Source organism: Amia ocellicauda, chromosome 6, assembly GCF_036373705.1.
Source record: "Amia ocellicauda isolate fAmiCal2 chromosome 6, fAmiCal2.hap1, whole genome shotgun sequence".
In the NCBI taxonomy this organism is placed as follows: Eukaryota; Metazoa; Chordata; class Actinopteri; order Amiiformes; family Amiidae; genus Amia; species Amia ocellicauda.
The window spans coordinates 46,347,281-46,419,369 of NC_089855.1; the positions used below are offsets into that span (position 1 = coordinate 46,347,281).

The 72,089-nt window shown below is 41.0% G+C and overlaps 2 protein-coding genes, 1 long non-coding RNA gene and 1 pseudogene across 3 annotated transcripts; 2 read left to right on the forward strand and 2 right to left on the reverse strand.

The window, feature by feature from the left end:
- The first annotated feature begins 5,890 nt into the window (after positions 1 to 5,890).
- LOC136751823 (uncharacterized) lies at positions 5,891 to 10,047 on the forward strand. The gene is made up of 3 exons (XR_010817090.1): positions 5,891 to 6,059; positions 6,425 to 6,501; positions 9,499 to 10,047. It is a non-coding gene; the product is annotated as an uncharacterized LOC136751823 (long non-coding RNA).
- Positions 10,048 to 21,865: 11,818 nt separating this feature from the next.
- LOC136751581 (GTPase IMAP family member 8) lies at positions 21,866 to 48,576 on the reverse strand. The gene is made up of 4 exons (XM_066707299.1): positions 48,037 to 48,576; positions 46,328 to 47,203; positions 24,109 to 24,753; positions 21,866 to 23,517 (listed from the first exon to the last, which is right to left on the reverse strand). Exons 1-4 carry the CDS (start codon positions 48,065 to 48,067, stop codon positions 22,451 to 22,453), a joined length of 2,619 nt encoding a protein of 872 aa, XP_066563396.1. The 5' UTR covers positions 48,068 to 48,576; the 3' UTR covers positions 21,866 to 22,450.
- A 5,115-nt stretch (positions 48,577 to 53,691) lies between these two features.
- On the forward strand, positions 53,692 to 55,961 carry LOC136751887 (interferon-induced very large GTPase 1-like; annotated as a pseudogene).
- A 14,186-nt stretch (positions 55,962 to 70,147) lies between these two features.
- LOC136751888 (GTPase IMAP family member 7-like) lies at positions 70,148 to 71,689 on the reverse strand. The gene is made up of 2 exons (XM_066707640.1): positions 71,640 to 71,689; positions 70,148 to 70,739 (listed from the first exon to the last, which is right to left on the reverse strand). Exons 1-2 carry the CDS (start codon positions 71,687 to 71,689, stop codon positions 70,148 to 70,150), a joined length of 642 nt encoding a protein of 213 aa, XP_066563737.1.
- Between the last annotated feature and the right edge of the window lie 400 nt (positions 71,690 to 72,089).

Here is a 72,089-nt window from a genome sequence, read left to right on the forward strand (position 1 = left end):
TCAAATGCATTGAGACCGTACACAGCTTCCAGATGACTTGTACTTTAAGATATGTTATATATTTAGGCTACCCTGTTATTGCTTGAATAAAATGTTATTTCATGAGAGCAGTAAGAAAAAGGGGGAACAAGGATATATAATTTAATGAATCATTTTAAGCACTCTTGCTATTAGAAATAACTAAGATGAAGGCCTAAACTGGCTATCTACTGTTTAAAAAGAGAAATGGTTTTCTGTGAGTGTGCTAAAGAATTGAACTTCTCATTTCTGTCATTACAGTGAAATAACTGGAATACGTAGTATATACCTAACAGTTGCTTAGATTGAAATGCTTTTCTTTATGAAATGTTAGATGAGTGCTCAGAACAATTAGACATCTATATTCCTACCCGGGCTTGATTATGTTGACAGTTTATGACTGTGCTTTGCCATTAATCCAGATTTCACCTTGTTCTCTATGGGTTGGTTTCAGAGCATGATTAGCACTAGTTTAAGTACATTACTCAGAATATGGCATTCACCATGGTGGTATTTTGGTATACAAAATGATTTAGGCTGAAGGACAATAAACCATTGGTATATAGTACTATACTAGGTTAGCAAAAGTAATTTACCCATGTACATAAACTTACAGTCTGAATTACACCTTCTTGGCTCTGTCTCACATGTACCAACTTTTCAAATCTCAATTTGACTTACTAGTAAAAGTTACAAAGTGAGAGGGATTTAACCAAAGACAAAGAGCTGTCTATTTTTTTAATTAAACCTTAATCATTTTTGCCATTATCAATATGTTGAAGACCTAAAATGTGCACATAACAGAAATATTTACATAGGCATGTGTTTCCTTATGAGACTAGTGAAGTAAAGGCTTAAAAGTGATAATAATAAAAAGAAAGAAATGTGTCAATATTGGTCTCTTAAAGGGAACTATATAGAAACAACTCATTTGTGCTATTAAAATAAGTAAACTGAATATGGCACACAAAGACTGCGGCAATAATTAAACTGCTCTGTAGTAAAAACCGTGAAACCGGGTCTGATTACATATTCCTTCTTTTATTGTTATTCTTAGTTATTCTCTGGATTAGTGTCCTGGAGAAGGACAGCACATTCTTATCAGATTGGGTGGGAAACGGCAGAGCCCTGAAGGCGGTTATCAGTAGCAAGCGATGGCTACGTTCTAGATAAGGCCCTACAACCAGGCCTGGCCATAACACCCCAACGACAGAGCCAGAGAGCTCGTGTTTATGTAGCCGGCCTACGAACCCAGTACTCGGAGTGTTTTTTTTAATTATTTAAAACCGTCCTATACTTTCTCACTCTATATTGATACATGTACATTAAGTAAAAAAATAAACACACTTTGATGTTGTGGTATTGCATGAGCATTTCACTTCTTTTCTATGGATTCTATCTGCTTAGACATGTTCAGTCCTGATCATTTAGACAATCTCATTCTTAAACATGAACTATTTATCTAAATTGTGTATATATGGATTACCTTTAAATATACGTATATCTCACTGTCTGTCTGTCTAAATGGAATGAGTATTTTGTACTTTATTATTTTACCATGCTACACTTACTATGCTCTCTTGTAATCTTAGTCTGTATTGCAGTTTGGGGTGTACAGTATTTCACCCTATTCAAACAAAACAGTTATTCCGTTATGAAATCTTCAGATTACCATGTTTTGTTCTAAAACAATGTAAACAAGTTGAAATCTTTTTTTAAAACATGTCAAGGTAAACATGTTTGTACTGGTTTATCCACAGAGAGATATATGACTGGCACAGGTATTCTTCTAGCACATGTACACCTAACAAAGAACCATAACAGGGCATGATGATAAAACATGATATACATAGAACGTTAAGTGATATAACACCATGGTTTTGTGTAAAAACAATGAATGGTCATGTCAGCACCGAAGGCTTTTGAAGTAGGAGGGGAGGCCTTTGTGTGATAATTGTAGTGAAGAAACTGAAACAATGAAGGCAACTATTTCTGTCTCTGTGAAGAGTAATATGTCCGGGCAGCCTCGTTCCTCTGTATGTCTGGCTTCCTGTAGGAGATTTCAGACCAAAGCTGCTACACTGTCCTCTCACTCTTGAGCTGCAAACTGCTGCTCTGGCTGCTTCTCAAAGCTTTTGCAAATGCACTAAATCATTGTGGGTCTAAACTTCATCCTGTGTCTACAAGCTAGAGATGCACTTGATTCCTTCATGTGAATGGAAACTATTCACTCCATTATACACTCACCTAAAGGATTATTAGGAACACCTGTTCAATTTCTCATTAATGCAATTATCTAACCAACCAATCACATGGCAGTTGCTTCAATGCATTTAGGGGTGTGGTCCTGGTCAAGACAATCTCCTGAACTCCAAACTGAATGTCTGAATGGGAAAGAAAGGTGATTTAAGCAATTTTGAGCGTGGCATGGTTGTTGGTGCCAGACGGGCCGGTCTGAGTATTTCACAATCTGCTCAGTTACTGGGATTTTCACGCACAACCATTTCTAGGGTTTACAAAGAATGGTGTGAAAAGGGAAAAACATCCAGTATGCGGCAGTCCTGTGGGGGCGAAAATGCCTTGTTGATGCTAGAGGTCAGAGGAGAATGGGCCGACTGATTCAAGCTGATAGAAGAGCAACTTTGACTGAAATAACCACTCGTTACAACCGAGGTATGCAGCAAAGCATTTGTGAAGCCACAACACGTACAACCTTGAGGCGGATGGGCTACAACAGCAGAAGACCCCACCGGGTACCACTCATCTCCACTACAAATAGGAAAAAGAGGCTACAATTTGCACAAGCTCACCAAAATTGGACAGTTGAAGACTGGAAAAATATTGCCTGGTCTGATGAGTCTCGATTTCTGTTGAGACATTCAGATGGTAGAGTCAGAATTTGGCGTAAACAGAATGAGAACATGGATCCATCATGCCTTGTTACCACTGTGCAGGCTGGTGGTGGTGGTGTAATGGTGTGGGGGATGTTTTCTTGGCACACTTTAGGCCCCTTAGTGCCAATTGGGCATCGTTTAAATGCCACGGCCTACCTGAGCATTGTTTCTGACCATGTCCATCCCTTTATGACCACCATGTACCCATCCTCTGATGGCGACTTCCAGCAGGATAATGCACCATGTCACAAAGGTTGAATCATTTCAAATTGGTTTCTTGAACATGACAATGAGTTCACTGTACTAAACTGGCCCCCACAGTCACCAGATCTCAACCCAATAGAGCATCTTTGGGATGTGGTTGAACGGGAGCTTCGTGCCCTGGATGTGCATCCCACAAATCTCCATCAACTGCAAGATGCTATCCTATCAATATGGGCCAACATTTCTAAAGAATGCTTTCAGCACCTTGTTGAATCAATGCCACGTAGAATTAAGGCAGTTCTGAAGGCGAAAGGGGGTCAAACACAGTATTAGTATGGTGTTCCTAATAATCCTTTAGGTGAGTGTATAATGGAGTGAATAGTTTCCATTCACATGAAGGAATCAAGTGCATCTCTAGCTTGTAGACACAGGATGAAGTTTAGACCCACAATGATTTAGTGCATTTGCAAAAGCTTTGAGAAGCAGCCAGAGCAGCAGTTTGCAGCTCAAGAGTGAGAGGACAGTGTAGCAGCTTTGGTCTGAAATCTCCTACAGGAAGCCAGACATACAGAGGAACGAGGCTGCCCGGACATATTACTCTTCACAGAGACAGAAATAGTTGCCTTCATTGTTTCAGTTTCTTCACTACAATTATCACACAAAGGCCTCCCCTCCTACTTCAAAAGCCTTCGGTGCTGACATGACCATTCATTGTTTTTACACAAAACCATGGTGTTATATCACTTAACGTTCTATGTATATCATGTTTTATCATCATGCCCTGTTATGGTTCTTTGTTAGGTGTACATGTGCTAGAAGAATACCTGTGCCAGTCATATATCTCTCTGTGGATAAACCAGTACAAACATGTTTACCTTGACATGTTTAAAAAAAAGATTTCAACTTGTTTACATTGTTTTAGAACAAAACATGGTAATCTGAAGATTTCATAACAGAATAACTGTTTTGTTTGAATAGGGTGAAATACTGTACACCCCAAACTGCAATACAGACTAAGATTACAAGAGAGCATAGTAAGTGTAGCATGGTAAAATAATAAAGTACAAAATACTCATTCCATTTAGACAGACAGACAGTGAGATATACGTATATTTAAAGGTAATCCATATATACACAATTTAGATAAATAGTTCATGTTTAAGAATGAGATTGTCTAAATGATCAGGACTGAACATGTCTAAGCAGATAGAATCCATAGAAAAGAAGTGAAATGCTCATGCAATACCACAACATCAAATTGTGTTTATTTTTTTACTTAATGTACATGTATCAATATAGAGTGAGAAAGTATAGGACGGTTTTAAATAATTAAAAAAAACACTCCGAGTACTGGGTTCGTAGGCCGGCTACATAAACACGAGCTCTCTGGCTCTGTCGTTGGGGTGTTATGGCCAGGCCTGGTTGTAGGGCCTTATCTAGAACGTAGCCATCGCTTGCTACTGATAACCGCCTTCAGGGCTCTGCCGTTTCCCACCCAATCTGATAAGAATGTGCTGTCCTTCTCCAGGACACTAATCCAGAGAATAACTAAGAATAACAATAAAAGAAGGAATATGTAATCAGACCCGGTTTCACGGTTTTTACTACAGAGCAGTTTAATTATTGCCGCAGTCTTTGTGTGCCATATTCAGTTTACTTATTTTAATAGCACAAATGAGTTGTTTCTATATAGTTCCCTTTAAGAGACCAATATTGACACATTTCTTTCTTTTTATTATTATCACTTTTAAGCCTTTACTTCACTAGTCTCATAAGGAAACACATGCCTATGTAAATATTTCTGTTATGTGCACATTTTAGGTCTTCAACATATTGATAATGGCAAAAATGATTAAGGTTTAATTAAAAAAATAGACAGCTCTTTGTCTTTGGTTAAATCCCTCTCACTTTGTAACTTTTACTAGTAAGTCAAATTGAGATTTGAAAAGTTGGTACATGTGAGACAGAGCCAAGAAGGTGTAATTCAGACTGTAAGTTTATGTACATGGGTAAATTACTTTTGCTAACCTAGTATAGTACTATATACCAATGGTTTATTGTCCTTCAGCCTAAATCATTTTGTATACCAAAATACCACCATGGTGAATGCCATATTCTGAGTAATGTACTTAAACTAGTGCTAATCATGCTCTGAAACCAACCCATAGAGAACAAGGTGAAATCTGGATTAATGGCAAAGCACAGTCATAAACTGTCAACATAATCAAGCCCGGGTAGGAATATAGATGTCTAATTGTTCTGAGCACTCATCTAACATTTCATAAAGAAAAGCATTTCAATCTAAGCAACTGTTAGGTATATACTACGTATTCCAGTTATTTCACTGTAATAACAGAAATGAGAAGTTCAATTCTTTAGCACACTCACAGAAAACCATTTCTCTTTTTAAACAGTAGATAGCCAGTTTAGGCCTTCATCTTAGTTATTTCTAATAGCAAGAGTGCTTAAAATGATTCATTAAATTATATATCCTTGTTCCCCCTTTTTCTTACTGCTCTCATGAAATAACATTTTATTCAAGCAATAACAAGGTAGCCTAAATATATAACATATCTTAAAGTACAAGTCATCTGGAAGCTGTGTACGGTCTCAATGCATTTGATGCTGAGGATTAATTCAACTGAAAATGGTCAAAACTGTGGACTTTTATTGAATGTTAAATTTGACTGTGTCCTCTCTTAAGGAGCTGCTGTCTGGGGGCGTTGCTGCTTTGTGTGTGTCCAGTGCCATTTCAGATAAGAGAGGCTCTGCAGGACAAGCAGGACAGAGACCCGTCTCACAGACACTCTGCCTGCTGTGCATCTCCCTTTCCCCTCTCCACCGCTCACAGCTGAACGATACTCTGAATCTTACACAGAGCGCTCAGCTTCTGACGCTGATGGCAAGACCGGGCCTGGCTCCGAGCCTGAGGAAAGCCATGAGGTAATTCAAATTGATTTAATGTATATACTGTGAAATGTCAGATTGAAAGTGGATTATTTTCTTAATGTTTGTATTGTTTACGTATTTCACGTATTTCTGTACAGTTTTGTGTTGACGAGTCCTACATCAACATGAATGTGAATTTCAATGTGAAGAGCACGTGTCATGCTCTGTAATGCAAGGGAGCAATGAGGGGCTGTAGAGACACTCATAAGAGGAGCAGATTTAACACTTTTTTATGAACTACTCCTGTGTTCTATTTTAATAGAATATGAAATGTAGTAGAAAGTTGTATCAGGTCAGACCACTGGACAGAAACACCCCACCAAGTCCGAGTTTTCATGCTTCTGCCCTTGTGTTACAAGTCACCTACAAACTGTTGACAGAGTGGATGAGGGTCTACAGCAGAGGTTCCCCATCCTGCGGTTGTGACAAAGTCAGGGTGAGTTTTGTTTAATATGTTTTAAAATTATTATTATTATTATTATTATTTGTATTTATTAATTTGTACTTAAAAATATGATAATTATGTCAAATTAAATAAAAAGTATAAACTACATTAATGTACATAGTAATACAACAGTAATACATATGATACAAAAAACATGTCTTAGTATTTTAGGGGTTGGAGGCTAATTGGACAATGTTAAAATGGGGTAAGGTTTTGAAGCCCTGGCCTACAGAGTCATTTTAAACCCCAGCGCACAGCATTGTCTAAGCCCTGCTACCCGCTCTCAATGCCGTTGTTGGCTCTGTATTAGACAAGTGTCTAAAAGTTGCATGAATAAATTAATAATACCCCTGTGCTACTGGTAAACCTGTACGTTTACATCATACTTTGTACTATGTTGAGGGTGAGCCTATTTGGTTCTGTGTCTGTGAAATAAGCCATTTTACAAAACATAGAGTTTGTAGTGATTTTTCAGAGTTTCAGGGTTTAGTAGAATGCAGTTTTGGGTCGTCTAAATATGACATTGTGCTTATTTCAGTCTGCTGTGTGTGTTTCCTGAAGACTGATTGCATTTTCACTATGTAGATTACTCCTAGAAGTTATATAAATAATTTTACAAAACTTAAAATTTGCAGTAAATACCATTTGTGCTTAAAATATCCTTGCTTTGTGGTCCCTATTTCTGTGTTTTGTATGTGTTTCATGGTTGCAGTTGTCACCATGTATTTGTAGGTTTGAAAAATAAGGTATTTCCAAAGGAATAGAAACTTAAGTGTTTCTCACTTTATTTACAATTGATACCTGATATACTTTGTTGCCAGAATCAGGTATAACTTTGAAAAAGAAGCCAACAGTAAAAGACTTAATAGAATATATATGGAATATGCTGGAAATGTTATGGAATGACATTACTCCGTACAGGTCAGTGTTTCTTTCTGTCCAATGTTGGTGTTGTGAACCAGAAGTTAATTACAAGTATCTGTACAACATTTTTTGGAGTATCTTTTTCAACTTCTGACTATGTTCCATGTTGTAAAATGCTTGTTTGTCACAATAAAAGTCACCATTGTGTGTGTGTGTGTTTGTGTATTTTATGAATTCTATACATTTGAGCACAAACAAATGATATTATATATATACATATATATAATTTTATACATATGAGTACTCACAAATAGTGCTTCACTGTGTCTCTCTCTGTGCTTCACTAGTCTTTAGTGTCTATTGATAAATAAAACAAAATATTTGTATTATATATGTGTGTGTGTGTGTGTGTGTTTGCATATATATATATCTATATATATATATATATATATATATATATATATGTATGTGTAATGACATTAAATGCAGTATATTCTTATATATGATACATGTTAAGGCTATGTTTGAGCATTCACTAATGTAACAAATATAACATAATGTAACAAAGTACAGGGCTGGTCAAAATGTACAGATATAATTCTATACATTTCACTGTTGTTCTCTAAGAAAAGTGGTGTATTTGACTTTAGTGTCTTTTCATAAATATAAACTAAAGAGATATAGGCATGTGTGTTTATCTGTGTTTGCTTAAATATATATGTAATGAAATGCAGTCTATACATTTCTTAATTGATTTTTATCTTACCTTTTTACCAGTATCATCCTAAGCCTTAATCATAAAACATATAAACTAAAAACACATGGACGTATGTCCATGTGGGTTCAAATCCCACTCTGGGTAAATATTCATTTTTCTTTTTTAATTTACTAAACCAGTATCATAATACAATATAACCTTAAATATATATAAAATGTATATTTTTCTTTTTTTAAATTTACTAAAACAGTATAATCAAACATTATAATCTAAAATAAAATATATATGTGTATTTACAACTTTCATTTTTCTCAAATGTATACAATATAACCTAATATATATAAAAAAAATATTTTTTTTATTTACTAAAACGAATTAAATATTATAACCTAAAATAAAATATAAAAAATATTTTCTTATTCTCTTTTTATTTAATAAAACAGTATCATTAAACAATTAAACTAAATATAATAAATATATGTATTTAAAACTTTTCTTATTATTTTTTATTTACTTAAACAGTATCTTACAACAATATAACCTAATATATATGTATTTAAAACTTTTATTTTGTAATTTACTAAAACAGTATCATACAACATTATAACCTAATATATATATTCTCTTTTTATTTACTTAAACAGTATCATAAAACAATATTACCTTAAAAATGTATATGTATTTAAAACTTCTTAATTTTTTAATTTACTAAAACAGTATCATAAAATAATATTATGTATTTAAAACTTTTATTTTGTAATTTACTAAAACAGTATCATACAACATTATAAGCTATTATATATATTCTCTTTTTATTTACTTAAACAGTAGCATAAAACAATATTACCTTAAAAATGTATATATATTTAAAACTTTTCTTATTCTTTTTTTATTTACTAAAACAGTATCATAAAACAATATAACCTAATATATATGTATTTAAAACTTTTATTTTTTGATTTACTAAAACAGTATCATACAACATTATAACCTATTATATATATATTCCTTTTTTATTTACTTAAACAGTAGCATAAAACAATATAACCTTAAAAATGTATATATATATATTTTAAAAAAATTGTATTCTTTTTTATTTACTAAAACAGTATCATAAAACAATATAACCTTAAAAATGTATATGTGTGTATTTAAAACATGTTGTATTCTCTTTTTATTTACTTAAACAGTATCATAAAACAATATAACCTTAAAAATGTATATGTGTGTATTTAAAACATTTTGTATTCTCTTTTCATTTACTTAAACAGTATCATAAAACAATATAACCTAAAATAATATATGTGTTTAAAACTTGTATTTTTTAATTTACTAAAACCGTATCATAAAACAATATAACCTTAAAAACACCGTTTATGTTATTAAACATTACACCTCCACACCAGCAGGGTGAGGTACCCTCGGACCCTCACCACGATGGATGTCACCCTAGCAAGATGGCTACCATCTTACCAGATGACCTATGACCTCGATTTCTGTTGAGACATTCAGATGGTAGAGTCAGAATTTGGCGTAAACAGAATGAGAACATGGATCCATCATGCCTTGTTACCACTGTGCAGGCTGGTGGTGGTGGTGTAATGGTGTGGGGGATGTTTTCTTGGCACACTTTAGGCCCCTTAGTGCCAATTGGGCATCGTTTAAATGCCACGGCCTACCTGAGCATTGTTTCTTACCATGTCCATCCCTTTATGACCACCATGTACCCATCCTCTGATGGCTACTTCCAGCAGGATAATGCACCATGTCACAAAGGTCGAATCATTTCAAATTGGTTTCTTGAACATGACAATGAGTTCACTGTACTAAACTGGCCCCCACAGTCACCAGATCTCAACCCAATAGAGCATCTTTGGGATGTGGTGGAACGGGAGCTTCGTGCCCTGGATGTGCATCCCACAAATCTCCATCAACTGCAAGATGCTATCCTATCAATATGGGCCAACATTTCTAAAGAATGCTTTCAGCACCTTGTTGAATCAATGCCACGTAGAATTAAGGCAGTTCTGAAGGCGAAAGGGGGTCAAACACAGTATTAGTATGGTGTTCCTAATAATCCTTTAGGTGAGTGTATAAGTCCAACTCAAAAAGATCCATGCAAACTGTTGCCTCCATTTTTTTAAGTAATTTGAACACCTAATTTTTTAAAGTGTATGCCGAGCAGGAACTGGTTAAAAGATGAACTGAAAGGGAATTATCCTTGTGGCAGATCATCTTGTTCTAATACATACACCACATCCACATTCAGGACATGAATACTCAATTCAGGATTTTATCAATTGCAACTCTACTCATGTAATTTATATGCTTAAATGTCCTTGTGGGCTAGCATATATAGGACAAACTAAGAGAAATTTAAAAATACGCATATCAGAACATAAAGCTGCTATTCGCAATAACAATATGTACTATGCTATAGCCAGACATTTATAAAAAAATGAATCATGGATCAGCATCTAGTTTGAAATTTGTGACAATTGAAAAAATAGCAGTTCCATTAAGGTTAGGGAATATAATTAAACGTTTGTTAAACAGAGAAGCATTTTGGATTTTCAATTTAAAAACAATGGAACCATATGGGTTAAATGAAACTCAGGATCTTAGTTCTTTTTTGTGAATTATGTGTCAATTGGCTTTGGAATGTGATAAGTTTTATAGGGAAATTAATTGTTTAAATTTGATTATTTCATGGGGAGTATGGTGAGTGATCATGTTTATATGAAAATACATTGTCATTATTGTTGGGATATAATTGATATTAATGATTTTATCATCTTTCTAAAATTAGGATCAGTATATCAAAAGTATGCAGTCTGTGCCCTAATTGCAATGGATATTGGAATTTGATTTAACTTATTGGTAAAATTGGTTAGGGTAGTGGTTTATAAGAATTGTATGTTTAATATATTGTGATATGGCCAATGAATATATGATAATTGTTTTACATTTGTTTGTAACTAAAATAACTTGATCATTTGATGGAATGTAATTATTGGGAGAGGGTGGGTCTGATTTCTTAATTGACCTTTTAATTGTGACTTTGTAATTGTTATTTAAAAGACACCTGCTAGGTAATAGTAAAGGCTATCTGATGAAGACACAGCAGTGTCGAAACGCGTTGTGAGTGTGAGTTATTGAATAAAATGAAACTGTAATAATATAAAAGTCTGGTCTAAATAACTAATAAGTAAGAGTGCGGCTACAAAATTTAATTTTCTTTATAAATATATACACTCTACTATTAAAGGAGTGTATAGGCTGACACGATGTCAGCCTGCAAGGTGGAGTCCATGTTAATTCCTCTGTCCAGTGAAAACTCACCCAAATAATAAACACTATTTCACTGTTATTTTTATCCATAGCATCCTTCCAATCAATCCACAAGATCCATGTGGGATTTAAATATGAGAGCTGTTGGATTGTGTGTTTTCTTCCTCCTACACTATAGTTTTTCAAATGTTTAAACAAGTGAACTAATTATATTCAAGGTTTGCTTTTCTTCATAAATGTTACTTGTTCACATTTTTCTCAGCAAGTGGCTGCATAAAAAAAAATAAACACCTGTTGAATCAGTCTTTCAAAATAAAATTAAAACAGGATAAATGCACACACTTTAAAATAAAATATATGTGCAATCCGCCTTAGGCTTTAATCATCATGACTTTAGGACCTTTCATGCTGCATGTCAATTTACATTCATACTTAAATGCACACCTCCTCAAGATGACATAAAAAGACTGACAGCAGCCAAGACTGTTACACTTCCTGGGACAGAAGCATTCATCGGTAAGACAGCCTTCTATTGCAGTTACATTAGTTAAAATGTGCAGTATTGTATAAAGTTCATATTTAAGGCCCATATACATTAGTACGGCAATACTGTATATGCAATTCCTCTCTAATAAGGGTATTGGAAAATGGGATCACTAGTGTGATCAGGGGTTCAGGAAGTGCAGGATCTGCCTGTAAACGCTCTCCTGTTTAACTCTTGACCACAGAGTCCGCTGCTGACGCTGAGGATATAATCATTCACTCAGCCGGACCAGTGCACAACACTCCTGCTGTCGGCATTTCCCTGTCCTGTCACTTCAGGGATGTATAGAAACTCCCAGTAGGGTTGCCTCCCGTTCCGTAATCAAGAGCAAAATGATGTGTTCAGTTTTGAATCAATAATTCCATACCCAAGTGACAAAAATAACGCAGTTGCGAACCACAATGAAACCATTATTCCTTGGTAAACTTTTCTTGAGAGTAAGTCGTTAAATTGCAAGCACGGAAGGTTAGATCTCTACTCTGCGTTCTAAGTCTGCGCAGACTTTTCGCAGACTCTGCGACGACACTGTCCAAGTTCTGCGTCTCCATGAACGCAGCCCGAACAGACGACAGCAGGCGACACAGTGCGCACAGCCGCGCAGCTGCTCAGGAGGGTCTGTGCAGGAGCAGCCGCGGCTGCACAACAATCAGCGAGCGCTGCATGACCAAGACTTCGGTGAATGATCTGCGCCAGGCTGGCTGCAAGGAGTGACACCAAGTATGAGGACAGTCAGATGATTTAAACAACAGTGATATAGGAATTAAACGCTAGAAAATAAGGTTTAAAGTTAAATGAATTCTTCTAATTTTGCTGTTTTGCAAACTCTTTTAGTCTTTAAGTCCTGTAAGTTGCAAGGTGGGGCCTCCATGGATCGGACTTGTTTGTACAGCACATCCCACAGATGCTCGATTGGATTGAGATCTGGGGAATTTGGAGGCCAAGTCAACACCGTGAACTCGTTGTTGTGTTCCTCAAACCACTCCTGAACCATTTTTGTTTTGTGGCAGGGCGCATTATCCTGCTGAAAGAGGCCAGTGCCATCAGGGAATACCGTTTCCATGAAAGGGTGTACATGGTCTGCAACAATGCTTAGGTTGGTGGTACGTGTCAAAGTAGCGTCCACATGAATGGCAGGACCCAAGGTTTCCCAGCAGAACATTGCCCAACGCATCACACTGCTGGACATCAAGTTGGACAGTGACAGCTCAGAGGGAGAGAGAGCACCAGAGCACCATGGTGCCCACTATTGGAGCTAGGAAGCTTCATATATACAGAATTACAAGTATGGTTTATATTTATCTAGGAATGCTCTCAGAGAAACATGGGACTTATTTATATGGTGTACAATTTATCCACCCCAATGGATGCAGAATGATTCAGAAAGCTGTAGAGTATTCGATTGCACTGTAATTTATATTTAAATTAAAAAGTAAACCATTATTGTGTGTATGTATTTGATACATATGTTTCCTTTAATCTTTCTCAAGACTGCAGAGCTTGAAATTAGAGGCACTGACATGATACGAAGAAAAATTAACAGAAGCCAAGTCTCACATTTGAGAGTGTACCATGCTTCAGCCTTGAAGACCTGTTTGCATCCTAAGGTAATATGACTTTACCATTCTCAATAAAAGTATGCACAGAAAATACTGACATATAAACTTATATAATAATATTTAAAAGTAGAAAAGGATACACTGACATTACCTGGAACCGAAGAAGAAGAAGACAGTGCTTTGTGCATGGCCAGCCATATCAGTGGCTGCATTTATCAAAGAAGTACAACTGGAAAGAAGTGGGTAACTTTTATTCTAGCAAGATCAATATTAAAAGCATGTAAAAAATATTGTATAATTGTCAAATAATCTAATTATATTCTCTGCTCCACATTTTAGAATGCTGTGCCTGGAAGAAAAAACAATGCAGTGGCTCCAATGTGATATTGCTAGGGTTGGCTTCACACGGACTGTGCAGAGGTAACACCTGAGGACCTTGTCGAGAGAGCATTTAATTGTGGCTGCAATCTTCCAAGTCCATACCACTTTCAAAGGTTTGCATAATTTATTTTTCAAGCACTTATCAAATTGTGACAGTAATACATAAAGAAAAAAATCTCTTTATATATGATTTTGATTTAAATAAAGCCTTCAATACAATACAATACAAACAGGATTATTAATTGATGTACTGCAGGTTTACAGCTCAACATGCTGAAAATGTTTTCATGCATGGTTTGTACAGTACTCTATGAACTGCAATATATGCTTCATGTTTAAATATTTTTTTTTCCTGACAATGGTCAATGCTGGGTTATATATCATTTATATTGTAGACTGCACTGCAAGGTACTTCACTCAGATTGCTCCAGTAAAATGCCCAGCTGTATAAATGGGTACAAATGTAACATTTGGACATGACGTATAAGAATACTTAATTACTGCTAGATGTGTTGGCTCTAGAGGTAAATATTTATTTTGTATAGTTTTAAATATTTTACAATTTGCATTAACATGTAATATATGATAGCCATGCTAGGACTGCTTTTGCTTACATAAGCAAACTATGTATGTGAAAAATGTCACACTATTTATGAATTAAATAATGAGTATCCAGAATTAACACTGCAATGGTGATCTCTAACAGATAACTGATGCATTTTTTTTTTATATATCATCATCAAAATATTAGAAAAGCATGAAGGTTTCTGCAGATTTCAGGCAGAAGTCACATTAGCTTCAGAAGGGCTTATCGAAATTTGAAGATTATATAGTAATCCCAAAAGACTGCTGAGTTTCCATTCCTGGAAACATGAGAAAGTCCAAAAAACATTGTTGTTGTTGTTGCTTTTTAAGGTTACAATCTAACTCTTAAAGCAGAAACTGTTTGAACAATAATAATGTCATTTTTTAAACAAAAGTCGGCTCAGTTTGTTGCTTGAGTGCTGGTGTGTTTGTACTTTAGGCTTCAAAATAGAAGAAAAATGATTCTCAAATACTCAATTTCCCTGGCCTTTTATAGCCAACAATGTCCAATCTAATTTAGTCAACTAAGTGAAATCAATTTAGAAATTAACATAACATAATTTCCATATTCACATCCAAGAATCCATTTTGTATTTCCATAATTTAAAACAAATTACAAATAAGCATAACAATTAAGGCTGAGAGGTAAAAAAGTTATAGAGATGTATATGCACTTTAATGGACCTTAAACATAATCATAAGGTAAGTATAATGACAAGTACAGTGAAAGCCCCAATATAGAAAGCAGTTGTAAAGTTAAGTAATGAGACTCGTGTTTTTTTTATTTTATTTTTTTATTAAGAACTTTTGTCAGAATTAATGTTGTATTGAGTCATTCTCGTCAGATGATGGAAGTCTCACTATTAGGATACAATTCATATTATGTATATTGTGTCATGTAATTGAATCATAAAAACTTTTTTTTTCTTTTTGTATTTAAAGTTAACAGTTTGTATTTTCATTTATACATTTCAGAATTACGGTCTGCCCTTCTCCGTACTGTAAATCCAGTAGTATTGAAAAAAAAAAGTCAATACACTCGCAACAGATAATTTCAGCCTTGTGAAAGGCTACACAAAAAATGATAAATAAAAAATATATAAGCAAAGGGAAGAACAACATAAACAAAAAGTAATAACAGATTACATAACTGTCTGAGCCAACTCACAATACACAGCGCAGTGTACAGCCCATCGCAGTGCGGACCACTCGGACCCACAACAGAGCATAACACACAGCAGTGCCCAGTCACAGCACTCAAGATCGCGTTGGACTAGAGAAACGTGACCACTCACAAACATTGCCTGTTCATGTTTTATGCATTTACTATTCGTTCAGCACACTAAGGAAAACATACTTATTTGTGTTTAATTCACGTAATTTGCATTGTATTATAGAGACACAATATAAAACTACCAAATAGTAATGGAACAGTTTGAGTGGTTAGTTTGCTGTAGGAGACCGTGCATTGTACTGTACTCTGTTTAACAGGAACAGATAAAGCTGTCTTCAGTGTAGTGCAGGAACTCGCAATTCACAGCACACAGAGACCGCAATTACAGCGCCGGCAATAGGGACCAGTGCAGGGACCACTCGGACCACTGGCTGTAGACCTGACCACGCAGCCACCCGAGAAACACGCTATGGTATTGTAGCAGACCTTACTTTAATGTCCTTGTTAGTAATATTGATAAATATAAATATAATTGCCATTATATTCGAAACCATTGATTGTAATGTTATTGTGCTTATACCTCACATAGAGCCCAGTGGCAGTGCTAGACCATATATATATATAGTATATAGGAAGATTAAAAACATATGTTTAACATTGAACTATTTTGCACAAATTATGATTAATACTTGCAAGTCATCTTGAGTAAAATCAACCAAATGACTGAAAAATATGACTAATAATTTAGATAGACACCTAATTTCTAAAATTAATAAATACACACTTACTAGTATTGTAAAGTTATTTAATTATTTAAATTTAAGAATGTTTTATAGACTACATGAAAGTTTATAACTACGGTTAAATATTTTTTAATTAAGCGATGACGGCAGTTCACGAAAAAAAAAAATAAAAATAAAAAAAAAAATATATATATATATATACACTCACCTAAAGGATTATTAGGAACACCATACTAATACTGTGTTTGACCCCCTTTCGCCTTCAGAACTGCCTTAATTCTACATGGCATTGATTCAACAAGGTGCTGAAAGCATTCTTTAGAAATGTTGGCCCATATTGATAGGATAGCATCTTGCAGTTGATGGAGATTCGTGGGATGCACATCCAGGGCACGAAGCTCCCGTTCCACCACATCCCAAAGATGCTCTATTGGGTTGAGATCTGGTGACTGTGGGGGCCAGTTTAGTACAGTGAACTCATTGTCATGTTCAAGAAACCAATTTGAAATGATTCGACCTTTGTGACATGGTGCATTATCCTGCTGGAAGTAGCCATCAGAGGATGGGTACATGGTGGTCATAAAGGGATGGACATGGTCAGAAACAATGCTCAGGTAGGCCGTGGCATTTAAACGATGCCCAATTGGCACTAAGGGGCCTAAAGTGTGCCAAGAAAACATCCCCCACACCATTACACCACCACCACCAGCCTGCACAGTGGTAACAAGGCATGATGGATCCATGTTCTCATTCTGTTTATGCCAAATTCTGACTCTACCATCTGAATGTCTCAACAGAAATCGAGACTCATCAGACCAGGCAACATTTTTCCAGTCTTCAACTGTCCAATTTTGGTGAGCTCTTTTTCCTATTTGTAGTGGAGATGAGTGGTACCCGGTGGGGTCTTCTGCTGTTGTAGCCCATCCGCCTCAAGGTTGTACGTGTTGTGGCTTCACAAATGCTTTGCTGCATACCTCGGTTGTAATGAGTGGTTATTTCAGTCAAAGTTGCTCTTCTATCAGCAGAGGCCTACAGTTGTTTATGTTTTCCGCAGTACAAGTGCATTGGACAACTTACTCGTAGGCCAATAGAAAAAATTAATAAAAAATAAAATGAGTGAGAACTTCAAGCCGCAAACGGAGTTCAATTTGGTGCCATTTCACTCCAGTTACATCCAGCAAGGCAAAATGTGTCATATGTCGCAAAGAGCTGTCCTACAGAGGTGGATCAACAACAAATCTTCGTCACCTCAAAACAAAGCACGCAACAGTGCAGCCAACACAAGTAACAACTGTGGAAGCTGAGCCTGATGCTGACGAAGTCCTCACAGCTTTATGAAAAAACACATGCTGAGATGCAAGTAAAGGTAAAGGCAACATCAGCTGTGTGTCTCACCACAGACTGCTGGACCTCAATTACCATGAACAGCTACATGGCAGTAACTTGTCATTTCATAACATTGGACTTTCAAATGACTTCATGCCTTTTGGACTGTTTTTCTTTTACAGAAAGGCATACAGCTGAAAACCTAAAGGGTGAACTTCTCCGGATTGCCACAGAGTGGAACCTTCAAGAGAAAGTTGTAGCAGTTGTCAGTGACAATGCTGCTAATATTACTGCAGCAATAAGGCTTACAGGGTGGAGGCACGTGCCTTGCTTTGCCCACACCTTAAACATTGTGGTAAGAGAAGCATTACAATAAATTAAACCCACTGTAGAAAAGTTGAAAGGGATAGTGGAGTACATCTACCAAAGCACTGTAGCCACTGACAGACTGAGGTCCACACAAAAGCAGATGGCATTGCAAGAGCTGAGATTGAAGCAAGATGTTGTGACATGGTGGAATTCAACATATCATATGCTAATGAGATTTCAAGAACTTAAAGATCCCATTATTACAACACTTGCATTGGTCAATGCCTGACCAGCAATACATGCTGAATAAATACCACAGATTAGCAGCACAAATTCCACTCGTTCGAGTTTTTTTCCACTCGTTTGAGTTAGTTTTTTTTGTCAACAATGACTGACATGTAAAGATGCCGTATACCTATATTATTTTTTAAGATAAAATTTAGTTTAATCGTGTTGGCTAAATAATGTTAATGTTTCGAACTGTTGTTATTTCCTTAATGACTCTTAATGTATATTTGTCACAACTACATTTAATTTAACCCAGTCTACCAAATATAGATGTTTCCAGTTCAAATTAATCTATCTAACCAATCCCCATTCGGTCTGCACTGGTTGTTTTCGTGTCATTGAATCAGTGAATCAAATGAACGAAATGAATTAAATTAATCGATTCACCGAACTGAACTGAATCAAATGAATCGAGTCACTAAAAAGAATCGAACTGCCGTCACTATTGACTTCAATGCCATGCTTGAGAACGCCCACATCCAGTGACGTCAGCGTTCAGTTCCCTAACCGGTGGAAAAGCGGGCCAGTTCACAAAATGATCAGCTGGTTCCCAGGCTGAACATTAGCTCCGGCAGGAGCACCGGCACCATGAACATGGAAAAGACCAGGCTGTTGTGAAGTCCGTCCCTCTTATGGGAGGAGCGGAGCGATTGTGGGTTTGGTTTGTGTTTCATTTTAAAAACAAAGACCGAGAACAATACGAGCAATACGTGGAGAGGACTGGTGTTTCTGTTTTTATTCTTTCTGCTTTACACGTTTCTGTTCAAAGATATCAGGATGAGACAACATTATATTCAGACAAGCATTACGTTACCGTAAGAAAACGTTTCCATGTGCAACAATAACATATTTGCTATTTATTATTATTGCTATGATTGTAATCATCACCAAGATTTACGCTAGTAGTATATTAAACTTGACTCCCTTATTACTCTTTCTGCAGATTTGTAACTGCAAACAATTACTTTTTACCGTATTATTTAAATTTACTTATCAGACGTCCTTAACCAGGGCACGTTACAGTTGAAACAAAATATACACGTTTCACGATTAATCATCCAGATACAGTATAGCCGGTTATAATTGAACTAAAGTGCGTGTCTCAGTCATGGTGTTTATGGATGCATTTATTAATCCAGTCCTTAATGTTTTAGAGGGAAACCCAGATCTGCTATATTAATTTATTCATTAATTTATCTTGTAAATGGACACGTTAACTGAATCATGTTCCCTTCACACTGACTGTCTCTGCGGGGCTGTTACACAACAGACTGCACACCATTCAAAATATGACAGCCTGAAACACCGGCCAGCTGTTCATAATATACTGTAGTGATCCTGGCGGGTGTCTGTGTGTGTGTGCCAGTAGGGCAGCCCAAAGGTGGGGGAGGATGTAAAAGTGTGTATGCAGGGTGGGTGAGTCAGTTCGGAGACTCTGTCTGTCTGTCTGTGTGTGTGCATGAGTGTCAATGTGTGTTATATGTGGGGTGTTATTGTGTTGGGTTACGGAGGGATGTCGTGGGTATTTGTGTCTGTGTGGCTCCCCCCGCCTCGGGGTGGTACAGCTGGAGAGCGGTGATTGGACAGGAGGGAGTCACCAGATTGGGGGATATATAAAGGCGTGGTGACTGCGCCGGCAATTTGAGTTGAGTGGGAGTTAAAAGAAGGGGTAGTTCTGTTGTTTTGGGAGAATCTGAAGGACAGTGGGGGAAAGGTAAAGTACCACTGTGAACAATAGTGATGGCAGTTTGATTAGTTTTAGAGACTCGATTCATTTGATTCAGTTCAGTTCGGTGAATCGATTCATTTCGTTCATTTCGGTCACTGATTCAGTGACTGAACCAATGCAGCCCGAATCAGGACGGGTTACATATACTTGATCTGGAAAGAACGAGTCGTTCACTGCAAACCACAAAAGCCAGGAAAAGTCGAAATTTGACTGGATTAAGTTCAATACAGTTGTGACAAATATATATTTAAAAACCCAGAGATAACAACAGTTTGAAGCACAGTATTAATCTAATTAAATTTAATATATTGTTTGGACAAGGGCGTCTGCTGTGCTGTGGTCCGGACCTCGGAAATTGTACGCAGACGAAGGCATAACATATCCATTTTCAAGCAGCACAGCTGTACTGTGTGGTTAACAGAAACAATCCCACTCGTGTCTGTACGGAAGACTAAAAACAGAAACCCTGTGCGCCGGTGTGATGGCCGGACACGGGGCGCTGTGCTCGGGGCTCCACTGGGACTCGGCCCGTATGGAAGAGATTTTCCTCCACAGCGCTGGAGACTCACTGAGGCTCAGACACATGTGCTCGTCATACACAGAAACACACGGATAATATGAACATGTATGATTATTATCACTTTAGTCTGGATATTTTTGGGAGTTTAGAAAACCAAAGCAATGGCAGCGCAGTGACAGTGTCGGGGCTGCAGCACTAGAGCTCTCGGCTCCGGACCGGACACTGTGCGCATATGAACACTTTCTTATTTTGTTTCTGATTTTTGTTTTTGTTTATAAAAGGCAAAACTATATCGGCTACTTAGTGGTTAACATACTTAATGCCTTCCCCGATACGGGATAACTACAGTAAAAACATTATTATTATTATTATTATTATTATTATTATTATTAAACAGTAGGGTTGATAAATATAATATTATATGTTTATGATTATTATATTTGTAGTTTCCATATGTCGACCACATATTTTACAGTAAACGGATTTTATACGATACGTCCAAGAAAAAAAACAAAAAACAAAAAACATCCCAGTTTGCGCTACGTGATCTGGACTCCGTGGACCACAAAATGCTACAACTCCTACTGTACACTTCCTTAGTGTGGAATATGGACCCGTTCATGCTCTACAGCTTCACTACAGCTTCATCTCTCACAAACATCACATAGACCTTACACTTGTTGTTTATCTTCAGCATCATCTGTGGACTCTTTGTCAGGTGACAATATATCTCTCTCAAAATCAGAATAATCTTTTTCTGTGCTTTCTTCTTCTCTCCTGCTACTAGCTGACCTGATCCATGAACTGAGGGAGCTGCTAACCTGGGCTGCCTGCTGTAGCTCCCTCTCTGTCTTTTTCTTAATTATTTCCTTTGTGGGCATTTGCACTGTAACCAGAGAGGATCTGACATGTTTATCATTATGGGCTGGTCTCCCAAACACAGATTAGGCCTAAACCTAGACCTGGAACAATATGCCAGCATAGACTTTATCAATTTATAGTCATTTGTGTCTGGGAACCCCACCCAAATCTGTCAAGATCATTTATCAGATCACTATATATGTAGTATATAGTATACTGTATAGAAATGGTCTGAGATTCATAGTGCTGACCTGGGGCCAGTTTTACCTTTTTGGTAATTATAAATAAGATCTTGAGATTGCTCCAGTAAAATGCCCAGCTGTATAAATGGGTACAAATGTAAGTTGCCCTGGATAAGAGCGTCTGCTAAATGACAAATAATGTAATGTAATGTAATGTAATGTAATGTAATGTAATGTAATGTAATGAAATGTCTGAGGGATCAGAGATCAGGCACATTCAGAAGTGTTTTTCGGCCTTGCCCTTTATGCACCGAGATTTGACTGCATTCCTTCAATCTTTTAATTATATTGTGCACTGTAGAAGGTGAAATGCCCAAAATCCTACTGATTTGTCTTTGGGGAATGTTGTTCTCAACGTGTTGGATTATTCGCTGACTCATCTGTTGGCAGATTGGCGAGCCTCAACCCATCCTTGCTCTTGAAGGACTAGGCCTTTTTTGGAGGCTCCTTATATACTATAATTTCACAATTGCCTCACCTGTTTCACATCACCTTCTTATTTCAACTTGTCACATCACTATTAGTCCTAAATTGCCTGTCACAGGTTTTTTGGAACATGTTGCATACATCAATTTCAAAATAAACATTTACCTTAAAAAAACTATGCAGTTGATTAGGTAAAACATAAAATACCTTGTCTTTATATGTTTTTTGATTAAATACAAGTCAAAGTACATTTACAAATCAGCATTTTCCATACTGTTCCAACTTTTTCGGAATTGGGGTTGTTCGGAATTATCTGAGTTTGTGAAATGTTTATTTATATTAAAGTAAAGACAGAATTTCCCCCTCCCCACTCTTGTCTTCCACTACTGAATACAACAATGAGAATCATGTTTTAGTATATGACATATATTTACTGCTGCACCTGCAAAACCTACTGCTATTCCTCCAAATACGCAACCTACTACTGCTTCTACTTGTCCTACTAAACTCCGTGCTGCTCCTGTTCTTGTTCCAATCAAGAATATTTTGAAGATGTTGATTTCTGCTTCTTCTCTTGCTTTTAACGCAAGCTTGCGAGATATTTCTTCCCTTTTCTGTCGTTCTCTTTCTTCTATTCCCCTCCTGATTTCTTCCTCCAGTAGTTTTATCTTCTGCTTTCTTTCTGCGCTGTCTGTCTCTAATTTAAGAATTTCTTTCTGCTTCTTCTCTTTCATTTCTTGGCTGCATTCCCTTTCTATCTGTTCTGCTTTCTCCTTCATTAGTCTCTCTTGCTCCTGTCTGATGAGTCTCTCTACCTCCAGGTACATCTCACTTTTGTAGCAGCTGCCATTGTTTTCTTTCACCATGCTGTCTATTTTCTCAAAGAGTTGCGTGACCTGACGGCGATCTTTGCTTTTGTTGTTGAAGGTATGATACCTGTTCCCACATTTTTTAATCACCTCTTTTAAGTTTCTCTCACTGGTTTCCACATAGGTCTCAATGTCATCCTCTAAATTGTCGGCATATGTGAACAGGACCATAATATAGCGAGAAGCGTTCTCACCAAACATGTTCTGGACCAGTTTCACTGCCTTCCTCTCCTCCTTTGTGAAGCGTCCAGTCTGCAGCACTAGGAGGAAGGCATTGGGTCCTGGAGAGGACATAGTGATACAGCGCCCAATCTCATGGAAAGCATTCTTTGTAGAAAGCTCTGGGTCGCACAGGCCTGGGGTGTCAATAACAGTGACTGCTCTCCCATTTACTCTTCCTGTCTTCTTCTCACACACCTTTGTGACCGAGCTGGACGAGGCTTTAGCTTTGAATTCTGTTCTGCCCAGGATGGTGTTTCCTGCTGAGCTCTTGCCTGTGCCAGTCTTGCCCACCAGCATGATCCTCAGAGCAGATACAGGGCCAATCAGAGACTCCTTGTCATCTGTCCTGCCCTGTGACACTGCAAAACACAATCAGTTAGACACTTGTCTTCAGAAACACCTGATGTCAGTCAAGGATCCACTGTACTGAAGATCTGAAAAAATTCTGAAGCATTATCTTATGAATTATTTAATAGAAATGGTATTAATGTGACACCTGCCAGAAAGACACTATCACAAAATGTTATTTTCACATTTCTTGTAGTTCAAACAGTTTTGAACAAAGTGAGTATGAAAGGCAGTTTAAAATGCTTTCAAAGCAATGAAAACATGTAAAGGACTTGGGCCTGACATAATGATTCTGGAAGTCTGAAGCTTAACTAGAAATACCAAAAAGTGACCGGGAAGGAGTTTTGTGTGAAATGTATGAAAAATGTGAACTAAAAAATATAAATGTAAACAGTGGAGAACCCCCCCCCCACTAAAACTCAGTTTGTGTTTATTGCTATGTAGTGGAAATTGCCTTAAATCTCAACCTATTGGCTGTAACTGATCCCCTTAATTTTGTTTTATACAAGAAAAATATACACAAAAATTACATGATTGTTTTTCATATATAAAAACGCACAACTGAAAATCAGTTTAATTGTAATATTGAACATTTCACTCACTTTTTTCCATGTGGGCCCTTCTGGGTTTCAGTTTGCAGTATCTCTCTCCACTGTCCCTCACCATAAAGTCTATCTTGTCCAGCAACTGTGTGACCTGAGTGTGGTCAGCAAGGTCCCTGTTCCTGAACACGTGGGTCCGGCCCCCACAGGCCACTATGAGCTGCTGCAGCTCCCTGCCCTGGCTCTCAGTGTACTGCTGGAGGGTCTCGTCCTCCAGGTCCTCCCCCCTGGTGAACAGCACTATTGTGAATCTCAGAGCCTCCTGCCCAAAGAGATCCCTGACTGCCTCCAGCAGCCCCTGCAGGGTGTCTGGATGGGCCCCCACAGGAAGCACCAGCAGGAGGGCGTGGGGCCCCGGGCCAGACAGAGACACACTCTTCCCTCTCTCTCTCTCCAGCTCCTCTGCTGGGAGCTCTGTGCTGAACAGGTCTGGAGTGTCGATCACACACAGCCGCCTCCCTGCAGCCTCGCCCCTGCCCTCCTCACACTGCCTGCTCACCAGCTGGGCTCGAGGCCTGGATGTGAACTGCCTCCTGCCCAGGATGGTGTTCCCAGAGGCACTCTTCCCCACTGCAGTCCTTCCCAGCAGGATGATCCTGAGGGGCTCATCTGTGACCACTGAGGGGGCTTCTACAGTGTCAATTCCTAAAACAAGATTCGAGATAATTTTCCATAAGAAAAATAATATAGTCATTTAATTTTAAACCTATAATGTGGCTGCTGTGAGGAGTGTTTCATTGCAAGCTTGTCACAATGTGGAAATAAACCCTAAACCCGTGGAATGGGGGAGGGGAGAGGGAGAGAAGGGGTGCAGAGGATGAGGAGGGGGAGATTGAAGAGTTAAATTTCATGTTATTATATGAGTTTTTAAGCGGTTTATGTTCTGTTTCCAACTTCTGCATAAAAGGCTGCCGCAGTGTTTCTCACAGCACAGACTTTTCCTACCATTGATGAAGGTACAGATACACGTATTTTTAATTAATTCCAATTTTCTAATGTGAACATGTTTACTCTAATAAAGGAGAGGACTGTATACGCCCAATGAGAAATCATAAAAAAAGTGTAACCGAGAGGATATCAGGAAGGGTTATCAGGTAATCATTCAATCAGATGCAAGAAAGGACCTGTTCACCTTGGAGAAAGTCCTACAAGAACCTCCATTTTATGATGGCTGTGTGGACCAAAGATTTTAAAAGTTAGACTGTATTTATTTATTTTTATATAGGTTATTGAAAATGTTTGTATTTGCTGCCTAAATGTTTAACTGCTATATAGTGTAGTGAATGCACTGCCCAAGGGGTTTCTGCGCACTTCCGTAGGAACCCAATCAAAAACGTCACTCTATCAATGCTGCCATTGGCCCCTGTGCATGTCACTCACAACAGGTCCCTTCCCACTTCCTGTTCTATAAAACAGGATGCCTACGCAGGTTTGTCCTCTTTTGCCGGGAGCTACAACTCCCGCGCAACCTTGCAACCCTTGGGCAGTGCTTCCTTTTTCAGAGGAAAAAAGCGGACTCTTGCTCTATGGCACACAGCCTGAGTGGGCCACAGACCTGCTGACCAAGGAACTATGTACACTGCGAGGCAGTGAGAACAGCCTACATGTTATATATACATAGCGGGGTACAGGCCAGATTCACCATGCAATGCAATAATGAACAAACTATATACAGGGTGGTGGAAATGTACTTGTAGGCCAAATGACAGACCGTGGGAACACATCGACAGGCTGTCATCAAGTCCAGGAGCAGCTCGTGTGGGTGCACGACTGGAAGGCATAGTCCGGTGGAAGGGAAGACATGGTTTAATAGCTCCATCAGGATGCGCTTAACATGGACAGACTGGGAGAGGAAATCAGGACCCAGAGAACTTGGGCTATTGGGGCTTGACTGCAGCCAACATCAGGTTCCCAATGGAAGGGACTGGTTCAGTCACATCCAACCTGTAGAACCAGACAAATGTAAGTGGCGAGTCCCAAGCTGCAGCCGCACAAATGTCTGCCAAGGGAGCGCCTTGATGTGGGCCACCAGTTGTTCAGGCACCGGTGTCCCGGTGGACTCGTAGGCCATGGTAATAGTGTACACAATCTGATGCGAGAGGCGCTGTTTTGAAAGTGCCTGGCCCTGTGTCTGCGCTCCATAATACACAAACAGTAGGTCTGAGCGCCGAATGTCCTTAGTGTGTTCCAAATAGCACCTGAGGGTCCGCACAGGGCAGAGCAGGTGAAGCCGACTCTCTTGCTCAGAAGCGAAGGAAGGAGGATGAAAAGCCACCAACTCAATAGGCCTATTGACATGGAATGGAGACAGCACTTTCGGGAGGAAAGCAGGGTCTGGCAGTTGTAGGAATACTGCGACCTTGTAGAGGGAGCTCTCACCGACTTAATAGTGGCTACTACTGCGTCTGACAGACCCCAGGCTATCAAACGCTCCCACTCAGGGGCCAGGCCCAGAGCTGCTGGAGGCTGGATTGGGGTGCCAAAGTGTGCCCTGCACCTGGGAAAACAAGTCCACTCTCATTGGGAGTTGCCAAGGCTCTCCGTAGAGGAGGGCGATCAGGTCTGCAAACCAGAATCTGCGAGGCCACCTTGCGGCTATCAGCAGAACTGTCACTCGTTATCTCCTGACCTTCTCCAGAACCACCGTCCAGCAGAGCGCAGATTCGGTACATCCTGCTGTTCATGGCTGTGTGTGCCAGTGGCAGTTCAGTCCCCACCTCCTTATAGAGGAAGCAGACAAGCAACCCGAGGCCACTGTCATGCCTACAGGGCAGTTCTGTCATCCAGGGATCTGGTGTTTTATTACAAAAGTTACCTATACAGGTCATAGCTGAGTCTAAGAAAGTGTGTTGTGAATTTTTTTTCTCCACTGAAGATGAAGTCCAGTGAGATGAGGAGAAAAGCAATAGTCTCTTATTACAGAAAAAAATACATAAACAGATTTACATAAATAAACATTATTATGTATTTTATGTTTATTTGTATGGCTTCAGATCAAAGGTTCTGATGACAGTGGAAATCATGACTTGGCAATCCTTTTGAAAATCCAGTGAATAAGAGAGCACACAATATCAATCAAATATAATAAGCATTCTCTGATCTTCCCTGCCGACAGGGATTCCCTCAGTTCAGTGAGAAGTTTTGTTTCCGACCTGTGTTTTCTACCTCTTGACCACCGACTCCCGGATCTCCTGTGTAGTATTGTTTTCCTATTCCTTGACTCTCTGCCTGCTCTCTTGACCACGTCTTTTGGATTATCCATATTGCTCTTTTCACTGGGTATTGACCTATTGCCTGTTTTCGACCTGACTCTTGAATCTGTTTTTCACCCCGCACTTAGGTCTTACACCCTTGGCATCAAAGGGCTTCTCTTAGTTCAGACAGTAGGTCATCAAGTTTAGAAATTGTAAACTTTAGGTTTGTGTACAGTTTGAATAACTGTGTAGCATGTAAACCAGGGATGGCGAACCTATAGACAATGAATATATAATTTGAATGATGCAGTATTGTTACAGTGCAGTAAAATGCACAAATCATATTTCATCAAGTGTTAAGTTTGAGGATTATAATGCTAAATTATATTAAGAGAAACAATCACAATGCATCAAACTGCAGAAGAGGGACTATTGTACATTCATCTGTCATATTAGAGCAGACCGGGGTGGTGGATTCAGGTGCGGGGCAGACAGGAGAGTGGGATGAAGAGGATAGAACTTGCAAACTAGTTAGAAGGAACGTCTTGGTCAAAAGGGCAGGCAAAAGGTCAGTCGATCGAGCAAACGGCAGCAAGGAGGATCCGAGAAACAGCAACAAAGAACAAGGCAGTGTCTGGTACACGGTAGGCTCAAGGTAAGGCTCAAGGTTGTAACAATAAAGCTAACAAGACTTTGCAGGTTGTGTGGGAGCAGGAGATATAAATACACAGGAAAATGAGGAAGGAGACGAGGGTTAGGTGAGGACCCTGATTCAATAATGACGAGAAAGGGAGACAGAATTGAGAAGACAGTTGGAGCAAGGGCGACATCAAGTCTTGAGGTTCAGGCTCAGGGCCTGACAGCATCACACATGCAAACTTGCTTTCTATCATGCACACACACACACACACACCCTTGTAGAAACAATGTACTGCTTTTACATTTTGTAAAATAAGGAAGACTTGTAATACATTAATATATATTGTGTAGCAAAGATTTTTTTAAGAAAACTAAATGCTGTGGTATAAATCTACCAAGAAATAAACAAGGATTCTCAAATATACTCTACAAATCAAAAGGCATAATTTTTGTAGAATTTTTTTTTTGTTGAGAATTTACAATTTGCTTTCGCCAACTTAATGACATTTTTAAATTGTGTTAGAATGTTAAGTAGGAATGATCATGACCAATTCTCAGTTTACAGGAGACAATGGTAAGCAAAATGCTTATTTCCCATGTGTCCAACAGACATGTCCATTGCTGACTTCAATCACATTTCAACAGACTTACTGTTTATGTAAGTTTCCTCCTGGTCTCAGAATACAGCAGCACCTTGAAATAGCCATCAATACATTAACATATGAATATTCAGAAAATAACATGAGCGCTTTTCAATTACTTTGGGGACAGGGCCGTCCTAAACGAAATCACTGATTTTCTAAAGTGCCAATTTCTTCAGACAACTGAGGGGTGTGCTGGCAAAAAAATCACAGATAGACACTCATTTGGCATACCAAGATATACGTCTCTGCGTGCCATCCTGGGCACATGCCATCACTTACGTAAACGAGTTAGTACAGAGCTGAATGATATCTCTAACAGCTGCAACCATGGGCTGTAGTGCGGGGGCAAGCCAGCAGTGAGATCTCTTACAACAGACCGAGGCTTAGGCCAGACAGCTGGGCCTAGGATTTACTGCTGCTGAGTGTGCTCTTGCCGTGGAAGAAAAGATCTGAAAGGCAAAACTGCCACAGCGAATAGTCTAACAGTTAACATATATATAAGGATACAGTATTATATTTAAAGCAACTAGAGTAAGTACAGTGAGGGAAAAAAGTATTTGATCCCCTGCTGATTTTGTACGTTTGCCCACTGAAGAAATGATCAGTCTATCATTTTAATGGTAGGTGTATTTCTACAGTGAGAGACAGAATAACAACAAAAAAATCCAGAAAAACACATTTCAAAAAAGTTATACATTGATTTGCATGTTAATGAGGGAAATAAGTATTTGATCCCCTATCAATCAGCAAGATTTCTGGCTCCCAGGTGTCTTTTATACAGGTAACGAGCTGAGATTAGGAGCACTCTCTTAAAGGGAGTGCTCCTAATCTCAGCTCGTTACCTGTATAAAAGACACTGTCCACAGAAGCAATTAATCAATCAGATTCCAAACCCTCCACCATGTCCAAGACCAAAGAGCTGTCCAAGGATGTCAGGGACAAGATTGTAGACCTACACAAGGCTGGAATGGGCTACAAGACCATCGCCAAGCAGCTTGGTGAGAAGGTGACAACAGTTGGTGCGATTATTCGCAAACGGAAGAAACACAAAATAACTGTCAGTCTCCCTTGGTCTGGGGCTCCATGCAAGATCTCACCTCGTGGAGTTTCAATGATCATGAGAACGGTGAGGAATCAGCCAAGAACTACACGGGAGGATCTTGTTAATGATCTCAAGGCAGCTGGGACCATAGTCACCAAGAAAACAATTGGTAACACACTACGCCATGAAGGCCTGAAATCCTGCAGTGCCCGCAAGGTCCCCCTGCTCAAGAAAGCACATGTACAGGCCCGTCTGAAGTTTGCCAATGAACATCTGAATGATTCAGAGGAAAACTGGGTGAAAGTGTTGTGGTCAGATGAGACCAAAATCAAGCTCTTTGGCATCAACCCAACTCGCTGTGTTTGGAGGAGGAGGAATGACCCCAAGAACACCATCTTCACCGTCAAACATGGAGGCTTTGGGGGTGTTTTTCTGCTAAGGGGACAGGACAACTGCACCGCATCAAAGGGATGATGGACGGGGCCAAGTACCGTCAAATCTTGGGTGAGAACCTCCTTCCCTCAGCCAGGGCATTGAAAATGGGTCGTGGATGGGTATTCCAGCATGACAATGACCCAAAACACACAGCCAAGGCAACAAAGGAGTGGCTCAAGAAGAAGCACATTAAGGTCCTGGAGTGGCCTAGCCAGTCTCCAGACCTTAATCCCATAGAAAATCTGTGGAGGGAGCTGAAGGTTCGAGTTGCCAAACGTCAGCCTCGAAACCTTAATGACTTGGAGAGGATCTGCAAAGAGGAGTGGGACAAAATCCCTCCTGAGATGTGTGCAAACCTGGTGGCCAACTACAAGAAACGTCTGACCTCTGTGATTGCCAACAAGGGTTTTGCCACCAAGTACTAAGTCGAAGGGGTCAAATACTTATTTCCCTCATTAACATGCAAATCAATGTATAACTTTTTTGAAATGCATTTTTCTGGATTTTTTTGTTGTTATTCTGTCTCTCACTGTTAAAATACACCTACCATTAAAATTATAGACTGATCATTTCTTTGTCAGTGGGCAAACGTACAAAATCAGCTACTTTTTTCCCCCACTGTATATTGGTGGGATTTTTCCATTCTGAACAGAATGGGTAAACATTCTTTTTCAATCTGCGCATAACCTTGCTCCGTTTGTGTTATCGCTCTGCTCCCAAAAGCAATCGGTTGACCACCTTGCATCAGGGCTGCTCCCAGTCCTGTCTCTGACGAGTCACACTGTAACAGTAAACTCTCTTCAGGATTATAGTACTTCCGGATAGGTGCTGTTCCCATCATGTTCTTTATTTTCATGAATGCTTGTTCTTGTACATCTGTCCATTCCCATACAGTGTCTCTGTATGTCAGTTGTCTCAACACTTCACAGTTGTCTGACAGGTGTGCACAGAATTTTGACAAGTAATTTACCACCCCCAATAGTCTTTGCACTCCTTTAACATCTATAGGTCTGGGCATTTCTTTGATTGCTCTGATTTTTTCTGGATCAATTTTTAGGCCTTCTGAGGTTAGCAGATGTCCTATGTATGGGACTTCAGACAGACTCAATTTGAATTTCTCTGGGTTGAGCTTGATGTTTTTATCTCTACATCTTTGTAAGGACAGTCACAGTTTTTTGGCATGATCCTGCTCTGCTAATTCTGGACTATCTCCTTCTCCTACTATCAGTACATCATCTGGTATTGTTCAGATTCTTGGGAGACCCTCCAGAGCTTGGCTCAGCTTCCTTTGAAATATCTGGTGCAGGGCTAATTGCCATATGCATTCTCAGCCATCTGTACCTACCACAAGTTGTAGGGAATGTGGTTAAGTAGCTGGAGCCTTCTTCTACCTGTACGTGCCAGAATCCATTTTTTACACTGCAAACAGTGAAAGCTTTAGCCTTAGACAAATCTTGCAATATGTCATCTATAGTCGGCAGTGGAAAGTGGCTTCGTTTTAAAGCCTTGTTCAGTGGCCTGGGGTCTGTAGCGTTATGATGGGTTATTTTGATAAGAGCATTTTAGCTCTGAGCTGAAGCACTGATCCAAAGAATACCTCTCCCCCCAAAGTTATCAGATTTCCTTAAAGCGTGGGACTGGTTGACATCAAAGTGACAGTCTGGGAGGATGGCACCGAGAATAGGCCAAATAGTTTGGAATCCTGCGGTGAAATGTCTGGAGAAAGGGGCCTGTAGGTAATAAAAACTCTTTGAAATGGACGAGAGCCGAAATCCAGAGCTACAAACCCGGGCCAACCGGCATTTCCAAAAGATGGCATGGATTGACATCAGTCATAAATCAAGCCCCCCTCCAATAGGACACTGGGGGCTGAAACCGAAATCCAATCTCAAAAACTCAAGAACCAATCACCTATTGATCGGACAGACATATAAAGAACAGCGCACGGTCTATCACTCTCTCTCTCTCTCACCTGAACCAGTAACTCGCTGCTACAGCTCAACCTGTAGCTCTGTTGCCCGAACCGGAACCATAACCAACCAACCAAGTTTTTTTTTCGGCAACAGAAGAGTTAAACTGGGAAGGAGATTGAGCCGTACGAAGAATTCTTTTAAAGGACTTTATTAAATAAAGAACTTTACAGACTGCGCTGCCCGCCTGTGCCCACCTGATCAGTGGAGGTTTACAGCTGGACAATTGACTAAGTCGACTGTATACGAAAGTGTTCAGTCATTTAAATAGCTATTGAGTTTTAAGAAACTTGACCCTTGGAACGAACAGGGCCCTGCTTTCCTCAAAGACTTTGTCTTCAAGTAACTACGGTGGAAACCCTGCTTACAAAGAAGATTTTGTGCACAACCTTGGAGCCTTCAAACCAGTGGAAAATCTGTTTGGAAAAGACTCTACATTCGTGAAACCCCAACTTCCAGGTGCATCGACTGAGTGGAAGTTCTTGGACAAAGCCGAACCGGACTGCCTTTGTTCCAAACCACACGGACCTCGTGCCGTGTGCTGTTATCTGAGCCCGAAGACAGAGAGGCCTCTCTGCGACGAAGTTCACATAAGTTTAACAGTTTGTAGTTTGTGATTCATGACATTTGAGAAATCAATTATTCGTGTAAAGAAACTTTTTGCAAGATGCGATTGTTTGGAACTTTACGCATGTGAATGGGGAGCTGTTCATTGTGATTGTATGCATTGGGTTCAAGGGTGCAATTTAACAGAGTGTTGCTCTGTTTCCTTTTATAAATGTGCTTAAAATGTGTTCAACTTAAGTAGAACACAAAAGAGGGACACTAATAAAAACAACCCCTTCCTTGAAAATTATATCACATGGGTATTGAAAGGGAGTTTACACAGTCGAAATTCTATTATTCTTGGATGGTGTCTATCAACACCTTCTCCTCATCTCTTCTGTTTATGAACTGTATGACATAAGATTATTTCTGTACAAGGTTGTTCATGTAGCCTGTATTATTTTGACTGAATAGCTTACTCCCGTAAGTCACCTGGGACATCAATCCGAAAACCTCTAGGGAAAGTTTGAATTTGTATTGCTTGTTTTTTGTAGACTTTCTGTTTCTGTGCTGGATTCTCTAACAGGAGTGAATTTTACACGGTCAGTCTGCACAGCACTAAACTTCGCTAAACACCAATGGGGAGAGGTGAAAGACTGCAGACTGGCAGGCAATTTGGAGATAGGACACCCAGCCGTGTAAAAAATCAAAGCTTATCGAACTAAACAATAAAATAAAGAAAAGAGAGAGAGAGAGCAGTCACTGAAATTACGAGCTCCTAAATTTATTAAAAAATATATTGTTTCTTGATGGAATAAAATACTAAAAACCAACAATACAGATAAATGAAGTAATAATTATCACTAAAGAAAAATAAAACATTGGTGAAATATTACGAAAGCATTTAAAAAAGAAGAAAAGACATCCCGAAGACAAGAATCAAAGCAGAAAGCAAGGAAAGGAAAGATTGAAGAAACTAAATTAGAAGGAAGAAAGAAAACAACTAAAGAAGAGGTAAACCATCAATTACTCTCAATATAAAATATAATATTAAAATAATATCAAACTAAAGTTAAAGTTTAGTAGTCAGTTTATATTCAAAAGTGGCAGTTGGAAATTCAGTTGGAAACTGCAACAACATATTCAAATCATCTGGTTGCCATGGAGACCGGTTAGCATGCAGAGATGCAGGACCTGCTGAGGCAGCGACGCAAAGACCAGCAAGGAGCACAAACAGGGAGCTCACACTGTCCCGGCCCACAGAGAGCAGCCTCACCCAGCAGCTCCGAGACGAGGTGACTCAGCTCAAGAGAGGAAGCAGGGCGGCTCTCAGAGAGCTGAGGAGTGAGATGAGTGCCCTGCAGCAGGAGAACGACAGCCTGAGGACCCAGCTGGGTTGCGTCAGGGAGGAGACGCAGAGCAGAAAGAGGACCATCAGGACAGAGATGCAGGGACTTAGGGAACAGCTCCACCGACACGCTGCCCCGACCACCACCGCTGCCCCAACCACCGTAGCTGCCCTGACCACCCCGACCACCACCGCTGCCCCAATCACCCTGACCACCACCGTTGACCCGACCACCGCAGCTGCCCCGGCTGCCCCAACCACCGCCACTGCTGCGATCACCCCGACCACCACCGCTGCCACAACCACCGTCACTGCTGCGATCACCCCGACCACCGCCGCTGCCCCGACCACCTCGACCACCCCAACCACCGCTGCTGCCCCGACCACCATCGATGCCCCGACCACCTCGACCACCCCAACCACCGCAGCTGCCCCGGCTGCCCTGACCACCGCCACTGCTGCGATCACCCCGACCACCACCGCTGCCACAACCACCGTCACTGCTGCGATCACCCCGACCACCGCCGCTGCCCCGACCACCTCGACCACCCCAACCACCGCTGCTGCCCCGACCACCATCGATGCCCCGACCACCTCGACCACCCCAACCACTGCAGCTGCCCCGGCTGCCCTGACCACCGCCACTGCTGCGATCACCCCGACCACCACCGCTGCCACAACCACCGTCACTGCTGCGATCACCCCGACCACCGCCGCTGCCCCGACCACCTCGACCACCCCAACCACCGCTGCTGCCCCGACCACCATCGATGCCCCGACCACCTCGACCACCCCAACCACCGCAGCTGCCCCGGCTGCCCTGACCACCGCCACTGCTGCGATCACCCCGACCACCACCGCTGCCCTGACCACCGCCACTGCTGCGATCACCCCGACCACCACCGCTGCCCTGACCACCGTCACTGCTGCGATCACCCCGACCACCACCGCTGCCCTGACCACCGCCACTACTGCGATCACCCCGACCATGAATTGTTTCACAAGCTTTCATTTACATGTGACTCCTACAAATAATTTGTGGAAAATGGTATGATATATAGGCACAGACTACTGGCACACATAAAATGGCTTAATCTCCTCAACCACAGCAGCTAGAGCCTCCAAACCAACTTTAATGTAAAGAAGACAGTTGTGAATAGTTTCACAGTCTCTGTTTTACCTGTGAATCATAACAATAATTACATTATTTTTATTTTAAACAGCTGTTGTGCCTGTTTTTCCCATACATCAGTAAATAAAGAAAGGAAAAGACACAGATGTGCTCTTTTGCTATATTATGTTTTTTCAAAAGTTATCGGGATAAAAAGGTAGATAAGTATTCTGTTAGACATTATCTTAGTTAATTTGTGGAATACACACCCATAGGATAAAAGTGATCACTCAGAATAACTTTGTAATGATTTGCAGTGACCCTTCCCTCTAAGGGGACAAGTGGACCCAAACCATTCCAGAAAAATGCCCCCCACAGCATAACAGAGCCTCCAGACCCCCTCACTGTAAGGGGTCAAGCAGTCAGTCCTGTACCGGCACTCGCCCCAGTTGAGCAGACTTTGTGACTGAAGCTCCTGACATTCGTGCCCCAATAATGACCCCTCTTTCAAAGTCACTTAAGTCCTTTCCTCTTGCCATCTTGATCCAAAATCAAGGTCAACTGGACCTGCTCAGCATTTTTATACATGCCACAGAGGGGTTCCCATCTTTTCCTCACACACTTTCCTCACACACTTTTCATCACGCACTTTTCCACGCACATTTCATCACCAGTGTCAGTTTATCACCTATTTGCCTATTCATCAGCAAATTGTATATTCAGTTACAAATTACACACAGACTTTTAGACTGGCAGTTGCAGTCCGAACTTATATATTCAATTTAGTAAATAAATACGGAGGGTAATTTGTATGGGTCGCCAAATGTAAAACAGTGCACACTTTTTTCAAGTGTCTTTTTCCACAGATTTAACTTAAATATTGTGTTTATTTCCAGATTTAGTAAACACTTAAGCCGTTTTTTCCACATTTATAAATATTTCGTAATTTTAATTAAATACTTGAATAAATGCTAAATCTCCATTTATATATATATATATCATTGGATTAAATATTTAACTAAATCCTAAATCTCTGAGTCACAAAATAAATATATAGCTTTTAAATAAATATTTAGTTTAAATCTAAATCTTAAATATAAATATAATTGTAAAATATAAATATAAATGTTAAATGTGGAGTTTGCAAAATAAATATACACTCACCTAAAGGATTATTAGGAACACCATACTAATACTGTGTTTGACTCCCTTTCGCCTTCAGAACTGCCTTAATTCTATGTGGCATTGATTCAACAAGGTGCTGAAAGCATTCATTAGAAATGTTGGCCCATATTGATAGGATAGCATCTTGCAGTTGATGGAGATTTGTGGGATGCACATCCAGGGCACGAAGCTCCCGTTCCACCACATCCCAAAGATGCTCTATTGGGTTGAGATCTGGTGACTGTGGGGGCCAGTTTAGTACAGTGAACTCATTGTCATGTTCAAGAAACCAATTTGAAATGATTCGACCTTTGTGACATGGTGCATTATCCTGCTGGAAGTAGCCATCAGAGGATGGGTACATGGTGGTCATAAAGGGATGGACATGGTCAGAAACAATGCTCAGGTAGGCCGTGGCATTTAAACGATGCCCAATTGGCACTAAGGGGCCTAAAGTGTGCCAAGAAAACATCCCCCACACCATTACACCACCACCAGCAGCCTGCACAGTGGTAACAAGGCATGATGGATCCATGTTCTCATTCTGTTTACGCCAAATTCTGACTCTACCATCTGAATGTCTCAACAGAAATCGAGACTCATCAGACCAGGCAACATTTTTCCAGTCTTCAACTGTCCAATTTTGGTGAGCTTGTGCAAATTGTAGCCTCTTTTTCCTATTTGTAGTGGAGATGAGTGGTACCCGGTGGGGTCTTCTGCTGTTGTAGCCCATCCGCCTCAAGGTTGTACGTGTTGTGGCTTCACAAATGCTTTGCTGCATACCTCGGTTGTAACGAGTGGTTATTTCAGTCAAAGTTGCTCTTCTATCAGCTTGAATCAGTCGGCCCATTCTCCTCTGACCTCTAGCATCAACAAGGCATTTTCGCCCCCACAGGACTGCCGCATACTGGATGTTTTTCCCTTTTCACACCATTCTTTGTAAACCCTAGAAATGGTTGTGCGTGAAAATCCCAGTAACTGAGCAGATTGTGAAATACTCAGACCGGCCCGTCTGGCACCAACAACCATGCCACGCTCAAAATTGCTTAAATCACCTTTCTTTCCCATTCAGACATTCAGTTTGGAGTTCAGGAGATTGTCTTGACCAGGACCACACCCCTAAATGCATTGAAGCAACTGCCATGTGATTGGTTGGTTAGATAATTGCATTAATGAGAAATTGAACAGGTGTTCCTAATAATCCTTTAGGTGAGTGTATAGCTAACATGCAAATACAGTCCTGCCCCTCTGGTGCTGGTCAGCCTCTCACAGCAGTGCAATATATTATTTTTTCTGATATTATTCAAAGTCCTGTCTACACACCGCATTGAAAAGGAAACAAAGTCAGAAAAAAAATCCATAAACACCACATTTTATTTCTTTGTGGAATGAGGTGTTAATGGCTCAAGAGAAAAAAGCTGCAAACGTTTCAGCTTCATCGGTGCTCAGGAAGCGTAGCTCACAAAGCTCAGTTTTTCTGTTATGAAAATAACATTAAAAACATGTTGAAACTTCATAAATGCATAGAGTGCATCCGGAAAGTATTCACAGCACTTTGCTCAATACTTTGTTGAAGCACCTTTGACACCAATTACAGCCTCAAGTCTTTTTGAGTATGATGCTACAAGTCTGGGCTCTGGCTGGGCCACTCAAGGACATTCACAGAGGTTTGGCTCCACCGACAGAGAGCGAGATGAGGCCATCCTTGCCCTAGATAGTACATCTGGGCCCTCCTGTCTGCGCGGGCAGCACAAACGGCAGCCTAGACCCTGACCCCCCCACATCTCGAGTCTCCACTGCCGGTCCATGTACCACTGGACTCTGAGGGGAGCCTCACTGCCGTCTATGGACAAGGGCAGCAGACAGGTAATCTGGGAGGAGGGCCGCCTATTTACTGAGCCCGCACGCGGACTTAAAGTCGGAGGCAGAGCTCATGGAGGGAGAACTGGCCTCACCCCCCACCCACTCCATTGAGCAACAACACTCACCCTGCTCACCCTGTAAGTCAGGTCCGGGAGTTTTGGGCGGTGATCACGAGGGCCGTGGACTGCTTGAGATCCCCTGACCCTCTGACTCGACCTGCTGGTTAATGTGATGCAGCCATTGTGGTGGCACGGCACCAGCTCTGGCAGTCACAGGGTCACGGGTCACGAACAGCACTCGCCTCATAGATGCGCCCATATCACCGGGATTTACTTTTGGCCCCTCCATGGAGGAGATGCTGACGCGCAATGGCCAGGAGACAGAACAGTCCCTGCAGCAATCCAGGGTCTACCCAGTTACACTCTCGGCCCAGCCTCGCAGACAGCCTTCAGGAGCTCGACGTCTCCATATCTCGGCTCCCAGGCAGCAGCCCAGGCAGCGGTCCCGCTCCCCAGCCGATCTTTGAACCGGCAGGCAGGCGCCCCCCCATTACCTCCTGGCCCCCAGGCGGTCCAGCATGACGTGTCAGGAGGACGGCTGGCAGACCTCCAACCCCTTCCCCTCCTGTGCTTCGGCCCTGTGACATTCCAACAGTCTCTGGCCCACCCATACACCCCCTAGCAACTCCGAACTATAACAGTTGGCTAATCCCTGTAGTTTCAGGCCCATCCAGCCCCTTTCTGAGGCGTGGTGTGGCCGTGAGTGAGGGACCCATTACAGTGTGTGGCACTTTGTGTCAAAATCGCCGCTCTCCTGGAGAAGCGAGCAATTTGCGAAGCACCCCCACTGGGGCAGCACAGGGTATTCTAATTCCCACACTTCCCAGTTCCCAAGGAAAATGGCGGTTTCCGCCCCATCTTGGATTGAAGACGCCTGAACTGCCACCTCGGGGGGGTTGCGCTTCAGCACGCTTGACCTGCGCACCATGTCCCAGGCCATCAAGCCCGGCGACTGGTTCATTATGGTGGATCTGAAAGTCGCTTACATTCACATCCCTATTGCGGAGGTAAACAGGAAGTTCCTCCGCTTTGCCTACGAGGGCCATGCGTTCGAGTTTACTGTTCTTCCCTTAGGTCTGTCGTTAGCCCCACACACTTTTTCCAAGTGCATGGAAGTCGTGTTCAACCCCTTGCATTGCCAAGTGGGTCCACGTCTTCAAGTATATGCTGGCGCCAGAAAGAGTTGCCTCCATACACGCGTGTCTCTCCCTCTTCTGACTGAGAGCTCGCGTCAGGGTGTCCCCTTGCCAGAGGCTGCTGGGCCTCCTAGTGGGATCATCCTCCCACTCGGCCCAGTCACATTCACTCCAGTGTGCTGGAAAGTGCTCCGTTGATGGCAGAGCCCTTACAATTTGACCCTCGGTGTGCCAATGGGAACACCAGTCTGCCACCGAGTGGTGATGATGAGGTTGGGGAGCAGTCTGCGACGGATGTGGTGTCTGAGGCAGGTGGACGGAGCCAGCATGGGCCCTCCATATTAATGTCCTGGAGTTACAAGCAATGTTCCTCGGACTGTGTCATTTCCTACCTGTCCTACGGGACAGACGTGCTGTTTTGGACGGACAACACAGCGGTGGTTGCTTATATCAACAGGCAAGGAGGTCTCTAGTCGTACAGACTGTACTTTCTGTACTGTCACAGATTCTGGTTCGCAGACTTGATCACTCTTCTCACCTGAGAGCCTTTTCCAGCTCCCATTGAGAGGAGACTTGTTGTCCCAGGTGCAGGGCACACGTTGGCACCCCAATCCGGGCCTCCTCCAGCTCTGGGCCTGGCCCCTGAGTGGGAGCGATTGATTACCTGGGGTCTGTCAGATGTGGTAGTAGCCACTATTCAGTCAGCGAGAGCTCCCTCTACGAGGTTGTAGTATTCCTACCGCTGGCGGACGTTTAGCACCTGGTGTCAAGACGGTGGTCAATTCATTGTCCAATTGGGGTCATATTACAATTTTTACAAGAGCTGTTGGACAAGGGCAAATCCCTTTCCACGCTCAAAGTGTATCTGGCAGCCATCTCCGCATGTCATGTCCAGATTGATGGCAAGCCCCCTGGGACTCATTTCCTGGCTGCACAGTTTCTGAAGGGAGCTCGACGGCTATGGCCTTCTTGCACCCCTTCACTGCCCGCATGGCGTCTTGATGTAGTGCTTGATGCACTTTCCCAAGCCCCATTTGAGCCACTGAACTCAGCTGAGCTGAAACTGGTGTCACTTAAGACTGTGTTTTTGCTGGCAATCACCTCTGCAAAACGCGTGAGCGAGTTACACACCCTGTCCGTACACCCATCGTGTGTCCGTTTAGCAGGAGATGGCTCCAGGGACACGCTACAGCCTAACCCTGCGTTCCTCCCGAAAGTACTGTCTCCATTTCATGTCAACAGGCCTATTGAGTTGATGGTTTTTCATCCTCCTCCCTTCGCTTCAGAGCAAGACAGTTGGCTTCACCTGCTCTGCCCTGTGCGGGCCCTCAGGTGCTATTTGGAACACACTAAGGACATTCGGCGCTCAGACCTACTGTTTGTGTCTTATGGAGCGAGGACACAGGGCCAGACGCTTTCAAAGCAGCGCCTCATTGGATTGTGGACACCATTACCATGGTCTACAAGTCCACCAGGACCCCAGTGCCTTGAACACCTGGTGGCCCACTCGACTCTAGGCGTTGCCACATCATGGGCCCTTTTTCAAGGTGCCCCCTTGGCAGACATTTGTGCCGCTGCAGCTTGGGCTTTACTGCTTACATTTGTCCGGTTCTACAGGTTGGATGTGATGGGATGTTTACATTAATTAGTGGATGGATGCAAAACATAAACATATTGATTGACTTTTACATTTATTTTAAATCAAGTCACAAACAGATATTGTAAACTTCATGGTCACAAATTACTGTAAAGTTTGAAGTCTCTCTTGAAAATGTGTGTAATAAGAATAGAGTATGAACAGTATGGAAGCCAGGGCCGGCTCCTGGCATAGGCAGATAAGGCGGTCGCCTTTGGCGTCTGTCGTAGGGGTGCAGACTGGTGAAAAAAATAAATAATAGCAATATATATTATTTTAAAGCCACCGGCGCTCCACATGCGCCCCTCTCTCCTTTCCTTGTGAGTCGCAATTTAACAAAATTCAATGTCTCCACATCTGACTCATTCTCAACACAGTAACCACTTGTCTCTTCCGCAAAACACCCACAACAACAGCGCAAGTGTGTATCCCAGGAACTGAACAAAATGTAATTACACGTATAAATGGACTACTACTAATGCACCAACTGCAGAATGAAGCTCTGGGGCTTCCAGCCATTCGCATGCTCAATGCAATGTTGACAACGTTAAGTGCAGAATGACATAAATCAAGAGGACGTACATTGTTGGATGACTGAGCAGCCAGCATTGCAATGCAAGACACTTCACACAAGTAATCACAATGAAAAGATCACCAAAACTGTCAGGTGAATAGGGGTGGAAAAAAGAAAGGTAGTTTAGGTAATCTAGGTTTTACAAAATCTATGCAATCAGTGGCCAGCAGCCCTGTATCCAGCAGAACTGTTTGCGCATGTGCAGAAGGTGATCCCAGTCTTTCTGTGGCGGTGGCGGTGTTTCTCAGTGATTCCTGGCTATAATGTGATAAATCATCTCTAATGCCCCGCTTTAGAGTATTTTATTCTGTCAACTCATAGTCATAGTTTGTGCTTCCTTTCAAAATATCGGTGCATTTCCACCTTCCTCGGTCTCCAATAAGTTTTGGACACTGTAAAAGGTCAATGGACGTGTAATATGTTTAATCTAAATACTGACAAAGTTTCATGACGAGTACAAGATTAGAAAGTAGTTTTTTAAATGAATTCCACTGTCAACCACTGGCTTTAAGATGTTTTAACCTGCTTTTGCTGAAAGTTTCATTCAATAATCTTAGATTTTAATGGAGATATGAGCTTATTTTTTGTTTTCGATCACAGTTTTTGTTCAACTTGGAAGAAAATGGTAAATTATCTGACAGTTAATTGTTGATAACTTCCTTAATTGTGTGCTGCATTTATGAACATGTTTACATTTATAACTGTGTTGATGTATTGACTGTATTTAGTGATTATTTCATTAACCAGGTTTGTGTCTTTGTATGTAGGCCTAATGTTAAGCGCTCTGCTTTTAAAATGAAAGGTCTTATTTTAATAAAATTGACGATGAAATATGAATAATAGGTATAATTTGAAAATCTATTTAAGTACAATCTTAAAAAAGTGATTTCCATTGCATTCTTTTTGAAAAGCCTTATACATACACACATATTACACACACAGAGCTAGCTAATATAGCTAATAATTTAGCCATTGTTTTTATTATCAATGCTAGTATGTGCTTGTATGAAGCATAAAATCACTATTTACAGCAATAAACAAAGCAATTTTTTTTAAATATAAGAAATTAATGTAATATTAAATATTTAAATTTTTTCAAGGGCGGGCGCTATCCCCAAATCTCGCCTAGGGCAGCAAGATGTGCTTCACTTTTGTCTTTTTAACTATTTTACATATTCTATACATTATTTAGGTTTCAAGTTGTACAGTAAAGTGAAGTCAGATTAAGCAGTAGACCCTGAACAATGTGAAGAGACCATGCCATGCACTGAGACAGAGATGCACAATGACGATGCTGCAGAGACACAAGCCAATAGAACATCATTTTGTACAAAATAAGAATTATGGATTTATCTCTTTATTAACTGCTTCCTTATATTATAACATACAAAACGTGGAAAGGAAGGAAATTATTCTACATCAGACCACTGAATAGAAAATTAATCAGAACTGTCTCAAAGACAATCAGTAAACTGCTTAAAGGGTGAATGAGAATCTGCAATGCAATGTTAAAATCCTAGATCCTAGTCATTCTATATGCCGTTAAGGCAGTTGCTTATGTGCTAAATCAGTGTCTAAAAGTTACTGAAGAACTAATTTTAATATTTCTAGACACATTTCACATTCCTAGAGTTTTAAAACTGACTCTGTTTCTCTGTTACTCTTTGGACCTGGCAAAGGCTGACTGTCACGTTTGCACCTCGGGGAGCACAGGAACAGGGGACACAAATACAGTGCGTGGTCAGACAGGCATGGGTCGGGAGCAGGTGGATCAGGGCAATGGAGGCTAGACAGAGACGTGGTCGAGGTCACAGGCATAGGTCATGGGATCGGGCAAACAAGGCAACAAGGGACAGACAGAGTCGTGGTCGGAAAGTTAGGCGAGGGTTCAAGGAAACACGGATACCAGGCACGGGGATACAGGGCTCTAGGAGAGGACACGGGAAGAAGGCTCAGGATTGCAGTGGCAAAGTTCACTACTGGCAAACTTCGCCCCGAGTGAGGGAAGTGAGGGGATTATATAGGGCACAGGAGACCAGGTGGGAAGATGCAGGACGAATAGGAACATAAGGGGAGTGAACAAGTGCACATGGGAGACTTGAATGTTAATAGACTGATTGGCAGGAGCTGGGAAAAGGGACAGGGAAAGACAGGGTGATAACGGCCTCTAGTGGAGAGAGAGGGTGAGTACTGGGGAACCGTGACACTGACACAGCCTCTCTCAACAGTATAGATTCTTTCTATCGTTTCAAATAAAGCTCTCTTATCTCTAAGGCTCTGCATTCTGTTGTTTCACTGCATCTTGTTGTTTACCAAACCTTGCTGTATTGGCATCCTTGACCAAAAGGTTATTCATTCATAAAGTCTATGTAGTAAGTCATTTAAATGTCTCTTGTTAATTAGTTACAATTTGTTTAGTAAGCTTGTTGAGATGGTAAATAATTGCTTTAGAGTCAGGCGGACAGTAGTTAGAGAACCAATGGCAAATTGTGATCACAATATGGTTAGCTTTGAGGCATTCTTTCAAAAAACAAGGTCCAAGTCTAAAACAATGGTCTACAATTTTAGGAAAGCAAACCTTGAAGGTATGAGGCGGCACTTAGAAGAGGTAGACTGGAGCACACTGGATACAGAGTCAGTTGAAAATGGATGCGTATATTTTAAGAATATACTACTTGAGGCTCAGGATGAATTTTTACCAAAACTTTGCAAAATGAGGACCAAATAACACTGGCCAAAATGGTTTAATAGAGGTATGCAAAAAATATGAAGAGAAAGAAAATGTTGTATAGCGCATACAAAAGGGATGGAGACGAAAAAAAAAAACAGAAAAAAAAGAGCACGATAGGTCGAATGTCCTCCTCTCGTTTGTAAACTTTCTTATGTTCTTCTTTCTTTCTAAAATGCAAAAAAACAAGTATTTTAATTTTGGGACAGGTCAAGTTCAATTTGGGACAGTTGAAATTGCACTTTGGGACGGTACCGGGACAGTAAAGAAAAAAGTTAGTTGCAAGCCCTGACCCTATTTCTGTTTGTTGTATGTTTTGTTACAGCTGGAAATGACTTGGAAATAGAAAAAACATTGCATAAAGCATTTCACAAAATTCAACATCTGTAGCGAAAACGGTTTTTGATTATCACATCAATATAATGCAGGCCCTATTTCAGTGCACTGTGCATGTTTTAACATAATTGTAAATGACTTAGATACAGACAATGAGTCTTATAAAGCAGTTTACAAAACTAATCATTTGCAGTGAAATACAGCTTGTGTCTAGCACATCTGTACAATATCACCCCTGTTTCTGTTTACTGTGCATGATTAATTAAGACTGATTGGAAAATTAGAAGTATTTCTCAAAATTCCATTACAAGAAGCACTTCTTTGTAAAAACTGTGTAAAACTGTAAAAAGGAAGACTTAAAGTCAGACACATGGTTAAGAACTTCTTAGAATTTATACAGAATATATGTTAGACATGTTACTGAATTACGTTACTCAGACAGGGTAGAAGTGTATGGCCACTGGAGTGTACATGAGAGAGCAGAGTTTTGTACAGGGTTTTTAGTGATAAAATTACAGTCATTAGGGGGTCTAGTTTTGTGTTGCTTGATAGACCCGTACAAATAGACCTGCAAAAACCCACAGTGGTGCTGAGAGCAGGACATCCTGCTTCTAAAGCCCCTCTACTGCCAGTGTGATCGAGTCAGGGGCCTCATGAATCTTGTATTTATAACTCACCATTGTCCTCTTTTATTATGTTTATATTTTTAATGTATTTATTTTAATAACTCCACTCCTGTAAAAAGTATTTCTGTGTCTCACTCATTCTCTCAGTTTTCTCTATTTCTATCTCACCTCTATTTTTCTGCATCTGGTTGTTTTGGGGTTGAAAAAACAGCAACAACACAATGTGTAACCCTATGTCACTAAAGACCCTGCTTGGTTTACACATGAGCCAGTGTAACTCTTGTGTGACTGTGTCTCCCTCTCTGTCCCTCTATTTGCTTATCTTTCGCTGTGGCCACTACTGTTGCTGTCTGTACTGTATGTTTGCTGCTATGAAGGTCTCAAAAAACTAAATATCTGCTGGTTTAATAGACATATACTTATTTATTTAGAAACACTTAATATTTCTAAAGTTACTTTAGTATTTAATGTTTTACTTAACATCATGGGGTTCAGTCTTTACTTTTGTAAGAAAGTTACTACAATAAGGCTTTGGTTTGACCCTTGAGAGTTATCTAACTAACTAAAGGCATCTTATGATAATTTTAATTTATTTTATATTAAGGATTTCTTAAGTTAATTTAGTATGATTTAGTTTCATTTACTTAATGTCAGGGGGAAGTATGTTGAAAATGGTGTTTTCATTCTTTATTTCTGTAAGAATGTTACTAGTTAGTTATGCTGAAGGCTGTTAAAACATCTTATTGAAAATACAATCAAGGCCATTAAAATTACTTGTTATTTAAACATTTTTCAATTGGACTGTCAAAACCTGGGAGATTTGGACGATCCTCATTCACGATGTTTGGAAAAAGTGCCATGTAACTCTTATACTACACACAGCACCACGCTTCTACAGATTGGTGACTCTCAGCAAATTAGTCAACCCTATAGGGGCCCTTGGACCACCAACTTAGAATGGACACCGGTCAGTATTATCCCTGCCGGTCAAGCCATGAGGTCAGTAAAATTCAGCAACACCTAAAGCGCCCCAGAACACACCCCTTCAGAATGTACATGCCTTAAGTGCCCCCACTGACTCGACCAACTAGAAAAGGTCAGCTCAAGGTCAAATCCCCCACAGCCCGTCTTTCGTTAAGGTACCTCATATTACTGCTTGCTTCCTTACCTGCTGTCCTCAGCTCTTCCTGCAACTCTCTGATCCTGGTGTCGTTGAGTTCTATCTCCATTTCTCGCTTCTGCCGCTGCTCCTCCAGTTTCTTCTTCTGATCACATTCCCTCTGGAATTTGACCTTCATTGTCTTCATCTCTTGCTGGATTTCTCCATCTCTCTTCTTCATCTCCTCCCTCTCTCTCTGTATCTCCATCTCTCTCTCCTTCATCTCCTCTTCCCTCTTCCCCAGTGTCCTCTCTTTCTCTTGTCTTGTAGACTCCTCCAGCTTTAGGCATAACTCTGTAGTATAACAGCCTCCTCTGTTCTCTCTGACAACTGAATCTATTGTCTCCAGCAGCTCTCTGACCTGCCTACGGTCGCTCTTCTTCTCGTTGTTGAAGAGGACACTCCTGCCCCCACATTGCTGGACCAGCTTCTGAAGGTCTCTGCTCTCCTGGACAAACTCTCTGAGGGTTTTGTGTCTCAGCTGATCTCCCCCAGTGAACAGGACCACAGTGGAGCTCAGAGCCTCCTCCCCAAACAGCTGGCGGACTCGCTGTGCTGCCCTCCTGTCCGTCTCTGTGAACACTCCCACCCTCAGCACCAGGAGGAGGGCGTGGGGGCCGGGGGCACACAGAGAGAGACAGCGGTCCCTGTGGAGCCTTGCCACTTCCTCACAGAGCTCAATGTCCAGCAGACCAGGGGTGTCCACCACAGTGACCGTTCTCCCTCTGACTTTCACTGCTCTGCTCTCACTCTGCTGTGTTGTAGGGCCAGCGCTGGGCCCACAGAGGAACTCCTCTTCCCCCAGAATGGTGTTCCCTGTGGCGCTCTTCCCCACCCCCACCTGTCCCAGCAGCAAAATGCACAGCTCAGAGCGCGAGCTCTTGTCTGAAACACAGGAACACATTTAATACCCTCATTGGGTTAGAAAAAACTGTGAAATACATTGTGTACAGTCTATGGACATTGAATACACATTCTATCAGTGTGTAATTATCATTGTGTGATCCCAGGCAGACTGATATGCCCAGATTAGAATAAACTGGCGACTGGAAGAGCAGCTGCAACTACAGAGATGACTTCCTAATCCATTTATTTCATAGGATGAACATATGCTGAGGTTAATTTCTAGAATATATTGTCCACATATATGGATTACAGATCAAAGCATAATTAAAAAATACCCTGTATAATAAATTATATTTAAATATATATAATTATATTAAATACCCATGTGGAGGCTTTGACATGCATGTGTCAACTACCAGCAATGAAAGCCAAAAGGCCTCAAGTTTGGATTTCCTCTCTGAGAAAATTGTAAAATGAACATGAAGTCATTCACAGGATCCATGCAGGACTGTTTCGAGAGGCGTTTAATATGTGTATTAGGTGTATACGATGTATATGAATACATCCTCTGACAGAACCGAGCCATGATGAGTTCAATATTTATCAGCTCACACCTGCCCTGGGATCTCAGCCTGATAGATAAGTGATAAGTGAAACAAAATCATCAACAACAATAACAGGAATGCGTCATATCAGGCTTTAAAAGATACAAACGAAAGTGAAACTAAAGAACTGTGACTGTAATACAGTATCACTACTCATGTGGTATAGAATAGTATCCTGCACTTGTCTCAGTTTATATATATATATATATATATATATATATGTGTGTGTGTGTGTGTGTTAACACTTTGAGGATATGAAACACTCACTCTGAGCTGGTGGTGCTCCTGCAGTCGCCATCTCACTCTCCGCGGTCACTTCACAGTTAGGAAAGTCCTTGTGATAAAACTCCCCGTCTGCTCACATTACCTCCAGTGTCCCGGCCAGCCTCCCTCCAGCGGACAGCAGCGGGACTGCGGCTCAGCCTCATAGCGAGTGACGCAATCTTTCAAACTCACCCAGACAGCGTTTTCAAATGTGCGAAATACTCAATAAATAAGTAAATAAATACATCTCGAAATAAAGTATGCCTTTGATATGTAGAGTACATTTGTGTAATTCTTTTTCAAGTCAAGTGTCTGATAGCAGGGCAGTGGCGAAGCTGCGGGTGTGCCCGGCTGTAGAGGCTGCATCATGCGTACAGTAAACGTGTTTGCATCACAGCGTACACTTTGATATAAACTAAGATCCTGCGTGTTAGTGTGGCGGGTGAGACCACAGCCTGCCTATTAGGGCTTAATTAATTAAATCTGTTTTAGCAATGAGGGGTGTGTGTATATAATCGGTCCTTGCAGCAGCCATTGCGACGATGAGCAGCTGTTTATGTTGGTCTCTTTGCGGCTGCGCGGTGAACGGGCTGAAGTGACGGCTGATGTATTTTGTTGCGATTCACCCCAGGAATCGCGTCGGCCGCGGTTTGGTTTCCACTTTAGTTTTAAGCTTTATTATTTTGTGCTGCTTGTGTTAATTGACTAGATATCGCTTTGTGAATTGGAGCAAGATCTACACTTGTGTATAATGTTTTGCATTTCTGCGATAAGGATGTAATAACCTGTAGCCCAAGAGCTACTCTGTTCTCTGGTGTCACTGTACCGTTCTGGGTGTGGTCTTTTTGAATTATATTATCAAGTTAAGGATTATTGTTACACTTCATATTTATTAAGCTAAAGATTGTTTTTATACTTTATGTATTTTCTATGAAACACTTTAAATGTATTTGTATTTTGGTTTCTTTTGAGCACGTTTTATTTAGGAGCAGTGACGCCTTTGATTGTGTATCTCTGGGTGCTATCGGGGAGGAGTTTATTTGCATAGCGATTGGTAGATGTTAATTTCATGTTTTAAGTAAGCAGTAAATGTTTTTATCTGTATTTTATAATAAAGACCCTTTCCTGTGATGGGGCAGCCATTCTCTATGCACGTTGCTGTTTAAGTTTTTCTCCCATTTAGTTGGAAAGGGATCTGAGCGGGGATTGTAAAGCGGTTGGATTCGGAGTTGCCTTTGCTCCTGGTATAATCAAAGGGTGGCATAGATCACTTCATTATATATAAACCCTGGGGGTTCCCTAAATGTCCAAGTATGTTACTGCTACTGCAATAGCTTTTAAAATATAGTGCTACTTTACATAATACATTAAAGATAATGGGCTGTACAAACTCTTGATGAACACACCCCATTATCTTTAATGTGTTATGTAAAGTAGCACTATATTTTAAAAGCTATTGCAGTAGCAGTGAAATACTTGGACATTTAGGGAGCTTACAAATAAAAGCAAAACCCTGAATAAATACAGTTTGGTCCATAAATATTTGGAAAGAGACACAATTGTCATCCTTTTGGCTCTGTATGCTACCACAATGGACTTAAAAGGAAACCATCAAGATGTGCTTTAAGTGTAAACTTCCATCTTTAATGTGTGGGTAGTTACATCCAGATTGGGTTAACGGTGTAGGAATTACACCCATTTGTATATGTGGTACCCAGGGACGGACTGGGACTGAAAAATGCCCCTGGACTTTCACCCAGACCGGCCCACCACAAATGGCCCACGGATACTCATCCGGCCCTGTCGACATGCAACAGTCACACGCCAGCCCCTAATACTACCACCAGCTGCATCACAGCTATTACTGTACACTAATGCAGTACTATTGTCAGAGTGCTACACAACACACACACTCTGTAAGCTGCTGTAAGAGTTATACACAACACACTGTTGTCAACATCCCATCTCTATCTGAAGCCTGGATTCAAATGGTATAATAGCTAGAACAGCAGCAGCCCCTCCATTTGATCAAATGAATGAATGAATGAATGAATGAATAATAATACTAATAAAACTTAATTTGTCTAGCATGAATTGGGCAGGAGAAAAGTAGCTTAACACAACAAGTCAGTTGTAATGCAGTTGTTTTAGAGACAGATTATAAATATAGCAACATAGTGGAAGCAATAGCTTATACTCAGGCTGAATCATCATGCATTTAATTAATAAATGTGTCTTATACACTACAGGGCATAACCTGACACCTGTTGCCTTATCAGCAGAGTTCCAGAGCTGATGCAGGGTCTTTGGATTGACTAGATATTCGTAGAGTTGCGGTTTGTGATTTGGGTATAAAATATCAGATCTCAATGGCTGATGCCCACAGTAACATCCTTTCCATTGGTCAATACCATGCCCATGTTCTGCATTTGCGCAAATGCCAGGAAGTATGTGACAGAAACAAAACGCATGTGGTTCTTTTCAGCCAAATCTCAACTATGCAACTAAAAAGCATGTCTCTATCACAAATGGTTTCCCTATAAATTAATACTTAGTAATAGATGCCCCAATTTTGGGCGGATTCGCCCAATTCGACTTCAGAATAAAGAGAAAATAAACGTTTATCAATTTGTTAACTTTTAAAATGTAAACTAGTAACATCCCTATTAGCAGCACAATATTGATGTTGTGTTATCTGTCTCCTTCTCTGCCCGGCCCCCCATTGCCTCCCGCTTCGGCCACAGCTCTGACTTTGCCGTCTCCTTATTCTGCTCCCGTTTGAACCAGCAGCATCCTCTTCACATCGGCACTAGAAGCGCCACTGAATAAGTTGGTTAACTTCCTACTTGATGCAGCTTCAGTCACAAGTGACTTTGCTTTTTCCTCCCTTAGATCTTCAGCCCTCCCTTTACGCTTTTTATTCTGTTTTTTTTTATTCATTATGTTTTACAAATCAGAATGGACTTGTGGAGGCCACGTCACTGTCAGTATGTCTGAGGGATGCAGCGGGGCTCAGGGCTGCAGCCCTGTGTCGCTCAGGGAAGTCTGACTATAAGCCAATGGAAGCCCCGGATGATCTCTCGGAGGTTATACCGGTACTGGGCCGGCCCAAAGTAGTATTGATTGAGCCCACTGATTAAAAAAAAAAAAAAACTTCTCCCGGTGCTCCAGATGGCCAGTCCGCTACTGGTGGTACCCGCAATTTTAGGGTCTCAAAAGTAATTGGACAAACTAACGTAATCCATCCATCCATTCATCCATCTTCGAAACCGCTTATCCTGGTGAGGGTCGCGGGGAAGCCGGAGCCGATCCCAGCAGGCATAGGGCGCAAGGCGGGAATACACCCAGGACAGGACACCAGGCCATTGCTTGGCACTAACATAATCATTAATTAAATTGTGAGTTTCAATACTTTGTTGCAAATCCTTTGCAGTTAATGACTGCCTGAAGTCTAGAACCCATAGACATCGCCAGATGCTGGGTTTCTTCCCTGGTGATGCTCTGCCAGATATATTTTTTATTTTTTATTTTTATTTTCCCCCTGAATTTAAAAGGTATCAGAGTAAAACAAACAATTAAAGGCAATTAATAAGGCTTTTACACAGCTTCTCTAATTAGAATTGCATTTCAAAAACACTGTTCATGGAACGTGAACTACACAGCACTGCATTAAGTGCAAGACACATTCATGTTAGACACAGCAGTAGTAATGTACATAATAGCATTATGTTTGATTCTGTATACCTGTATTATCCTACAGTAAGCTGGTCTTGGCCACCCCTCCCCCTCCATTGAACAAGAACACTCCCCCTGCTCCTTCAGAACAGGACCTGGAGTTCTGGGCTGTGATTCAGAGGGCCGTGGAGTGTCTCCCCAGGCCCAGCAGCGCAGGCAGCCTACTGTAGCTCGACAGTGGAGTCCCCTTTGCTTTCCTGATCCCTTTCTTAACATATCTTTGAAGTTCTATATAGTCTTTGTATTTTTTATTCATCTCGCTCTTTTTTATGCGCTATACAACATTTTCTTTTTCCTGATATTTGCATTCTATTAAACCATTTTGGCCACTGTTTTGTGGTCCTCAGTTTGCCTATTTTTGGTACAGATTTCTCCTGAGCCTCAAGTAGTATATTCTTAACATATAACCATCCATTGTAAACTGAATCTTTATCCAATGTGCCCCAGTCTAACTCTTCTATGTGCTGCTTCATACCTTCAAGGTTTGCTTTTCTAAAATTGTAGACCATTGTTTTATACTTGGTCCTTGTTTTTTTAAAGAATGCCTCAAAGCTAACCATATTGTGATCACAGTTTGGCATTGGTTCTCTAACTAGTGTCCCTCTGACTCTGTGGCCAGTTTCAGACCAAAATATGGAGCAGTTTATGTGAGGTGATAATTACAGTAAAATAAAAACATGCAAGTAACTTGCAGCTCCAAAATGCCAATGAGTGGGAAACAATCTCACCAGGAATCTCTGCTGCATTATTTTGGAAACACATTAATACAAAAATGTACAAATGGCAAAAAAATATAATGACTGCGCAGTTCAACATCAACTGCATCTGAGGCAGATAGTGGAGACAACACTGCAGCTGGAGACGGAGAGTCCATGGCCAAACATCTGGAGTTCAGAGGTAGGGGAAAAAAAATTAGAATTAGATTTCATGGTGGAACGACCTGCCCACCGAAGTCAAAACAGCAGAGTCCTTGACCTCCTTCCGGCGCTTACTCAAGACGCATCTTTTCCGACAGTACTTGTGATATTAGTCCTTTTATCCCCGCTAGATAGCACTCCACAGTTTTATTATGCTTCTTGTGTTTTCGATTTGTTTTCCTCCTTGCTCCCTTTCACGTAGCCCTTGACTGTGACCCTACATCTTGACAGGACTTAGCTTTTACCGTCCAGGATGTAGGACCTCATTTACTGTACTTGCCTGTGTAAATTGTAAATTGGAACTTTAAAATGTATTATATTTTGAATTGCTATGTTTTAGTTAAATTGAATTTGTAATGATTGATGCCTGATTGTGCAGACTGGGGTGTCACGTGTGAAGATGTGTTTATACTTTGTAAGTTTTAAAAAGTCGTCAACTGCAGAACTACACATTTTTATAACAAAGTAGCAATATACAGTACATTTTAAATAACTAGTAAAATCGTATGAAATGGAAAGAGGGCGTTATTTTAATCTTCTGTAACTACATTGATTCAGGATCATTCATTTGAGTGAGTAGATCGTGTAATACAAGTTTCTTGTATTACAAATATAAATGGCCATATAAAAGTGTGAAAAGTGAAATACAGACAAGTATGTAAGTGAATTAATCTTTGTAAAGTGCTAGGACTTAAAGAAATATAAATTATAATTGGGGGGGGCATGGAATGAGAGCATTTGTATCACTGACAGCTTTCTAAGATTTTAGGAGTTTTATGGAAATACAGAAATGTATTTAGATTGTGTAACATCCCCAAATCAATATCCCCAACTAAATCTTCATCAAAGGAGCGCAAACCCCAGACTGAGAAGGACCTGGCCTTTGCTTACCTGCAAAAGCTGCTGATGTTGGATTACAGAGTCAGACACCTGACTGTCAGAGGAGAGCAATGCAGCCAAAAATTGAAAAGACAGAGTCTGTAGAAAAGAAATTCATGGAAAAGACATGACTGATTTGTTCAATTTCTTCAGTAAAGAAAAAACTGGTTGTGACCCCAATGGTGTCAGGCTGCACTCTGTGTTCTCCTCTAAATCCCAGCTGCTGAACTTCCTGATCAACAGGAGACATGACACATTCTTCCACAGACACTGCCCAGGCAGAAGCAGGAGGCGCCTCTTATTGGATGGGGTGGTGGAGATCACCTGGTACTGTCTTGCTGGGAGGATGATGTCAAGGATGACTGTGTGGCATCTCCGTGGTGATGCAGGAGAACACCAGCCGCAGAGGGAGTTCATGGTTCAAGCTGTGACTGTCAATGTTGTCCTAGTACAAGACTTGAATCTAGATGACAAATTAAAAAACATCTTACAGCAGTTTCTCAAGTCCCCCAAGCCTCTGATCTGCCTGCTTACTGAAGATGACAGGGATGGGAAAAATGAGAATAAGTTTAAAGTAAGATTGAAAGACAGGAGCCAGGCTGTTTACTGAGGAACTCAAAAAAAACAATTAAGACCTGCTTAACAAATAAAAGATTCAGTCTTGAAAAATGCCCAAACTTCACATTTGATGAAGAGAGTGAGGACTGCCAGACAGAGAAGAAAAGTGCAGAGGTGAGTGAAGAGTGAAGCTTTCCCAGATAAAAAATAAATTCCTGCCATGACTTTGGACAGAAGATGAAAATAACTCAGTCTCCGTTGTGGAGACATTGAACAGACCTGGAGTAACATAGAGCAGGAGATGGAAAACATTCAGAGCTGACAGAGAGACTGTAATCTCAGTGACCTCATGAAGGCCTTTATAAGACACCCGCAGTCAGAGACAGAATTGGAAGATGACCATGGCTCAGACCAGCTGACAGACCTCAGAAATACACTGAGAAGTGGTTAGCAGTCAAGAGTTTAAAACAAGAACATAACAAGTCAGATGCATTGAAGAGAAATGAGAATGAACTGGAACAAATCAGTGCAGCTGGATACTTCATCCCTTGGCCTGGAGCACATCCTGAGAGAGATGGGTCAGATCTATGAGGCCTGGGAGTCCCAGCCTGGAGCAGCAGAGATGGGCGTTACATCTATCCCTGCCCTGGCTGCAGACCTGCTGATCTCTGGGTTTCCACTGCAGCTGATGGACGGAGACACTGCTCACATCCCTCTGAAGTGGATAGATTCTGTTCTGGGCAAAGTCGCCGAGAGACTGGGAGATCAGAGAGTGTTTGTGCTGTCTGTTCTTGGCCTTCAGAGCTCTGGGAAGTCCACAATGCTGAATGCAATGTTCGGACTGCAGTTTCCTGTCAGTTCTGGCAGATGTACCTGGGGAGCCTTCATGCAGCTGGTCATTGTGAAAGAAGAAGAACAAAATCTGAGGTAATAGATACTGAAGGGCTTTGAGCACCAAAGGGAAATCAGCCCACAAATATGAAAATGAACTAGCTACATTTGTCATTGGTCTGGGTAACATGACCCTGATAAACATAATGGGAGAAAATACTGTAGAAATGCAGGACATCCTTCCGATTACAGTGCAGGCGTTTCTCAGGATGAAGCAGGTCAGACTGACTCCTAGCTGCATGTTTGTGCAACAGAATGTTACAGACATCACAGCTGGAGAGAAGACCATTGAAGGAAGGAGACGTTTGCAGGAAACAATAGATGAAATGTCACAAATAGCAGCGAAGGAAGAGATGCTGTGGAGAACTTAAATTACGTCATCAGGTTTGATGTAGAGAGAGATGCACAGTACTGTGCTCAGCTGTGGGAAGGTAATCCACCAATAGCCATCATAACCCACGCTACAGTGAAAATGTTCAAGAACTCAAATGCACAATTCTCATGCTTGAAACAGAATAAAACAGCTCAAAGCAAACATTTAAGCCTTTCAAAAATCATATTCAGGACCTGTGGGAAGCACTGCTGAATGAGGACTTTGTGTTTATATATGATTTATTAATGATAGATTTGCTGTTAAAAAAAAAAAAATGTAGTATAAAAGTTCAGGTTACATTAATTTAAACTGAAACACACAGATATAATAGCTGAAATGGATCATGATGCGTGTAACATCATATAAAATGTAGTTACATTTGTATTAGAGATCAACTATTTCATCTTAGCTTGTTGTGTCAATACATGCTTTGAATTCTAACCCAGTCTGGCCGAGGTCTGAGTCTCGTGTGTCTCCTGAGAATCGTATCTCTGGAGGTGAAGACTCAGAGGTTCAGCTTCTTCTGGATACAGAGCAGATGCACCTCAAGGGGAATTATTCACCTCCAAAGCTGACGACAATGTCAACACTGATATCGGATCACTTCTCAAAAACAAAAACCTCAAGTGAATACTTGTACATACAGGGAGTTTTATTTACTCTAGATGAGGAAACAAAGAGGACCAGTCCCACAAGCGACAAAATAAACAAATAAACATAAAACGGTTACACAGCTCAACTTCTGATTCCCTTCATTTTCAATTCCCTCCTACCACTTAACATTGATTTCTGAACTTGGAGTGGTCTTTAATTTTTCCCAGAGCTGTATATAATGGGTAGGTCACTGCAGACAAAGTTCTCTCTGGTTTATGGAAGTGTCCACACAATACTCGTGCATCATAGGGAGCTGAAAGGTGCTTTGTATCTACGATACTTTACGATCTTGTCCAGGAGTGCGCAGCTCCAGACCTCGAGGAGTTAATGGCCTTCTGTAGGTTGTTTGGCCCTCCACTCAGCAAACTGAATCAGCCCTGGGGCCAGTGTTTCAACATTTCTAATCTGGATAGCAGAGATATGGATTTAAAATGTCATATTTTTATATTTTTATTATTATTATTATTTTTATTTATTGGCAGACACCCTTATCCAGGGCGACTTACAACATAAGTGCAAACAAAGTGCAAAAATACAGAGAAGTACAAGGCATCAATCATTACAAATTCAATTTGGCTAAAACAGCAATTCAAAATACATTTTACAAATTCCAATTTACAATTTACACAAGTACACTAAGTGACTTCCTACATCCTGGACGGTGAAAGCTAAGTGCTATCAAGATGTAGGGTTACAGACGAGGGCTACGGGAAAGGGAGCAAGGAGGAAAACAATCAAGAACGCGAGAAGCATAATAAAACTGTGAAGTGCTATCTATCAGGGATAGAGGACTAATATTACAAGTGCTGTCGGAAGAGATGCGTCTTGAATAAGCGCCGGGATGAGGTCAAGGTCTCTGCTGTTTTGACTTCGGTGGTCAGGTCGTTCCACCACTTAGGGGCCAGGGATGAGAAGGAGCGGCTCTGGAGGAAGGAGAGTGAAGAGGAGGCAGAGTTAGCCTTCTGGCACTGGAGGAGCGCAGTGGTCTGGAGGGGATGTATGGAGAGACGAGTGACTGAAGGCAGCTTGGTGCAGTGTGGTCAAGGCAGCGGTAGGTATATTTAATGTAATTCAAACTGGAGTATTCTCACCTCTTTCCATTACAGAAAATGATGCACGTAATGTAAGGCAGTAACAGTATTATATCTGTAATTTAAACTTACTGTACCAGGAAAAGTCCAGATAAAAGTAAAGTTGATCAAAACATAATTATAGATCTGGATCTGTGTTATCCTTGTGAAGAGTTTTACACACTGGGAATAGAAAAGGGTGTGTGATCGGTTAAGCTAATGACTCTGGGCTGTTCAGATCAGAAATGCTCATGACAACCAGAACCCCCTTTGTCTCTGGAGCTGGAATTGCAATTGGAATACAGTGCCCCCTTGTGGTAATGGTATCATCCTACAGGAGGAAGATTGTTAGACTGCTCATCAAACAGCTCACATCTCCAGAAGGCTCTGATTTTAAATCTTCTTTTATTTACTGTGCAGAGATTGAAAAGCTTGATTTTATGTCCTATACAGTTTGTTCTTGTTATTATTAGCATCATTATCATTGTGGTTTAGTTTTCCTCAGTACCAGTCCGTATCGCAGATTCGTGTCTTCATTATGAGCCACTACTGGAGGCTCAGAGCAGAAGCGCACTCAGAGTCACTGTAGGGCTGGAGGCGATTTCCAAACTCTCTAATGGAAGTGTGTTGTTTTTAATCTCATCTCCTGTCTCCTCAGTTTGAGCTCATCTCTCTGATCACTGCTGTGTGTCTAGTGTTGTATTTGTGTTGTGGTGCTGCCCACCTCTGCTCTCCATCATTATCTTTTATCTGTAAACTAATTTCAGATGATTTGTAATGAAAGGTACCATAGAAATTAATAATAATAATAATAATAATAATAATAATAATATTTGCCAGCAGCCAAGGGACTCTTAAAGAGCGGATGAGGTTTCTTGAAATGCTGATACTCACAAACATTTTGTAGCATTTTGTGCAGTTCAGGGCATCTATGGGGAGTCAGCAGTGAAAGCTGTTGTATTGCACTTGAAAAGCTCACTCAATTGTAAACCTGTATTATTCCTATCAATCATAACACTAACAGCAATATGTTGAAAAGAAAATGAAATCTCTAAAGGCTGCGGATATAAGATGGCCACTTTCCACAGGAAGTGAGGAGTTGTGATGAGCAAGTGAACAGAGCGCTGTCTGTGTAAATAAACTGTTAGCAGAAATCAGTCTGCACACAGCTGGGTTATCCATAAAAGAGCGACTCTGTCATCCGACATCACATCCCAACCCCCCGCTTCACATTCATATGCATGGAGGCTAAGGGGGAGAGCAAGTGGGTGTTTAATTGCAATTGTAATGCCTGTATAAACTGGTGTGGTTCTATACAGGCAGTGGCCTTGGTGGGACTCCTGTCTCTGCTGAGCTCTAATTAACTCTTAATTGAGCAACAAATGATTTTTCTGATTCCAGCCTCGCTGATTGGTCAGGTTCAGTAGGTGACAACAACTGGGGCTGGAATTAAAAAAAACATAACTATATAGACACACATAGAACCCAATGCCAGTCCAGTAAACCCACCCAGATCATGCTCCTCTGATCCCAGTTATAGATCCTATTGCACATGCTTTAACAGGACCTACACTGAACCAGTCTGCTGTCTATATTACCCCTGTAATTTGTGCTTCTCTGATGTGGAGACACTCTCTCTGGCCCAGGAGCTGTGGCCCTCTGGGGTCAGGGTTCTCCTGCTGAGAACAGGCATGTTGAAATAAACTGATTTCACATCAAAACATCACTATTTAGTTAACTATTTGTATGGCAAGCCGTTGTGACATTTAATCCATAATTGCTGATATCAAGGTCAGTGTACTTTTGCATCCATTCCTTTTAAATTTTTTAACCATGACCAGAAAAATAAAAAACAAACTGTTGTTGTATTTTTAAAATGCAATGTTGAATACCAAAATTGGAATTAGAACCGTATACACAAAATGCTGCACACAAAATTAAATATTGACTTCTTTTCAGATTTTTGTTTATGACTTTTTGCACCTTTTTTTCTTAAGCCAAATTAGTCACCTGGAAATAATTTTTCCCCGCACTGTTGAATGAGAACTTAGAGCCATGTCTTTGGAAGCATACAGAAAGATGATTTGTGACATGATTTTAAAACACAACACGCACACGGACATTGCAGAGCACCTGTGTCAACTTAGTGTCGGGCGACGTTGTTCGGCGAGGAGTGTCAGAAGATTTTGTGCCAGTCACTGTCTGAGACTCAGCTGGAGATAGCTGTATCGACAGCAGTACAAGAAGTAAGTAATAAGATATTAAGTCTTAATATCTTAATATGTATGTCTTAATATTGCCTTAATAGGTGTCTTATCTCGATAAAGCTGTATTCATCAGCCCCGGTTCTAGGATTGAGTTATCGTCATTTGCCGGTGGGACATGTCCCCAGCACTTTTTTAAGCGGAAGGCATGGACAGAAGATGGCTTAGCAACATACATGGCAGACTCGCTCGGAGGTCGAATGGTCTATTGGCTGGTTTAAAAAGCTCCAATGATACTGTACATTGCGCATCTTGTTTTGATCACCATGACCGATACGTGCGGTACCTGCTTCTGTCTCTGCTTAAAAAAGCCTGCTTGAACCAGAGTGGATAAGAACTGATATATAGGCCTATTGGCTACTGTATATTGTGTTTCATTGAAATTGTTCCATCACTCTAGATAGGACCAACCTACGGTTGTAAGTTGATGACCAGTATTTGTTTCAGATACATGCAATAAAGACAAACACATGTTGTAGATCAACAGTAGTCGTGTTGTATTGGAGCAGCACTTCCTAGCATCAACATATGAACAACCGGGTCAAAGTACAGTTCCTCTAACTAACATATTATATAGAGTGCCACCTAGTGGCATAACATATCTGACTCCCATAACATCTCCCTTTCTTTATTTGTACATCAAACCTGTAACTAAATCAAATCCACCTAGCTAACAGCAGTACAGTGTTTCCATAGAGGTAATTGGAATGTAATGTCTGCTCAATAGCGCCCACAACCGCAAGGCTATTATTAGTAGTGTTATTCACATTTATTCTTATTTATTTAAGTGATTTACAAATTTAGTCTTTCTGGTGGCTTGGGGCACCGCCCACTGCGAGAATAGACAGGGCCCCTATCGGCTGTAGGCTGCATTTCTCTGCACGGGGTGTGCGGGCTGTGCTTCAGATGCCGGTTCATGGTGTGTGTGTTCTCTGAGTTGGGGGCTGTCTGTCCCAAGTGTTTGCTGCAAGTTTCCTCTGGAAAGGCTGTAGAGTCTTTGGTGTCACCACTTGGTGTTACTGCTGCTGGACTGCCAAGTTCAATTGGTGGGCTTGGAATCACAGATCCACTCCCCTCCTGCAGGACCGGTTGTTCTGCCACTCGGAGATCTACCCAATTCCGCTGATAAAAGGTGCCCTCCACTTCCACTAGATACGAGCGAGGTGCCACTTTCTTCACACAGGAGCCCAGTCTCCAGCGACCGGTGCGGTCCCCTGGAAGAGGGACTGGCTGGCCTATGTTTAGCTCAGGCAGGTCTCTGGCTGATGTGTCATATATAGGTTTTGAGATCTGCTTCCTCTGTCTCAGTTTCTCTGGGATGTCTTGTATTACACAGGGCTGCAGCAGACTGGGAGTGACTGGCAAGGATGTCTTCAATCTCCTTGCCATTAGGCGCTGTGCTGGACTGCTTCTAAAGCCTTCAGTCGGTGTGTTCCTCCAGTGCAATATAGCTTTCCATGGATCCTGCTTGTCAAATCTGGCTTTTCTGCACAGATTTTCTACTATCTTGACGGCCAATTCAGCTTTTCCATTGGTCTGTGGGTGCCGTGGAGAAGATGTGACATGTTCAAACTCCCATTCCTTGGCAAAACGCCGGAATAACTCACAGTGAAACTGCGGTCCAATGTCTGAAATCACCCGATCAGGCTGGCCATATCGTGCAAATTGAGCCTTGCATCACTTGATTGCTGTCTCAGCAGATAAGTCTGGTAGCACCTAGATTTCCCAGAAATCAGAGTAGTGGCCGACTATCAGCAGAAAGTCTTTCCCTGCATAGTTGAACTGGTCCATGCTGACAATCTGCCAGGGCCTTGTAGGTATCTCATGTCACATCATGGTTTCTTTCTGTTGTGCATGAGCATATTCGTTACAGGCAGAACAATTGCTAACAAAGTCTAATCTCGCTGTACATGTTTGGCCTGTTTGGCCAGTATAGTGTGTCTTTAGCCTGTCGGTAGCACGTTTCTCCACCGATGTGGCTTGAGTGTATGCGGGCTAGCATATCTGGCAGAAGAGATTTGGGGATGATGACACGCGGACCCTTGTACAGAATGCTGTTCTGTATGCTAATTTCATCCCGGTAAGACCAGTAGTCCCGCACCATGAGTGGCGTTTCCTCCTTTAGATCTGGCCACCCCACTAGAACAACTGCCTTCAGCGTCTGTAGTGTCTCATCTCTTGTGGTGTGCTGTAAGATTTGGTGCAGTCTCTGGTCTGTAACGTTAAGGTACTCTGCTTGGTTGATTTTGGCAATCTCTGCTTCCTCTTCTTGAAAGCTGCAGACTGTGTGGTGCTTGAGTTTGGTGCCCCTTTCCCCTGCTACTGCTTGGCTGAGGGTGTCGCTGATATACAAACCAGGCCCTGAGATGTACGTGACGTCAAGATTGTAGTTCTGCAGGGTTAGCATCATGCTCTGCAGGCGTTTTGGTGCACACAGAAGGGGCTTCTTGAAAATGGTGATCAGTGGCTTGTGGTCTGTTTCTGCTGTTATAATTTCTCTGCCGTATAAATAGTGGTGGAAACACTGGCAAGCGAAAATGATGCTTAGGCATTCTTTCTCGATTTGAGCATAATTTTGCTCAGCTGGAGTCAGTGCCCTCGAAGCGAATGCGACAGGCTGCCTTTCCTGTAGCAGAACACACCTTAGCCTATTCTTGCTTGAATGGTGACAGGCTTTGTGACATCATAATATTTCAGTACCGTTGTGACTGTGACCAGGCGCTTTATTTCCTGCACTGCATTGTCATGTTTAGGAAGCCAGTGCCACACTGCTTCCTTGTCTAATAGTCTCCGCAACAGCTCACATACCTCTGATAGATGGGGCATAAACTTTGCCAGGTAGGTCACAAACCCGATGAAACGTTGCACAGCTTTGGTATCAGTAGGCTTTGGCATCTCCAGAATGGCTCTAGTCTTCTCTGGGTCAGCTTTCAAGCCATCAGTGGACAGGATGTGGCCATGGAAATAAACCTCTTTCAGTTTGAACTGTAATTTTCTTATGCTAAGTCTCAGCCTCACCTGCCTGCATCTATCCAGCAGAGCCAGCAGTTTCGCGTCAAGGTCACGCTCTGCTTCCTGATCCGTCTCACCACATCCAACAACTAGAATGTCATCTACAATCGGCTCAATACCATTGAGCCCCGCCAGCAGTTCATGTTGTTTTCGTTGATAGACCTCTGGCGCGACGGAGACTCCAAATGGCAGTTTTAACCATCTTTTCCGACCCCAGGGTGTCCAAAATGTCGTTATGTAGCTGCTCTCGTCGTCTAGTTTACATTGCAGAAAAGCGTCTCGTGCGTCAACCAGTGTAAAGAGCCGTGCTTTTGGCAGCTTGTATAAAATGTCCTCCAGGGTTGGCATAATATAATGAGATCTCCGGAGAGCTTGATTTAAGAATTTGGGGTCAATACAGAATCTTAGCTTCTCGGGCTTAACAACAATCACCATGTTGCTTATCCAATCTGTTGGCTCTGATACTGATGCAATATGTCCGTCTGCTTCATGTTTATCAAGCTGGGCCTTCACTTTTGGTTTCAGGGCAATGGGCACATTTCGGGGGACACACTGTACTGGTGGAATATTGGGGTCAAGTTCAAAGTGCACATCACCCGGGATTGACTCAATGGGCCCATTGAACACATCCTCATATGTGTTTGTGAGTTGCTCTTTAGTCAAAGGTTGCTTCAGGTGATGTTCAATTTTATTTAGCTCTGCTGGGATTGTGAACTGCATCAACCCCAAACGCTGACATGTTGAGCCTGACAGTAGGGGGTTTTGCCGAGCTTCCACAATCTCAAATTCAAGGCTGTGTGCGCGACTCTGTACAACACACCTCGTTTTGAAGTGTCCCAGGGATTTCATTAGTTGTCCAGAATATAATCTCAGTTTGGTGTCCCTTGGCTGCAGTCTGGTTCCAGGCGCTAGTTTAATCTTGTCTAACAGGCTCATTACATCACATGTTGCCCCGGAGTCCAACTGACAGGGTTGAATTTTGTTATTAAATGTGAGATTCACAAACCATTTTTTGCCTTGTGACCTAATGGCTCCAATGCTTTCTGTTGAATATATGCCTTCTGTGCTGTGGGGGTCTGCATCAGCTGTCATTGTTGCGTTTTGCTCCTCTAAGTTGTGTATTTTCCCCATTGGGTTCTGTCTCTTGCTTGCCAGGCACACTTTAGCGAGGTGGTTTGCGATGCCACATGACCTACACGTTTTCCCATACGTGGGGCATAGCTCTCTCCCTCGCTTGTGCATGCCGCCGCAGTATTTACATGTTGTGTATTTATTTACTGTTGAGCTTTCGGTCTGGAAACTGCACTGCGGTCTGTATGAGCGCTCATCTTTGTTATACCTTTGTTTCTCTGTAACATTAACATTCTCAGTCAGTTGTCTGTCCATTGCTTTTATTCTTTGGTCTGTGAGCTCTGCCGTGCGACATATTTCAATTGCTGCTTTCAAATTTAGACTGCTTTCCCTTAGGAAACGGTGGCGTGTGATCTCACTTGTGATGCCGATGACTAATCTATCGCGGATGAGTTTGTCTTGTAATGTTTCGTACTCACAGGTTGATGCTTTCTCTCTCAGCCGGGTGACGAAGCTGTCAATGGGTTCGCCTTCCTCCTGTTTGCAGTTGCCGAAGATGTATCTTTCGTAGATCACATTATTTGTACTCACATTGCCGCTCATCTTCATCCCCTCGGGAGAAGGAATGTTATCCGTGCCTGCCATGGTCTTATCTGATGTATTTAATTATCATGTACTTGCAGTATTTTTTTCCGACTTTTTGTCATAGGGTGTGCGGAATCTTAATCCTATTCCCTACCGTGCTGCTTATACAGGACACAAACTCCATTTAGATCAAAACGAAAGCTGGGCATGTTTGGAGTTACACATGTCCTGGCAATTGATGGCTGTAGCAGCAAGCTCATGGCTTATGCCTGTATGCCAATAAAGAATAACCTCACTATTTATGAAGAAGTGTACAGGTTTGTATTTCAAAAGACTTTCTGGCTTGAACATATCTTACATCTGAATATATTGCATATAGAAGAGTCAGTGTTGAGTACTGCCATTTCCATTTTGAACATATCATTTAAGGCCTGCTGTAATCAACAATGGTATGTCGGACCAAATAAGAGTAGACCATGGAAAATAGTTCTTCTTGACAAGAGATCCTTGCTGACCACAGAGTGAATACAGAAACACCACCTTATCGTCAGACCAAATCAACAAAAGTAGGTGTTCCATTGTGTTTATTATTTTTTTGGTTTTAATTAGTCTCGTTTCACCTGCACTTGCAAAAAGTGCTGGTAATCCTCACAATGATAAAATGACTAGTTATTTATTTTTTACAAACAACCAAAAACACCTGAAAATCAACAGAAAAATATCACTGGTTGTATCCATCTATCTTCAGACTGACATACAGTTTTGATTTATACATTTACTTAGGTTTAACTATTTTAGTTGATTTTATTCTAAAATGAGATGTAAAATGCTTCAATAAAAATATGCCATTTTTAAAAACGTTTGCTTACAATGAAATCACAACAGAGGAACATTTTCTGCTACGTGTACTAAACTACATTACAGAAAAAGTTTACTTGTCACTCCACAACATTGTCCTTCTGGTACTGAATGATTTTTAGTCCAGACATCACTTATTTGTTCAATAATGCAGTCAACAAAAACTTTTTGCCTTTTAAAGAGGCTTTGATCTCTCTAGTCAATCTAACCAAAAGATACTCATAAAGGCCATGCTTATTGGCTTTTATATGCTGTTTTCCATCAAATGCTCTTTCTAGAAACATAAAACAAAATGATAAATGTACTAGTTTGATGCTGACAGACGCAATTAACAAAATCTTACATCTGTTTTTCTTAATAGGTCTAGTTTTAACTGAATCAGCTGTGTAACAAAACTTTAAATATCAACTGTCAAATAAACCACTTAACTAGACTTGAATCACTGAACAGCTAAACATTTTTTCTGAGTAATGCAGGCCTACTCTACCTTAATGATGTCACGAAGAGCTAACAATGCTTCAGAAAGACCTACTGCAAGAAAGGCTTTGTTACGGAGATCTTCCTCCCTGCATTTCAAACACTGCGATGCAGTAGCCATCCACTGATCAACACACTTCTACAGCAGGTGGCAAAAACCGGTTGATCAATGGGTCCTGCAAAATATAAAATGTCACAGAAGTCAGCTGTACAAGTTGTACATATAGTGTGTTAATAATAATAAAAAAAAGCAAAAAGGCAAGTTTTGTCCTGGCTACCTTAAAAAAGACATGTCATGTAGTAAAACACATAAATACAGATTACCCTATGCTATCACTTTCTGTTATATATACAGTGACCCCCAAGTATTCGTACACGCAGCACTTAGAGCAAACCCAAAGTGGCATTTACTGAATAGATAGCAGGAACAGGATTGCAAGCTAAATAGTACAACACCTGAACTTGTGATCTTTACAGAAGTCATTACCAAGTGTCCAAATAATTTGCCTTCATTTTAAAAGGTCTATTGTATTATAATTTTAAAAATGTTTTTTTTGTAAAATATGTTCCTTGAAAAGGGTGCTTATCTTTCTTTACAATAAAGGTTTAATTTTTTTGTTCTCTAATGCAATGGAATTCATACATTTGACAAGTGCAGCTTAAGTGTCCAATTCCAAAAAAAAAGCAATGTACATTCAACACGTTCCCTTGCACACTATGCAAGTGAAAGCTGCTTTTATTTTCTTTGTTTGGACTTCAGTCAAGGTTTTGGCAGATGTTTGACTGGACATCTCAGAAAGCTCTTTGATAGTTGAGATAACTTGCTGAAGGCCCTGTGAGGCCAGCACCACCTCTTCTATCTTATCATAGACATCTTGTAGAGCTGAAGTCTCGTCATCTTTTCGAAAGTAATTTTAAATAGATTAGTAGAGATTGTGCAGGTGAGAAATGTACTCACAAATTTTGATTATGTACCTTCTGTTCCTCTTGCTGCCTTGAAACTCGGTGAAATCTTGATCTGCAATGGCAAAAAACTTTTCGGCATTCTGCTTCCAGTAGAGGGACCCTGGGTACATGGGGTGACATGACCCAATGGTTGCCATATCATTCTTGATATTTTCAGCAGCTTAAAAATACAAACAAAAATAAAATGTACCTTTAGTTCCTTCAGAGTCAAGTATCTCATTACCCTGGGCATCGCTGAGAATTACAGGATCATAACTGCCAAGAGCATCTTGAACTTTCCCGACAATGCCATGTACTGTAGCCTCACATTCCATGAAACAGACTACCACCATCCTGCTCGGCCTCAGTTTGCCATTCACTAAATCAGCTATGTAAATGGATCTGGAAGACATAATACACATTACAAATTCAAAATTTAAATTCAAACACACACACACGCATGCACACACACACACACATTATACACGTCAGCCACACAATCTTTTCCAGTAGTTCTTGTTAACAAATGAGGCTAGGTAGACGTTTGAGTTATGTCTGGCTCTGAGAGATTAGGTGTCCAGTATTAAGAAAAGGATACAAATAGAAAAGTACCTAAGAAACGGCAAACTATTAAAGCAGATTACATTATACATCAACAGTGGAACAAATGTCCAGGTGTATAAGAAAAGGACAGTGATAAACAAAAATTACTCTGTATAAACTTTCACACGTTTAAGTAAAACATGGAATATCCAGTGGCCAGTGAGTATAGTTCCTGAGGAAATATATGTTACACATTATTATTATAAAAAGGAACATACCTGTGGCTCATTATTACACTCTGAATCTTTCCCGGTGAGTAACAATAATGCTACAGGCCTACCTGTGAAACGAGCGAGTCATGGAGGCTCTCGCAGGTGCCGAGACAGCCAGGGCAGGTTCATTACCTGTGACCACGCTAGCGGTTACCAAAAAGGCTAACTACGTCTAGCTTTCCGATAAGTACTGGCTCATTTTTTCTGTAACCTAATAACACTGACCAGGTTTGTACTCACTAGCAAAAACCCCACCTATTTTCTCCGCGCTCATATCATCGTGCTTCAATGTTACCCTTTTGCTCGCTTTACAAGAATAAACGGACGCATGTTTCTGCTGAGTTACGCTTCCGCATGTGACAACGCAGCTTTCATGAAGGGGCTTTCTTCCGAGTGGCGCCGAAAAGGTCATCTAAATGTTCCGGGTCAACGCAAATAAAATGAAGAAATCACATTTCGCAACTGTATAAAACAGAAAATAGTTGTATACCAATTATTAGATTTTCGATTAAATAAGCATTTTACATAAGGCAAATAAGAGATGAATCAGATACAACCTTATTATGTCTCTTCACCAATCTGAAAACAAATAAAGAAGCACATTTCTCGTTTTTCATTTATGGGTTAAAGAAAATGGACACAAAAGTACACGGACCTATCAAGCATACAATTCTTGATATCAAGAATTCAATTTCTTATATCCAAAATACAATTTCTGATATCAAAAATGATCTGGTATTTTTCATATCAACAATTGTATTTTGGAAATCAGAAATTGAATTCTTGATATAAAAAATGCATACTAACTAGCTTCCGGTTAGATTTAACATTTACATTTAACATTTATATTTAAGATTTATATTTAAACTAAATATTTATTTTAAAACTATATATTTATTTTGTGACTCAGAGATTTAGGTTTTAGTTCGATATTTAATGAAAGGATAACTAAAGCGTTTACGAAATATTTATAAATGTGGAAAAAAACACAGTTTAAGTGAAAAAAGACACCCGAAAAAAAGTGTGCGCTGTTTTACAGCCCCATAGAAACACACGCATTGTACAGCATTACAGGTGTTTTCTTACAGCTGCAGTCAGATTGAGCTGATACAGTGATTACATGGATTGGAAACGGAGACTGAAGAGAGCTGGTTTTGGACGTGCCGTGTATATGAACATGACTGATTCAGGGGATCAGTGACACTGGCAATGACAGATCAGTGGTGGGTTTGTGCCAGTGCTGTGAAAACACTGCGAGTGATACACCAGGTCCAAATGGCACCGAGTGCTTTTACTCCACTGATCAATACGCGATGCTACTGCACAGTACAGAGAGCAATAGCGCAGCACATCCAGCACAATAATGATTAATGGACATGCTGTATATTCGTGCAGTAAAAGTGTTCACCTGGAGAGGCTGTCAAAATGCAGTGTGAGGTACGAGCTCATGCAGGGAAAGTGCAGAAACGTGTCCTGTGTGACTGTACGAGCTGTCAGGTGTGCAAGCTAAATGTATAGTTTATTGAAATACACTGATTTTATTCACTGTAGCTTTGTATGTTGAAAACAAAGTTCAAACAGTGTTGAAAATGTTTAATTTAGTGTACAATTATGTTCTGAAAAATGCAATATAAAGGGTTTTTTTTTTTACTTTTGAGCATCATTCCAATATTTACGTTTATATTTGTTTCATTATCTATGCCGTTTTGAGCTTTTTGCTTATTGTAAGCTATATAGTTATTCATGTTTTGACTGCAGTGTGTGCATTTAGAAAAAGTGATTTGTTCTTGCATTAGAATGTAAGTTTCATCTGTATTCATGTTTTGATAGGTGTATTAATTAAGGTTGTGGCCCGTGAATACATTTGTGAACACTCAAATGGCCCTTAATAGGAGAGGTTCCCCACCCCTGTTCTAAGGCTTTCAGAAGTGCGTCTGTGTGATCTTTGTTTCTACAAACTATCACAGAGAAACGCACAAACAGGCAAAATGCCAGTAGAGAATGGCAATACCGCTGAGGTTGTTCAGCAGTGAGCAGGGCAGTGTTAGACATTAACAATGAGAGGATGCCAGTCTGAGAACGGAGTTATTCACATCTACTGGGGTCTTTTCCGAAGAAGAGGAGTAACTATAACAAGGAAAGCAGTAGAAACCGTATGCTAGTTAGTATGCATTTTTGATATCAAGAATTCAATTTCTGATATCCACAATGCAATTGCTGATATCAACAATTGGCAGGTTAATTCTTGATTTCAGCAATTGTATTCTTGATATCAAAAATGCATACCAATTAACATCTGGTTAAGGATTAAATGTCACAACAGCGTACCATGAATTGCTGAGATCACCAATTGTATTATTGATATCCGCAATTATGGATTAAATGTCACAACAGCTTGCCATATATTTGTTGTTGAAGCATGTCCACATATTGCAGCTCAGAGACTCACACCCAGAGATTCTTATTCAGTCATTTTAATGTCCTTTCTTTCTTACCTGTCTCTCTCAATCTACAGCTCTGTAAAAAAATAAGAGACTTAATATTGATTGCTGATCTTGGAGTGGTCTCTTATTTTGTCCAGAGCTGTACATAACCTGCTGTATCAAACTCAGCTGAGCCTCTCCAGGGTGCACTTTTCATCACTGAACTCTAGGTGTTACTGTTGGCTAATTAAATAAAATCTTCAGTAGGTTTTAACATAAGCAATGGAGTTGAATTTAACAACATGGAATCTGAATTTTAGAGCAGGCAGGTCTGATCACTCCCTGTGTGCTGCTGTGCCTCTGTCTCTCACTGGATGTTGCAACTTTCTCTCTTCTCAAGGATTTATTTCTCTCTGCTTGTTCTCTGGCTCGTCTCTGCTCTTGTCACCTGAACTCCCTCCTCTCTCTCTCTCCAGTTATTCAACCTGGTATCTCTTCTGCAGTTCCTCCTCCTTTCTCCTTATTTCTCCCTCTCTCTCCCTCGGGATCTTCCTCTGCTCCTCTCTGATGGCTCTCTCAGCCTGTGGTTACAGGTCGTTGGTGAAGCAGCCTTTGTTCATCAGCACCATGTGCTCGATCTTCTCCAGCAGCTCTGAGACCTGAGTCTGATTGTTTGTGTCTCTGTTGTTGAAGACGTGGTACCGGACGCCACAGGTCTGGATAAAGTTCTGGAGATTCTTTTCACAGTTTCTAATATAATCATTTACAGATTGACCCTCCAAGTCGTCGTCCCGTGTGAACAGCACCATGGTGTATTCAGAGGCTCTTTCTCCAAAGGTCTCCTGGATCAGCTTCACTGTGTCTCTCTTCTCCTGAGTGAATCTCCCCACCATGAGCACCACCAGGAACACATGGGGCCCCAGGGAGGTCAGAGAGACACAGGACAGGATCTCATGAATGATCTCCTCATTAGAGCGCTTTGTGTCAAACAGGCCTGGAGTGTCGATCACAGCATCACGTCTCCCAGCCACCTCACCACACTGCTTCTCACAGTGCCGAGTCACTGACGAGGAGGAGAGCTGAGCTTTAAACACCCTTCTCCCCAGGATGGTGTTTCCTGCTGCGTTCTTTCCCACTCCAGTCTTCCCCAGCAGCAGGATCCTGATCTCATCTGCAGACACTGTAAAACAGCATGTGAATGTCACTGCCTGAGACAGTACTGTGAGCATGAGCACAGCTGGACTGTTACACATTGTATTACAACTGAGCTGAATTCCCCAGGTCACCCCCAGGTCAGAACACTTTGTGTCAGCCTGACTGAGCAATAGAAAGTGTTGAGGAATATAAAGACATTTGTGCAGCTAAATTTGTTCAGAGAGGAATCATGGCAAGACTCACTTCATTTTAAATGTGTGTTTTTTTAATACATGGGCTGCATTTTCCCCAATATAATTTCACACAGATCCAATTTAAATCTGCTTGCCTGTAGTAATGGAATATAACATGGACAGAGAGTTTGCTGCATCAGAATCATTAGCTGATCTCTCTATTGTTTTGTCATATATTGACATTGTTCTTTTTTAAACATTCAATACTTTAGTATTATGCTGTACTAATTAATCCATCTGATATAAATGGTTTACTTGCCAAATTAACAGAAAATTATCCTATCGACCTATGAGATTAACACTTTTAGATCACTATATATCAAATATTAAAGCAATGATTTCTGACAAATAAGATTATTTCCTACACCTTCCTCTAATCTCTGAGACAATGTAGACTCTGAATATTCTTGAGTCATGCACAGAGCCTGCATGGCCACTTGGCTTCAATATTTGAAATGAGGCAGGTGGAGTCACAGATCATATGGGAATAACCGAGGTCAAGTCATGGGTGATGTACAGTATTATCCAAAATCCGATTCCCTACTGTCCTGCACAGGCATTGTATAATTGTCATCAGCATTGTCATTAACATCATATGAACCTGTACATCAATGCTGTTAAATGATTTCCTGTCCTCTGTCCTCCTCCTCAGCCTCACACTGTCCGGTCTCTCACTGTGTGTCTGAGTGTCTCTGCTGTGCCTCTGTCCTCCTCCACAGCTACAGTGGTTATTTTCCCCATTCACGCCCCTCCGCTATCCTTTTCCCCAGCGTGTCTCTCCACAGGTGCACTGCTTTCCATCTCAGGCCCGGCTGACCACCGGGGGAAACACACCGTCTCTACCAGCCCTGTCAGGTAAGGAGGAAAAATAGGAAAATCAGTCCGGTATCTCTTCCTCAAAATTAACTTTCCTTTTCTGTTCAGGATACCCCACATGTTACACAGAGGCAGCCAGGACCCAGGAAGGGGCACAGCAATCATCAGCCAAAACTCATTCAAAACCAAGGAGAGTTTTCCCATAAGACATCAGAGTACTTATCCTGCCATGATATGATGTTCCCATCTGCAGCTTCCTCTGTTCCTCAAGGCTGTCTTCAAGTCTTGTTCCCCATTGTCACACACCCTCCTGCCTGGCTCCCCT

Excerpts from the sequence above, each read along its gene's own strand:
- LOC136751581 (XM_066707299.1), bottom strand. The coding sequence starts at position 48,067 with ATGGCGACTGCAGGAGCACCACCAGCTCAGA. Across the intron at positions 47,204-48,036 it reads AGGAGCACCACCAGCTCAGA|ACAAGAGCTCGCGCTCTGAG; the intron begins GTGAGTGTTTCA and ends CCTGTGTTTCAG. Across the intron at positions 23,518-24,108 it reads AAGGGCCCACATGGAAAAAA|TGTCACAGGGCAGGACAGAT; the intron begins GTGAGTGAAATG and ends TGTGTTTTGCAG.
- LOC136751888 (XM_066707640.1), bottom strand. The coding sequence starts at position 71,689 with ATGGGGAAAATAACCACTGTAGCTGTGGAGGAGGACAGAGGCACAGCA. Across the intron at positions 70,740-71,639 it reads GAGGACAGAGGCACAGCAGA|GTCTGCAGATGAGATCAGGA; the intron begins GACACTCAGACA and ends CTGTTTTACAGT.